This window comes from Triticum aestivum, chromosome 2B (genome assembly GCF_018294505.1).
Source record: "Triticum aestivum cultivar Chinese Spring chromosome 2B, IWGSC CS RefSeq v2.1, whole genome shotgun sequence".
NCBI lineage: Eukaryota > Viridiplantae > Streptophyta > Magnoliopsida > Poales > Poaceae > Triticum > Triticum aestivum.
Window position 1 is genome coordinate 704,132,713 of NC_057798.1, and position 72,089 is coordinate 704,204,801.

General features: G+C 45.2%; 5 protein-coding genes across 5 annotated transcripts; all 5 read left to right on the forward strand.

Annotated features, from left to right (window-relative positions):
- Window positions 1-22,939: 22,939 nt before the first annotated feature.
- LOC123046835 (pathogenesis-related protein 1) lies at window positions 22,940-23,828 on the forward strand. The gene is made up of 2 exons (XM_044470263.1): window positions 22,940-23,226; window positions 23,310-23,828. Exons 1-2 carry the CDS (start codon window positions 23,040-23,042, stop codon window positions 23,603-23,605), a joined length of 483 nt encoding a protein of 160 aa, XP_044326198.1. The 5' UTR covers window positions 22,940-23,039; the 3' UTR covers window positions 23,606-23,828.
- A 3,382-nt stretch (window positions 23,829-27,210) lies between these two features.
- Window positions 27,211-28,116, forward strand: LOC123046836 (pathogenesis-related protein 1). Its single transcript, XM_044470264.1, has 2 exons — window positions 27,211-27,499; window positions 27,583-28,116. The coding sequence occupies exons 1-2, from the start codon at window positions 27,313-27,315 to the stop codon at window positions 27,873-27,875; spliced, it is 480 nt and encodes a 159-aa protein (XP_044326199.1). The 5' UTR covers window positions 27,211-27,312; the 3' UTR covers window positions 27,876-28,116.
- A 128-nt stretch (window positions 28,117-28,244) lies between these two features.
- On the forward strand, window positions 28,245-28,717 carry LOC123046837 (pathogenesis-related protein 1-like; the record flags this gene model as incomplete). Its single annotated transcript, XM_044470265.1, has 2 exons — window positions 28,245-28,338; window positions 28,422-28,717. Coding segments are annotated over 2 exons (390 nt in total), but the record flags the coding sequence as incomplete, so codon positions are not given.
- Window positions 28,718-31,487: 2,770 nt separating this feature from the next.
- On the forward strand, window positions 31,488-32,417 carry LOC123046838 (pathogenesis-related protein 1). Its single transcript, XM_044470266.1, has 2 exons — window positions 31,488-31,793; window positions 31,877-32,417. The coding sequence occupies exons 1-2, from the start codon at window positions 31,607-31,609 to the stop codon at window positions 32,170-32,172; spliced, it is 483 nt and encodes a 160-aa protein (XP_044326201.1). The 5' UTR covers window positions 31,488-31,606; the 3' UTR covers window positions 32,173-32,417.
- Window positions 32,418-70,280: 37,863 nt separating this feature from the next.
- On the forward strand, window positions 70,281-71,204 carry LOC123042202 (pathogenesis-related protein 1). Its single transcript, XM_044464706.1, has 2 exons — window positions 70,281-70,564; window positions 70,648-71,204. Exons 1-2 carry the CDS (start codon window positions 70,378-70,380, stop codon window positions 70,941-70,943), a joined length of 483 nt encoding a protein of 160 aa, XP_044320641.1. The 5' UTR covers window positions 70,281-70,377; the 3' UTR covers window positions 70,944-71,204.
- The last annotated feature ends 885 nt before the right edge of the window (window positions 71,205-72,089 follow it).

Genomic DNA, 72,089 nt, shown 5'->3' on the forward strand with positions numbered 1-72,089 from the left:
AAGAAGGAGATCGTGAGGACGGCTCCGGTGACCCAATGATGGTGCAAGAAGGAGACCGTGATGATGGCACCGGTGATTGAACCGAGTCTGGCCAGGTATATATATATATTAGTTAATTCTGTGTTGACTAGCTAATTGATGCATTCATTGTTTTGGTATATGTACACATATTAATTAACTCTCGTCTTTCTTATTTTTTCTAGCCCTCCGGATCGAGCACAACTTCGGTAAGGAGACGAGGCCCAAAGAAAAAGTTGAGCTCGGATGAAAGGTTTGAGATCAGAGCAATCGCGCGCGACAGCGAACTGATTGAATCCATCCGGACAAAGAATGCATTTGCTGCTCAGTGTGGGGTTCTTGTTAGGGACAAGATCTCGATCAGCATCAATCAATGGTATAAGCCTAAGAACGAAGACCCTGAGGTGTCTTATGTCAATGATATGCAGAAAGATGATCTTTGGACTGAGCTGAAGGCAAATTTCACCCTACCGCCATAGGAGGATCCAGAGAAGCCAGTTATAGAGCAATTAATCAAGTCTTTTCCTCTTAAGAAGATGGCAGGCCTATTCAGGAGGTGGAGGAAAGAGCTGAAAAAGTTTGTCGACAAAGAAGAGACACCAGAATTCATCGACAAATATGAGAAAATCAGAGATCACTAGCCTGCATTTGTGGCCCACAAGACATCGGAAAAGAGTAAGAAGATGTTGGCGACAAACAAGCAAAATGCTGCGAAGAAGAAGTTTCACCATCGCACGGGGTCAGGTGGCTACCTCAAAGCCCGGCCTAAGTGGGCCAAGGCTGAGAATGATCTGCTTGATAAAGGGATCGAACCAGAGACAATGAACTAGCCAGACCATTGCCGGACTTGGTTCTTCGGGGCTGGCGGAACCTTGGACCCTGTATCAGGGAAGTGCCATTGGACGGATGAGCAACTGAAAATACCAGTCAAGAGGCTTCGGCACTATATCGATGCAACGCAGCAAGGGACGTTCGTTCCAGACAGGGAGAACGACAAGCTCACAATGGCCCTCGGGAATCCTGAGCACCCTGGACGGACACGAGGCATGCCAGGCTCCATTCCGTGGAAGGTTGGTTTTCCGGACGTAGGCGGTTACAAATGCCAGGAGAGGAGGAATAAAGTGGAGCATAGCCAACTGCAGGCGCTGCACGCAAGGGTACAAGGGCTAGAGGAACGAGAAACAGATCGCAGCAAACGACCTGCCGAAGCTTCCCTCGAAGCTACCCCGCCATCTCAGCGGAGAAGCAGCGTGGCTTCCACCGAGCTGGTTTAGCCGGAGCATGTCTTGACGGCTCCTGCTAGCTACCCCGTGGATTTTTATCACGGAGTCTCAAAATTGCCACCTTATGATGCAATGACAGAACTTAAAAGTCAAGGCGGCTGTCAGCCAAGTTCGACCTTCTGAACTCGGCGCAACTTTTCACCGTCGTCCGATTGCAGAAGGATATGCTAGGGTGACGGTGGACGAAATAACGGAGGGATTTGAGGACCTCCAGCTTGACCACCCTACCAGTGAAGGGGAGACTTGGCTGGGTTCTGCTCTGAAGACTCCATGCCTATGGCGGAAGGAGTTCATCAAGCTTCCGAACTGGACGCCTCCTCCTCCTCCTCCGGCGAGTCAGGGCACTCCGCCTCCTCCACCGCCTCCTCCTCAGCCAAGTGACGATCAGGGCACTCGGCCTCCTTCTCCGGCGCGTGGCGGCACTCCGCGTCCTTCCCCCCCTGCGCCGGCGCGCCCGAGCAGCCTGCAGCCTCCTCCTTCTCCGCCTCACCAGCAAGGGCGGAAGAGACCCGCCGCCGCCCTGGCTGCTCCGGCGCGTCGTAGTCCTTCTCCTCCGCCTTGTAAGCAAGCACGAAAGAAGATAGACGCTGCAGCCGCTCCATCTGCTCCGGCGTCTAGCAGTACAGCCAGCAGAGGCGGGAGGTAATACAGATACGGTCCTTCTCTCAAGCCTCTAGAGAAGTTACCGTACGAGAGGACCGAGGAGGAAAACGCGAAGATCATGCGGACCGAAGTGGAGGACTTCTTTAAAGGGTTGAAAGCAAACAGACATCCACCTCCGGAGGAGAAGGTAGATCCGGTGAAAGCAAAGCACACTATCGATGCCCTGAGGAAACCACCAATGTCTCAGCCGAGAACCAACTATGAGCGCATTACTGAACAGGCATATCTCGCAGCGGAGCGGTCGAGAAGTACTGTCAGTGATCAAAGGTTAAAAGAACGAGCAGCTGTGAAAAAATTGCCCAGCTTGGCGACCAAGCAAATCAATCGTGCCCCCTGCTCAATGTGTCTAGCGGCGACATCGTCGCTAATGCTCCGGGGACGGTGCCCGGTTATAGCAATCTTGCAAATTACCTGCCTGACGATGTAAATTTTGATTTCATGGAGGTGGACGAACACAGATACGAGTACGGGAAGCCTCTCGTCAAAGATGAAAAATCTCTAACAACGATGATGCGAAGATTCCATAATTGGTACATGAAAACCTGCAGAGAGTCTGGGGGGACGAATACTTTGTTTCTGAGAATTAAAGAGGAGCACGACCTTGTTGGAACTGATCTGTTGCCTGTTCCATTTGAGGAGTTCTTTGAGTTCTTCAATCAAAAGGCCCTCGATAAATTAACGGTCTTTTGCTACTGTTTGTAAGTACTATTTCTGTCATTAAGTCTCTATATATAGGTCAGCTCTTTCATTGCATGTATTTATAATTAATTATCCTCACTATATTATGCAGATTGAAGATCGTCGAGTGCAAAAAACAAGAAATGTATGATATTGGGTTCATTAACACAAATATCATAGATGAAATTCAGGTTAAAAAGCACGCCGAAGAGGCCGAGCCTAACTTTCTACAATCATTGATAAAAAATCAAAACAAAGATTTAATACTCTTTCCTTAAAACTTCGAGTGAGTGTTACTGCCATGTGCATATTCGGTTTCCCTTATTACTCGAGCGAGGTTATAGTAATGTAATTGATGAGTTATGCATGCGTGCGCAGCTTCCACTATGTTCTTCTGGAGATTAAGCTTGAGCGGGTACTAGTAACCGTCTTAGACTCGAGACGAAAAGATCCCGAAACCTATGCGGACATGACTAAAATGCTCAACAAGTAAGTTCAATGGATCATTATCGCACCATATCGGCAACTTTTTGTTCATTTCCTGATATCTCAAGTAATAATAATTATTTTCTTTGTCTTGCAGGTTTTGGAAACAGTTCACCGCAGAAGCTCCGGGACTGCCGAAGGAGCTGTGATATACATACCCGAAAGTAAGTACTACTAGCTAGCTAGTTGCACGCATCTCCCGTTGATTCTATAGCTATACTTTCATCAATGCCATTTATAATGCTTCATTATAAGTTTTGACCTCTATTTCTCGTAAAGTGCTTGTGGCAGGAACAAGGGAATAATTACTGTGGATACTACGTGTGTGAGTTCATCTACAACGCGACTTTGAAAAATAAGCGGGGCTACTCTAAAAGACAATATGAAGTGCGTAAGCAATAATATTCACAATTTCATTTTATTACAGCATCATTTCTGTTGAGTTTCATTCATATATATGTATTAACCCCCTTCTTCAAATTAGACGTGGCAGATGCGGAATGAACTCCTACCACTAGATCGCATGAAAGCAATTCAAGAGGAATTGGCGGGATTCTTTCTTGACCACGTCATCAATAAAGCCGGAGAATACCATGTGGAAGTTGATTTCAATTGCTAGGGGATTGTAAGAGATCTTACATATTGTATATGTATGTAGCCAGTAGCGTCGGATAGATAATATGAAAACTTGTTGTTCGACCAATCTCTCGGAGAAGGAGAGGTCGATCGATCACTTCTCTTGGTATGCATGACGAACTTCTGTACTTAATGGTTTCCTTCATTTTCTTACTAGCTAGCGTGTCGAGGGCCTCTCTATGTATAGTATGTAGCGTCGTTAACCCCCCAAAACCCCCAACCCCCCCTTTAAAAAAAACAATAACCACAGCCTATTGGTCCTGGTTGGTGCCACCAACCGGGACCAAAGGCCCTCCTGCATGGGCTTGGCGCACCGGCCACGTGGAGGCCCATCTGTCCCGGTTCTGGACTGAACCGGGACTAAAGGGCCAGGGCATTAGTAACGACCCTTTAGTCCCGGCTCAGGAACCGGCACAAAAGGCCCTTACCAACCGGGACTAATGGTGGTTTATCTACTAGTGCTAGGTTAGCTCCAAAATGACCCATCTTACCTAGATTTGCTCTAAAATGATGCATTTTACCCAAGTTGGCTCTAAAATGGCCCATTTTACCTAGATTAGCTCATAAATGATCCATTTCACCTAAGTTAGCTCACAAACGATCCATTTTACCTAGGTTAGCTTCAAAATGACCCATCACACCTAGGTTAGCTCTAAAATGATGCTTTTTATCTAAGTTAGCTCATAAATGATCCATTTCACCTAGGTTAGCTCATAAACAATCCATTTCACCTAAGTTAGCTAAAAAACGATCCATTTCACCTAAGTTAGCTCCAAAATGACCCATCTTACCTATGTTAGCTCCAAAATGACCCATCACACCTAGGTTAGCTCTAAAATGATACTTTTTTACTAAGTTAGCTCATAAACGATCCATTTCATTGAAGTTAGCTAAAAAATGATCCATTTCACCTAAATTAGCTCATAAATGATCCATTTCACCTAAGTTAGCTCATAAACGATCCATTTCAACTAAGTTAGCTCATAAATGATCCATTTCACCTAAGTTAGCTCAAAAACAATCCATTTCACCTAAATTGGCTCATAAACGATCCATTTCACCTTAGTTAGCTCATAAATGATCCATTTCAACTAAGTTAGCTCATAAATGATCCATTTCACCTAAGTTAGCTCATAAACGATCCATTTCACCTAAGTTAGCTCATAAACGATCCATTTCACCTTAGTTAGCTCATAAACGATCCATTTCAACTTAGTTAGCTCATAAATGATCCATTTCAACTCAGTTAGCTCATATATGATCCATTTCACCTAAGTTAGCTCATAAATGACATATACTTCTTATTCTAGTGTTCTTCTTCTAGTCACCTTTTACTAACTTTTTTATTTGCCATTTTACAGATTTCATTCACTTCACGGAAGCTAGCTTGCTATGATGGAGTGCTTGTTTTTTATTTCATTCTCTTCAAGTATTTTTCTAGCTTGCTATGATGGAACTTGCTATCTTGATGAAACTTTGTATTGTAATATGTATGGATGGAACAATGTGTATGTGCAACTTGCTATGTATGAATGGATGGAACTATAAAGGTATGTACGATGAAACTTATGTGCTGGATATGTCATATGTTTCCTGTTAAATAGCCCTATGATATATATACATATATATATATACATACATATATATATATATACATATATATATATATATGTCATATATATTTGCTGTGAAAATTGTTGATTAAAAAGAAAAAAGAAAAAAGAGGCAATGCAGGATCTTTGCCGTCAGCCACTGATGGCAAAGCCACCTTTGCCGACAGCTGCGGACGGCAAAGGCACCTTTGCCAACAGCCGCGGACGGCAAAGAAGACACGCGACGACCACCTGTGCCTCGTGGGGGCTGACCCATTTGGTCAGTTTGCGTACAGCGGCGGACGGCAAAGGCTTTGCTTACAATGGCAGACGACAAAGAATAGCCAAATTTGCCTACAGCGGCGGACGGCAAAGGCCTGTCGTGCAATGACATCTAGCTGACGTCATCTGGCGGACGACAAACGCCAGATTATTTTTGCCGTCAGCAGCGAACGACAAAGGCTGCTGTTAGCCATCTAACGGACGAACATCGTATTTATTGCCGTCTGCTTTCTTTGCCGTCCGTTGCTAATGGCAAAGGACCCTTTGCCGTCAGCCTCAGAAAGTAGACGGCAAAGTAGCTCTTTGCTGATCTAATCTTTGCCGGAGTCATTTGCTGTCCGCGGCAGACGACAAAGGCCTTTGCCATCCGCCGTCCCTGCCTTTGCCATCTGCCGTGGCAGATGGCAAAGTAGCTGATTCCTATAGTGTCCTCGTTGGGTTCGACACTCTTACTTATCAAAAGGACTACGATAGACCCCCTATACTTGTGGGTCATCAAATTGCATCTGACATAATTATCCATCATTGATCCATTGCCTACGAGCTTTTCACATATTGATCTCTGCTTAGTTACTTCTCTGTTGCCACTGTTACGATTACTACAAAACTGCTACTATTACTTTTGCCACCATTACCGTTACTTCCATACTACTTTGCTACTAAATACTTTGCTACAGATATTAAGTCTTTCAGGTGTGGTTGAATTGACAACTAAGCTGCTAATACTTGAGAATATTCTTTGGCTCCCCTTGTGTCGAATCAATAAATTTGGGTTGAATACTCTACCCTCGAAAACTGTTGCGATCCCCTATACTTGTGGGTTATCAAGACTCTTTTCTGTCACCATTGCCGGGGAGTATATCTCTATTCTTTGAGTCACTTGGGATTTATATCTGTTGATCACTATGAGGAACTTGAAAGATGAAAGAACCAAGATTTTCCCCTCAACTACGAGGGGAGGTAAGGAACTGCCATCTAGCCCTGCACTTGATTCACCTTCTGTTTTGAGTAAACTTGTGACACCTACACCTGCTATTGATTATGATATGTCGCATGTTATTGATGATGCCACTTCTGCTATGCATGATGCTTATGATGATACTACTTCTCTGCTTGATAATAATGCGCCATTAGGTGAATTTCTTGATGAACAACTTGCTAGGGTTAGAGAAAATGAAATTACTAAAACTGATGATATTAATCAAAGTGATGATGAAGATTCTCCCCCTAGATATGAATTGCCTGTTGTGCCTGAGGGTTATGTTATGGATGAAGAAACTGCTAGAGACCTTTTTGCTTGCAATGATAGATATGATCTTAAGAAACTCTTAGCTAAGTTGAAAGAAAAGTCTCTGAATGCTAGAATGAAATATGACCCTGCTTTTGCTACTTCACCTATCTGTGTTACTAATAAGGATTATGATTTCTCTGTCGATCCTGAGTTAATTACTTTGGTTGAATCTGATCCTTTTTATGGCTATGAATATAAAACCATGTGGCACATCTTACTAAATTGAATGATATAGCCACCCTATTTACTCATGAGGAATTTTTTTGCTATTATTATATCCTTAAATTGTTTCCTTTCTCATTAAAGGGTGATGCTAAGATATGGTTTAATTCTCTCGCTCCTGGTTGTGTGCGTAGTCCCCAGGATGTGATTTATTACTTCTCCGCAAAATATTTCCCGCTCATAAGAAACAAGCTGCCTTAAGGGAAATGTTTAATTTTGTGCAAATTGAAAAAGAGAGTCTCCCAGAAGCTTGGGGGAGGCTTCTTCGATTACTTAATGCTTTGCCTGACCATTCTCTCAAGAAAAATGAAATACTTGATATCTTTTATAATGGACTAACCGATGCTTCTAGAGACCACCTGGATAGTTGTGCTAGTTGTGTTTTCAGGGAAAGAACTGCTGAGCAAGCTGAATTGCTATTGAATAATATACTGAGCACTGATAATGATTGGACACTTCGTGAACCAACTCCTAAGTCAACTCCGAAGAAAAGGGGTATTCTATTTCTCAGTCCTGAAGATATGCAAGAGGCAAAGAAATCTATGAAAGAAAAATGTATTAAAGCTGAAGATGTTAAGAATTTACCACTATTGAAGAAATACATGGTCTTGATAACCCGACACAGGTAGTAAAGGTAAATTCTCTCTATAGATTTGATGAAGGTGCTATTCCTCGTAATAAGTCTGCTAGCCATTGCTTGGATGAGTTTGATAACTTCATTGTTAAACAAGAAAACTACAATGCTTATGTTGGTAGACAACTGAAACGTAATGCTTATATGGTTGAACACTTGAGTGGTTATATGTCTAGAGTTAAAGGTGATCTTAAGCTTATTAGTAAACATGCTTCCATGGTTACCACTCAAGTAGAACAAGTACTGAAGGCACAAGATGATTTGCTCAATGAATTAAATAGTAAGAATAATGATAATGCTGTTAGAGTTATGACTAGAGGTGGTAGAATGACCCAGGAACCTTTGTATCCTGAGGGCCATCCTAAGAGAGTTGAGCAAGATTCTCAAATAACTAATATTGATGCACCTAGTCCTTCTAAGAAAAAGAAAAAGAAAAATGATAGAGCTATGCATGCTTCTAGTGAACCGGTTATAGACACACCTGAGAATCCCAATGATATCTCTATATCTGATGCTAAAACACAATCTGGTAATGAACATGAACCTAGTGATAATGCCAATGACGATGTTCATGTTGATGCTCAACCTAGTAATAACAATGATGTAGAGGTTGAACCTGTTGTTGATCTTGATAACCCACAATCAAAGAATCAACATAATGATAAGAGAGACTTCATGGCTAGGAAGCACGGTAAAGAAAGAGAACCATGGGTTTAGAAACCCATGCCTTTTCCTCCTAAGCCATCCAAGAAAAAGGATGATGAGGATTTTGAGCGCTTTGCTGAAATGATTAGACCTATCTTTTTGCTATGCGTTTGACTGATATGCTTAAAATGAATCCTTATGCTAAGTATATGAAAGATATTGTTACAAACAAAATAAAGATACCAGAAGCTGAAATTTCCACCATGCTTGCTAATTACACTTTTAAGGGTGGAATACCAAAGAAACTTGGAGATCCAAGAGTACCAACTATACCATGCTCCTTTAAAAGAAACTATGTTAAAACTGTTTTATGTGATCCTGGAGCAGGTGTTAGTGTTATGCCTCTCTCTTTAGATCGTAGACTTGATTTGAATAAGTTGACACCTACTGAAATCTCTTTACAAATGGCCGATAAATCAACTGCCATACCCGTCGGTATTTGTGAGGATGTGCCTGTTGTGGTTGCAAATATTACTATTTTAACGAACTTTGTCATTCTTGATATTCCCGAGGATGACAATATGTCGATCATCCTTGGTAGACCTTTTCTAAATACTGCAGGGGCTGTTATTGATTGCCACAAAGGCAATGTCACTTTTCATGTTAATGGTAATGAGCATACGGTACACTTTCCGAAGAAACAACCTCAAGTTCATAGTATCAATTCTATTGGGAAAATTTCAACGATTACTATTGGAGGTTTTGAATTCCCTCTTCCTACCGTCAAAAGGAAATATGATATTTTTATTGTTGGGGACATGCATATCCCTGTTGAGGTAATCTAGTGTTATTCAAAAATTCTCCGGTTCCATGTTATTCGGAAGAAGTTTGTTAACAAGACTTGATCAACCTTGTTAGTGGATTCCTTTTGATGAGCATGAGATGGATGAAGTTAGAAAGCACAACCTTCTGTATCCTCATTTTACTTTGTGTTATTTAGAAATAAAGTAAAAATAGTATTTTCTGTCTTTTTTCTGAATTATCCATGCAATAAAAAAATACCCCGAAAATAAAAGTTCTCCAAATGCCCTGAAAATGGAGTATGGTTTTTTTAGAATATTTAAGAATTTCTGGCACTTAGAACACACCAGGGGACCCATCATTTGGACACGAGGGTACTGGGCGTGGCCACACCCCTGGGGCGCGCCCCCCGCCTCGTGGGCCCCACGTGGATCCCCTCCACTTATTCGAGCACCCATACACTTCGTCTTCCTCCAAAAAAAATCATCCCGTAGCTCAAACCCGTGTTCTAGCTCGTTTTGCTACCATTTTTGATCTCCTTTCTCAAAGTTCCATTCACAAAACTGCTTTGGGGGATTGTTCTTGGTATGTGACTTCTCCAATTGTCCAATTAGTTTTTGTTCTAGTGCTTTATTTATTACAAATTTTTGCTGCTGAGGTGACCCTGTTCTTGGGCTTTGATATGTCTCCAACGTATCTACAATTTTTGATTGTTCCATGCTATTATATTACCCGTTTTGGATGTTTATGGGCTTTACTTTACACTTTTATATCATTTTTGGGACTAACCTACTAGCCGGAGGCCCAGCCCGAATTGCTGTTTTTTGCATATTTCAGTGTTTCGAAGAAAAGGAATATCAAACAGAGTCCAAACGGAATGAAACCTTCGGGAGTGATCTTTTCGGAACAAACTCAATCCAGGAGACTTGGAGTGGACGTCAAGCAGCAAACGAGGCGGCCACGAGGGTGCCCGGCATGCCCTAAGGGGGTGGGGGCACCGCCCACCCTCGTGGGCCCCTCGTGGCTCAACCGACATACTCCTTCCTCCTATATATATGTATATCCACGTACCCTGAAAACATCCAGGAGCACCACGAAAAACTATTTCCACCGCCGCAACCTTCTGTATCCGTGAGATCCCATCTTGGAGCCTTCGCCGGCGCTCCGCCAGAGGGGGAATCGACCACGGACAATCTCTAGATCATCTCCAAGGCCTCTACGATGAGTTATGAGTAGTTTACCACAGACCTTCGGGTCCATAGTTATTAGCTAGATGGGCTTCTTCTCTCTCTTTGAATCTCAATACAAAGTTCCCCTCGATCTTCTTGGAGATCTATTCGATGTAACTCTTTTGCGGTGTGTTTGTCGAGATCCGATGAATTGTGGGTTTATGATCAAGTTTATCGATGAGAAATATTTGAATCTCCTCTGAATTCTTGTATGTGTGATTAATTATCTTTGCAAGTCTCTTCGAATTGTCAGTTTGGTTTGGCCTACTAGATTGATCTTTCTTGCAATGAGAGAAGTGCTTAGCTTTGGGTTCAATCTTGCGGTGCCCTTTCCCAGTGACAGCAGGGGCAGCAAGGCACGTATTGTATTGTTTCCATCGAGGATAAAAAGATGGGGTTTATATCATATTGCATGAGTTTATCCCTCTACATCATGTCATCTTTCTTAATGCGTTACTCTGTTCTTCATGAACTTAATACTCTAGATGCAGGCAGGAGTCGGTCGATGTGTGGAGTAATAGTAGTAGATGCAGAATCGTTTCGATCTACTTGTTGCGGACGTGATGCCTATATACATGATCATGCCTAGATACTCTCATAACTATGCACTTTTCTATCAATTGCTCGACAGTAATTTGTTCACCCACCGTAATACTTATGCTATCTTGAGAGAAGCCACTAGTGAAACCTATGGCCCCGGGTCTATCTTTTATCATATAGGTTTTCAATCTACCTTTATTTGCATCTTTTACTTTTCAATCTATATCATAAAAATAACAAAAATATTTATCTTATCTTATTATCTCTATCAGATCTCACTTTCGCAAGTTACCATGAAGGGATTGACAATCCCTTTATCACGTTGGTTGCGAGGTTCTTGTTTGTTTGTGTAGGTGCGTGGGACTTTTGAGGAGCCTCCTACTAGATTGATACCTTGGTTCTCAAAAACTGAGGGAAATACTTATGCTACTTTGCTGCATCACCCTTTCCTCTTCAAGGGAAAACCAATGCAGTGCTCAGGCTTGCATGTCAAATTTATATGGTCCAAAGTAGTTTTAATGCATGATATAGCCTCTAGGCACTTATGGGAGTAGTTGCTATCAATTTTGTTGAGTTTGGTTCACTTTTATTTTGAGTCACTAAAATTTTCAGAAAATTTTCAGAGGAAGAAAAATGTTTAGGAAAATGTACGATGGTGGTTCTTCAAGGAAGCAAGAACCAAGGCTCGCGATACGTGAGCCGAACCTTGAACCACCAAGGGAAGCACAAGTGCGGCCTTGTGAATGGCCGTCGGAAGAGTTTATGGTTCAAACAGGCTTCAAGGATGAATTTGATGCGTATGAACGTAATGCTGATCTTGAGGACTTCGTATCAGATAAGTGCCGGCAATACTATTACCTAACTGGTTCCTTTGTGAGGAGGTTTAAATTTTCATCCACGCGCAACACTCACACTGTTTTATTTGATCTCTGTGATAAATCTTATACCATGGACCTTGAAGATTTTAACACTACTTGTACAATTCCATAGTGAGGCAACTTTAGTGAACCCCGCAAATCTAAATATAAAGATTTTCTTGCTAGTATCACTGTGGGAGAAACTAGAGAGATCACACAAGCTACCATAGGGAGCATTCATTTCCCTTCCATACATTACTTTGCTCTCTTTATAGGTAGACACATTAACGGTAAAGATGAACTTTGTCACATGTGCGTCCCAGATCTTAGTGTCCTCAAGAGTGCGGTATTAGGTGATAAACAATATAACTTGGGGGGCCATTGTTGCACGGAGGTTACATCTTAATGGTAAAAGTGGAGATTTGTTTGGTGGGATTTTTGCAACTCGTTTAGCTAATTATCTTGGTGTACCCATAAATGGAAATGATATTGAGTTGCCACTTGCTTATCTAGATTATAATGCTATGGTTCGCCATCAGTTTCTTGAGAGGAACGAATAGTTCCTCCAGTACCGACTAATCTTTGACAGACGGCGTACTGTCCATATTACTCTCCCTGCTCCTACTTTCTTTAACTTTCAGGCAAATAGGAGATATTTTATAACCAGGGAGGAAGCAAATTAATGAATATGAGAGGAGGATGGAGGCAGCTCGCCTCCAGGCTGCAGCTCTCCAGGCAGTAGCTGCTGCATCTCAGTACAACCCCGGCTACGACTTCGGATATCCGCCAGGCCAGCCGTAGCCATAGACCAACTTAGGCCAAAAGCCTAATCTTGGGGAGTACGTATTTTTCACCGACATTACATTTATGTTCATACACTCATTCTAGTTGTCGGTGTTCATACTTTTTCATTGTATTATACATGCTAGCTTATTTTATTTTCTTGCTTTCTTCTTGTGTGTTTGAAAAACCTTAAGAAAAAACAAAAAAAATTAGTTGTAGCTTTTAGCTAGTTTACTTTCCATGCTTGTAGTAGTAGTAAACTAAAGAAAAACCAAAAAAAATTCTCGTTCTTCTTTTGCTTGTTGGGAGCTTTCCTGTGTAAATAGTTTTCTTTTTCTTTGTATTTATTTTCTTTTCTTTGGGGGTCGAGAGGAGAAGACCACGATGAAAATGTTGAGTGGCTCTCATATGCATTATTGTTGATCTAACCAAGAGCCCATATTACCCTGTCTTCTCCTTTGAATTAAATGCTTGCAGATTCCAGCTTAGTCCGATGCACATGCACTATTATGATTATCCACACTGTTCAGTCGTGCGAGTGAAAGGCAATAATGACGATATATGATGGATTGGTTGAGATAAGAGAAGCTGGTATGAACTCGACCTATCTTGTTCTTGGAAATATGATTAGTTCATCGTTCCTGATTCAGCCTATTATGAATGAAACATGCTTGCAATGACAATTAGAGAATATAGTTACTCATGCCATGCTTAATTAGCTAGGAGTTTATAATGGTTTGTCTTGCATGCCAACATGCTATTAAAATGGTTGTGATGTGGTATGGTAGGGTGGTATCCTCCTTTGAATGATTCGAGTGGCTTGACTTGACACATGTTCACGCATGTAGTTGAAACAAAATCAACATAGCCTCCATGATATTTATGTTCATGGTGACTTATATCCTACTCATGCTTGCACTCATTGTTGGTTAATCTTAATGCATGTTCATGACTGTTGTCTCTCTCTAGTTGGTCGCTTCATAGTCTCTTTCTAGCCTTCACTCATACTAAGCGGGAATACTGCTTGTGCATCCACTTCCATAAACCCCAAAGTTATTCCACATGAGTCCACCATACCTTCCTATATGCGGTATTTACCTGCCGTTCCAAGTAAATTTGTATGTGCCAAGCTCTAAACCTTCAAATGAAATTCTGTTTTGTATGCTCGAATAGCTCATGTATCAACTAGGGCTGTCTATATCTTTCATGCTAGGTGGGTTATTCTCACGATAAGTGGACTTCGCTCATCATTCATGAGAAAATGGCCGGTAACCGGGATGCCCAGTCCCATTCTCAAATCAAATCAAAATAATTGCAAAGAAAACTCCCCCAAGATTGTTTTTAGTTGGACGGTACCCGTTGTTTCGGGCTAGCCATGGAATGTGCTAGTTGGTGGTGGGGGAGTATAAACTTTACCATTTTGTTTGGGAACTGCCTATAATGTATGTAGCATGGAAGATATCGATATCTCTTGGTTGTTATGTTGACAATGAAAGTATGCCACTCAAAATATTATTTATCTCTGTTTCAAAACTCAAGCTCTGGCACCTCTGCAAATCCCCACTTCGCTATGTGAAGGGCCTATCTATTCACCTTTTTGTTGAGTCATCATCCGCTTATTAAAAAGCACCAATTGGAGAGCACCGCTGTCATTTACATGCATTGTTATTAATTTACATTGAGTATGACAGTGACTGGATCTCTTTTGCCATAAATTACAATGTCCTTGCTCTTCATGGGTGCTCTGCATTTATGTTTTGCGGTCTCAGAAAGGGCTAGCGAGATACTATCTTGTTATATCATATTATGATTGTTTTGAGAAAGTGTTGTCATCCAAGATTTATTATTATTGCTCGCTAGTTGATTATGCCATTGATATGAGTAAACATGAGACCTAAATGTTATTGTGAATATGGTTAGTTCATAACCTTTGCTGAAAACTTGAATGCTGGCTTTACATATTCCCAACAACAAGATCAAACAGAGTTTGTAAAAGTTTTTCTTTATCACTTTTAGTTTGTCAACTAAATTGCTTGAGGACAAGCAAAGGTTTAAGCTTGGGGGAGTTGATACGTCTCCGATGTATCTAATTTTCCAAACACTTTTGCCCTTGTTTTGGACTCTAACTTGCATGATTTTAATGGAACTAACCTAGACTGACGCTGTTTTCAGCAGAACTACCATGGTGTTATTTTTGTGCAGAAATAAAAGTTCTCGGAATGACCTGAAACTCCACGGAGTCACGTTTTGGAATTAATGAAAAATATTGGCGAAAGAATCAATGTAAGGGGGCCCACACCCTGTCCACGAGGGTGCAGGGCGCGCCCACCCCCTGGGGCGTGCCCCTGCCTCGTGGGCCCCCTGGACCTCCACCGACCTCAACTCCAACTCCATATATTCACGTTCTGGGAGAAAAAAATCAGAGAGAAGGATTCACCGCGTTTTATGATATGGAGCCGCCGCCAAGCCCTAATCTTCCTCGGGAGGGCTGATTTGGAGTCCATTCGGGCTCCGGAGAGGGGAAACCATCGCCATCGTCATCATCAACCATCCTCCATCACCAATTTCATGATGCTCACCGCCGTGCATGAGTAATCCCATCATAGGCTTGCTGGACGGTGATGGGTTGGATGAGATTTACCATGTAATCGAGTTAGTTTTGTTAGGGTTTGATCCCTAGTATCCATTATGTTCTAAGATTGATGTTGCTATGACTTTGCCATGCTTAATGCTTGTCACTAGGGCCCGAGTGCCATGATTTCAGATCTGAACCTATTATGTTTTCATGAATATATGAGTGTTCTTGATCCTATCTTGCAAGTCAATAGTCACCTACTACGTGTTATGATCTGGCAAACCCCATAGTGACAATAGCCGGGACACCTCCTGTTGATGACCGTAGTTTGAGGAGTTCATTTATTCACTAAGTGCTAATGCTTTGGTCCGGTACTCTACTAAAAGGAGGCCTTAATATCCCTTAGTTTCCAATAGGACCCCGCTGCCATGGGACGGTAGGACAAAAGATGTCATGCAAGTTATTTTCCATCAGCACGTATGACTATATCCGGAATACATGCCTACATTACATCGATGAATTGGAGCTAGTTCTGTGTCACCCTATGTTATAACTGTTGCATGATGAATTGCATCAGACATAATTATCCATCATTGATCCATTGCCTACGAGCTTTTCACATATTGATCTCTGCTTAGTTACTTCTCCGTTGCCACTGTTGCGATTACTACAAAACTGCTACTATTACTTTTGCCACCGTTACCGTTACTTCCATACTACTTTGCTACTAAATACTTTGCTGCACATATTAAGTCTTTCAGGTGTGGTTGAATTGACTCAGCTGCTAATACTTGAGAATATTCTTTGGCTCCCCTTGTGTCGAATCAATAAATTTGGGTTGAATACTCTACCCTCGAAAACTGTTGTGATCCCCTATACTTGTGGGTTATCACCCCTCCTCCCTCCATCTCTCCTAAACCCTAAACTGTTTTTACTGTTCTTGAATAATGTAGTTTTTTTATTGTTTTTTAGTAAGTGTTTCATATAATTAGTAAGAAATTTACTTATTTTTATTTATAGTAAGTGCTTAGTTGAACTAGTTGAATTAATAGAACAAGTTTATTTTTAGTAAGAAAATTTAGGTATATGAGATTTGATGATCTAATTAAAATTTTACTATAGAACTAGTTTATTTTTAGTAAGAAAATTAATAGAACTAGTTTATTTTTAGTAAGTGCTTAGCTGAACTAGTTGAATTAATAGAACTAGTTGAATTTATGTCATTATCACTTTGTCATCAAAGAATGCTATATGAGATTTGATGATCTAATTAAAATTTTACTCGGTGGAATATGCAGGCTTTGTAGAGTCATGTATCCTTGAAGTGATCGTCATCCGAGCTACCTCTACTTCCTCTACACCCGAGTCGGTGAGCTAAAAGTCCACCTCCTCCTTCTCCACTCCTTGGTGTTGGATATAGTAGAATTAGGGTATTTAGTTATGCTTCTTAACCAAATGAAATGTTCGGGGTTATAACATATATTGAAATGTTTTTGTCGATATTGAACCATTGAAATGCAATGAGCACCAATTTATGCTCATGTGTGAAGTGTTGATTCATTTCCGAGTGGCCTATGTTTTGCCGGAGTGTTGATTCATTTCCGCTCCGGCAAATTTCAGGCGCTCGATATGCCCTTTTTCAGCAAAGGTCATGCCAGATTTTTCCGTGAATTTAAGTATGACTTGTGCTAGAATATGTAGGAAATATCGAGTGCCACGGATTTTCTAGAAAGATAATTAAACGACATTTCGAGTTGACTTTAAGTCTGTCGGGACTCCACCATATATGAGAGGACGAAGAATGCCGACTGTTGTCGTGGGGGTAGCTTCTCCTTCGTCCCCGTGTGCTAGACAATTTGGTGTAATGCACTCGGGAACGAAAGGAGGAGCTACCATCACCGATGGTCGAATATATACACCACGTGAGCTGAGAGTTTTCAAGAAAATACTCGACAGACCGATAGACAACCCATGATGAATAATAATGATCTAATTTAGTTTTTGTAGTACATATATTTAATTGTACAAGTTTAATCTTTGAATTATGAACATAGGAAATGTCGTTGATGTCGTCGTTGGACGATGAAAGTCTCCCGACGGAGTGCGACCGGTGCGGTGACGACCGGGGTCTGTGCGATAGGCCTCACCTGGTAGAAGGTCGGCCCTTGAACATTAAGCTTCAGGAGACCTTCGATGTTCAAACGGTACGCAACGACGACAAGTGTTTTGTTCATAATTAAGCACGCCTTCTGCTTCTTCAACGTGTAATTTTCGTCTTTTATAATTCGACTAGCTTATCCCATACCATGCAAGACGCTATGTCTTGGAGAGGATGGATTTTGAAGATCATGAAATTAGGAAAACAAAGATAATTCACCTAAGGACCCATCATGGTATGGATTTTGATGTAAATCTATACAATTCTGAGAGCGTAACCCATTTTGGTTGCTCGAATTGGGAAGCACTTTGCAAGATGTATGATTTTCATGAGGGCATGCTTGTGACCACGAATCATGGTGATCTTGCCATCGGCGAAGACAATATGGACATTTGGGTCCTTGTTGATATGCTTCCAATTCTACCGCTATGTGAGTTTATCAAACATAGTTATTAAGTAATTTATATTATTTATTTCAAAATAGTTGACAACTTATTTCCATTGATAGCTTATTTTCATTCTTCAAAGAATATGCGGAAGATGGTAGACAAAACCTACTACAACGATGGCTCAGAATTTACTTATCAGGAGAAAAATCATCCGATTTCATTTATTAATGATTTTGAGAATTACAATATCTATTATCAAACTCCTGCACATTATAGTCAATACGTGCCACTAGTGCATGTGTTGAACTATGGTAACATCCATGGAGATGTCATGGTAAGATTTTTTACTATTACGACATCGTGCATCTTTTGCATAAATTCTTCTAAAACTCAACTACATTGCTAATTACGAAGTTATTACTATGTTTTTCAACAGAAAATACCAAAGGATTGTGTGCCTCATCTGATGTTTCTGAAAGTTCGCCTTGATGTTATGAACTTACGACCAGGTCATCCTACGCATCACTGCTGTTCATACCGGATTTCTAAAACAGATGAAGGCATGATAATCAAGGATTGAAAAAAAATGTGTGGTAAATCGTAGGGAGCTACTTGGAAGCAACATTATGCGAAGCGCAAGAATTGGAGACAGGATAATCTCCATTCTCCATAATGGAGAGTCAGTGCCTATCTTGTTTTATGCTATTTTACCTAAGAGAGGGTAGTAGGTCCAATGAGAGAGGAGTAGGTCCTAGGTACAATGTGTTAGAGTTGATGATGAGGAGGAGGAGTTGTGATTATGACTAGTGACCAACTTGCTATATGATGTCTCATTGATGAAAATGATGATCATGAGGAGTTGTTATATGACAATGATGTATTATGATGATAAGTTGTTAATGATATGGTGATGATGATGATGATGATGATGATGATGATGATGATTTATTATATCATTGGGTGAAAGAACCGTGGACTAGTTTCAAGTGGATGGATCCATCCACTTGAAACTAGTCCGTGGTTCTTTCACCCAGTGATGTAATAACTCATTATGATGTAAAAATGATCTCTAAATTGCTACTGTATGAAAACTTGTATAATGGTGTATGAATACGACATAAAATAAAAAAGAAATAGAATACGCAATAATAGTAGTAGCGCGGGCACAGAGGTGCGCTGCTAGTACTTACTAGTAGCGCTTTATAAAAAACGCGCTACACCTAAGTTCATATAGTAGTAGTGAGCGTAGACCAACGCTACTGCTAACCTTTAGCTGTAGCGCCTTATCAGTAGAGCGGCACCCCGCACTACTGCTAGGCCAAAAACCAGCGCTACCACTAGGTTTTTCCCTAGTAGTGGTATTGTATTGTTGTCACTAAGGAAAAACAATGGGTTTTTGTTATATTGATTGACTTCTTTCTGTCCACATTACGTCATCTTGCTTATTCCTGTACTCTGTTTCTTGCAAACTTATACCTTGAGATGCTTTCCCTAGGGATGGGGGGGGGGGGGGGGGGTGGAGGCTCCACATGATGCCCAAGTCGATCGGCACCCTATTGCCTTGGGGGGCAGGCAAATCAGGGAGAGGAATCCTAGAAGGACTCCACCTTCTAGGTCAGTCGACCCGCTCCCAACAACCTATATATAGGTGGGAGGGGGAGCACCAGGAGGGCATGCAATCTTTTTTCGTTGCATATCACGTTCCCCTTCACCTACTGCAGAAGTAAAGTTTGGGCGCACTCATCTTGTTTCAACAGAGCGTCACGAAAAATTGGATCTCACTCTTTATAATTATGTTCTTGCTGGTCATATTTAACACCACCGACAAAATTCTCCACGAGCTGCTCAAACTCTTGGTTGTCTCATGTCCAAGGGTTTTGGCTGCCTGCCAGTGTTTTTCTGAAATGGAGGCGTTGGCCTCATTTGATTAATTAAGTAGAAGAGAGTTGCCTACGCGAAAATCCAACAAAAACCAAAATTACAAGAACAAAGGCCGGCCATCATGGAGCATGACAATCGCTAACATGGCACCCGATCAACCTAAATAACGAAACAAAATCGTCACACACACCACCGAGAAAAGAACAACCGTTGTGACTGCCCATAAGCAGCATGGTCATCACCCACCGCCTAGATCCAGCAACTCCGACTTCGCCATGGACTACCACCAACGGCGCGATCCTCACAACATATGTACGAGGATTGTATCAGCTCATGCCAAACCGTCGACGACAGACAACCACGACTTCGATAACGAGCTTCACAAGAGAAATATGCAAGGCTTGCGTCTCCTGGGCCTCCCGAGATGGGCACCCTTTGCATATCATTGTAACCACCAAGACAACCATGGCAACTCTGCTGCACAAGGAATGATGAAGCTTGAAAAGACCCTTTGGATATGTTGAAAAGACCATCAACCTAAGCATGTCGCGACTCTGTAGAAACTCGGTGTTGTCATCATCATCAAAGAACTGCCCCGCTATACAGATCCAGTGTAGCCGCCCCGACATCCACATCGAACATTGCACCACCGGCTCCGACAATCGTGCCCGCTCCATGATAATGCCTTCAAGAAGGCCAATGGCAAGGAAGTCGCCGCCTTGATCTCTACATCACCGATGGAAACCTCGCGACGGGTGGTAAGATCATCCGCAATGGTGGTTTGTCCATGAATAATCGACCTAGTCTACAGCCCATGGATGTAGACGCTCCCACCTGCTTCCAACTTCTGAGAAGCAACCAAACTTATCTTGATAACTTAAGGGACTAAGAGATTCCTATGTAGAGTTCCGTTGCGATAATTCGACAACATATAGCATGTACACATTTAGCACAAACACAAGATTTGAGGTCATGATTTGAGTATCGCCCTATATGGGCGGGCATGTAACTTTGGTGCATCCATGCCCGTCAGGATTACGTAGATTTGAAGTCATGATTTGAGTATCGCCCTATTCAAGCGTCATGTAAATCAAATAATAACTCATAATAAAAAATAGTTTTAAAAACTCAGAATAAAACACGCGAGAATAGTTTACATAGAGACATGTAGCCCACTGAAAGACTGGCTTTTTGAACTAGGCCTGGATCTGCTCCATCAGCTCCCGCGTCGCTCCCGCCGGCGGCTCGGGAGAAACCCTAGCCGCCGCCACCACCTACCCCACCACCACTCCTCCTCCTCCCGCCGCCGCCGGAGGGCGTCGCCGGGCAAAGCCCGCGCGGCGGCGGTGGCGGCGGGGACGTCTCACCCTCCTCTCGTCTAGGCATGGCGGCGCGGGGCGCTCGGCTGGCGACGAGGACTCGCGCGCGGATGTGGGCATGCCCACGCAGTGGGTGTGCAGTGCGGCGGCGCGGGTGGTGCGGAGCCGCGGGCGGCTCGACAGGGGGCTCGGCGCTGCTCTGTCCCTGGGAGCTCCTGCTTCAGATCTTGCTCCCTTGGGGCAGCAGCCTGCTCCCTTCGCATGCGGTCCCCATGGCCGAGGCCGGGGGCTGGTGGTGCAGGGCGGAGCCGGTGGTCAGCGCTACGTGCGGGCTCGGACGACGCGGTGTCCCTGTGAGCTGCCATGCCTGATCTGGGGGCTTCTCTTCGCCCAGATCTGGATACCGCCGGTGCGGTGGCTCACATGGCCCGGCAGGCTCCATTGCTGCCGCTGGGGAGGTCGGCGGTGGCTGCTGTCAGCGGGGTAGGCGTGTGGTGGTGTGTTGTGGCCGACGGTGAGGGTTTGGGTGCAGGTGGCGGCCGAGACCGACCGGCTCTGTCTATGCAGGTGCTCGAGGTGACTGGCTATGATAGCGGATGTCTCTTGCTGGACCTAGCGGGGACGCTCGTCGGGGACTGGCAGGAGTGGGTAGGTCTACCGTTGCCGGACTTGGTGGCCGGCGTGGCGGAGATGGCCGGGCTGGGATGCTTCAGGCGAAAGCCTTCTGTCGACATCGTCGGCAACTATGATGGCGACGACCTCGGGCGCCGTTTTCCTTCATGAAGGCATCACCGGGGAGCTACCATTGGCCGCTATTTTCCTGTGCTCTGGGCGAAAGCCTTAGATCCTTCTCTAGATCGGACGACGACGCCATCTTTAATGTCGTTTTCCCCCTTGGGGGCGTTGTTTTAGGAGCCATGGATCCGCAGTTGGTCTATTGATGTCTGGGTTGGAGCGTTGGTTCGGGTTGTTGGTTTGTAGGGCGGTGGCGGTGGAGGTGCTCTGTGGCGGTGACCAATGCCTTGGTCATCCAGTGCTGATGACTGGCCTCTCCTTTTGGGGGCTCGTGGCGGCAGTGAGGTCTCGGTGGTCGCTGCTCTTCGACGGCGTTTGTGATTTGGTTGCTTCGCAGAGTGCTCTGGTTCTCTCTATTTGTGATGGTGGCCGTGGTGTGGCCCAGAGGAGGTGCAGGATTGTCTCGGTGGATCATTGCCCTTCGGCGCGGTCTGTGACTCTCTCTGTCGCGACGTTCCTAGGCAGTGGGATGCCCTTCGACGGTGGCTGCGACTTCCTAGCTCTTCAAGGTGCTGAGTGAATGCAGAGCAGCAGACGACTTCTTCTCTACGTCTTCTCGGCGGCGGATTTCCTTTCGACCAATCCAACAAAGCTAGTTCCCGCTCTTCTCGGTCCGCCGGTGGCGATGGGTGCTAAGTTCTTGGTGTTGGCTGCTTGTCGCAACTTGCTTCTGGTTCTCTCTCTGTGGTTCTTTGTTCGTAGCTTGCGTCTAGTTCTCTTCTCTGTTTTTCTTCGTTCCTTCTGGGGTGTGTTGGCTGCTATCTCTTGTACTCGTTGTCTTGTATCTCTCTTATTTATAATGAAAATGGTTCAGGCCGGTGCAAGCCCGCTGTAGCACCGTCAAAAAAAAAAAAACTGGCGTTTTCTTTTCCCACCAGATACCAACCATGCCATATGCCAACCACACCTGTCACCATTATTTTCGTTTGGCATTACAGTATTTTACTCCCTGGAACACATTCTTTGCACACCAGAATCAATAAACGTTGACGACGAGGGCCACGAGGGGTGCCATCCATCATCCATGCCAACCCTGCCTGCATAATTAAGTCTGAACTGCTGTCCCTCGTGGAAACTCGGCAACCGGCGACCTCACCAGACCCCATCCGGCACCAAGCCCGCGCTCCGGGACACCTATTTATAGTTCTCGCCGCGCACGCTCTCAGCAACCAAGCAGCCGCTGCAACATACTACAATTACTTTGCACTAGCAAACACAATGCTCTGACTGAGCTCTCATAGCGTTCGCACCTGCCCATCTTAACTAGTTGATCACCGCAGCAATGGCCTCCACCAACAGCTGGACTCACAGGATCGAGTCGTCGGTCGCGGCACCGCACCTGTTCCGCGCCGGCGTCATGGACTGGCACACTCTGGCACCCAAGCTCGCACCCCACATCGTCGCCAGCGCCCACCCCGTCGAGGGCGAAGGCGGCATCGGCAGCGTCAGGCAGTTCAACTTCACCTCAGGTACATACATATGCATCACATACAATCCACGCATGTCACCACAGTCAGGCGGCGGCATAACACGTGATTCTTTGCTCTTGCAGCCATGCCCTTTACCCTCATGAAGGAGAGGCCCGAGTTCCTGGACGAGAAGAAGTGCGAGTGCAAGTCGACCCTCATCGAGGGCGGTGGCATCGGCACGGCCATCGAGACTGCGACGTCGCACATCAAGGTGGAGCCGGCGGCCAACGGAGGGAGCTTCGTGAAGGTGAACTCGACGTACAAGCTGCTGCCAGGCGTGGAGGTGAATGACGAAATCACCAAGGCCAAGGAATCCGTCACCGCCATCTTTAAGGCAGCCGAGGCCTACCTCATCGCCAACCCCGACGCCTACAACTGAATCAGTTGAGAGGGATTATATATGATTATGATGTCCCTAGTTTGAATTTTGTGTGTTTTCTTCCCGATGTAATAAAGCTATTCCAGTCTCTAAGCTGTAATACTGCCGCCGAGCGTGAGAGCACCGAGCAGAGTGTGGCGGACGTGAGAAGTTAAAAAGTTAAGTATTTGTAATTAGCAAAGGGTTCTGTTGTTTGATGATATTGATGCTTGCTTATGTGAAATACCTAAACACTCTTATATACTGCGTCCGTTCTATAATTCTTGTCGTGGTTTTAGTTTTGACCTAAAAACACGACAAGAATTGTGGAACGGAGCGAGTATTTGGATTTGAAAGTTTATGTGTCAGACCTCTTCCACAAATCTTATATGTATGTGGAATACCTAAACATTCTCCAGGAAAATAGAAAAACTAAATACTCTTATGCGCAAAAAAATTTGTTTATATGCCGTCAAGGTCTATTTATAGGAATCTAAGAAATAATTTTATTTGCTACTCCCTTTGTTTCTAAATATAAGACTTTTTAGATATTTTAATATGAAAAACATAAGTAGCAAAATGAGTGAATCTAAACTCTAAAATACATCTATATACATCCGTACGTAGTCCATATTAAAATATCTAAAAAAAACTTATATTTAGAAGCGGAGGGAGTAGAATATAATTTTGATTTCTCTTTTCAAGTTGTAAGAGACAGTCGACATGTCATTGTGTTTTATTTTGGCACCATTTTTCGACTAGTGCATCTATAATCTATTGGGCCCTTGTTTTTTTTAACATCAGTACAAACACAAGCGTTCATGTATACACGCATACACTCACTCATATGAACGCACACACGCACACCCTACCCCTATGAGCACATCCAAAAGATTGAGCCGGCAAATCATCTTGAAATTTACGAAGTCACCATAGGCACCTCGTCGTCGAGGGGAACGTCTCTAAATGCGAGCACAAGGACTTGACCCTGGTGGGCTGGGGATACCACAGTCCCTCTAACCATCCAAGCATAGGTTGGTTCGCCCTATTGGGACCTTGTTAGCAAGTGAAATCCAATTTCTTCATGTATCCCCTTTTCAAAGCTAACTTACATTTGTGTGTAATGAATAACAAAAATGCAAATTGTATGAGGAGTCCTTAAACTATCACAACCTTCTCGCTTGCCTTTTTTGTGAGACTCCCTAATCTTTTATCCATTTCATCCATGACTCCTTTTAACCATCAGACTAACAAATTCCGTTAGGTCGATGCTGACATGGGAAACCGAGTTTGAGCCATGGGCGTAACGGTGGGAATATCATACGAGAAACTAAACAGGTTTAGGGGGGGGGGGCATAATATCACCGAAAATAAGAGAGCCAACTGAGAAGTTGTGATGGTCCCCCCCCCCCCCCCCCCGGCCCCTCCGCACTAAAGAGCATCGATGGATTAGGAAGTATTGTGCTATGAGGAATATCTAAGTTTGCAACACTAATGGAAAATTATTCTTTATTTCTCTTCTACTGTCTACTAAAATAGGCGGCTCATTTCATCGCCCCCCTAGGCTAGAGCCCCTCATCCTATTTGATACCTTCCTCCCAACTGCCTATCGAATTTTGGTCATTTTGCTCATCGTTATGATGTTGGTTTCCATTTTGAGGTTCCAAAATATATTGGGAACCACTAAAATTGCTACTTATCTCACGAAGCTAGGATAAAACTAAGGATAATCACACTCATTCCTCCCCCCAAGAAAAGAATCAGGGCAATCGGGTTTCCTCCTCCTCCCGTCAGCGCCATCGCCGGTTCGCCCCGTCTCTGATGTCCTTTGGGCCGTGGAGGTGCGGAGGACCTCGACCCTCCGCCGGCGGGAGGGACCCCACTCTCGTTCTTGTTAGGTTCATCCTCTTGGTCGGGGTTGTGGTGGTGATGTCCCTCGGCATGAATCATGTTGCTCACATTCGATCCCCGTCCCCATGGTGCATCCACCATCGTTAGAGGGCGTTTGGAGGTGTGTCTTCACCAGATCTCCCGGGATTCAGTCGGTGCCGGTCTTTAGAAGATCTATTTTAATCTAGTATTTCTTTGGGTGTTTACGAGGTTTGATTCTTTTGATCTACGATTCTCTTCATCGGTGATGGTTGCTACTCTAGTGTAGGGATGGCACCCGCATGGTTTGGGTATGGGTGGAGCCACCCCATACCTTACCCGTCATCCCAAACCTTACCCATCACCCGTACCCATTCCCGTTGACGGGTATAATTTCCCCCCGTACCCGTCACCCATCAGGGTAAATGGGTACCCGCGGGTAAAATTGCCCAGATTTGTAACACATCAATTTGAACATTACATAGGCATAAACAAGAACTTATAACAATAATTTATAAACAACAACACATCATGACAGCAACGTGTACTCGTTCCTGGGCTAGCTATTGTGGTGCGGCGGCCTAACATGAATGCATGATGAGGTCTTTTTAGGACTGTGGGATTTATGTACATATAATATTTTTAATATGTGAATAGATACTATATATAAGGCCTATTTGTCAAAATATATGCGGGTACATGGGTACATGGGTATGGTTTATACTAAACCATACCTGTACCCACTATACCCGATGGGTATGAATATTTTCTATTTATGTACCCGTGAGTATTTTTTTGACCCATACCCTTGCCCTAATAGGGTTTTTACCCGCAGGGTATGCGGGTAATGGGTGCCCATTGCCATCCCTACTCTAGTGTGTTGGTCTTGTGGGGCTTTAGCACGATGACTTCCTTACTGTCTACTATAACAAGATTTGCGAAACTCAAGTGAGGGAGGGGTGATGATGGTGGCATGTCTTTGGCTTTCTCTAGTCCTTGTAGTTGTTGCTAGGTGGTAATTTTCTTGTAATTTTTGTGACCTCTGCTGTTCTGTTTACTGTCATGATTGATTATGAATACATCAAAAGTTTCTCCCGCAGAAAATACACAATTTATCTTTTGGATTTTTGCTTATGCGATTTCACAATTCGGTGAAGGGACTTGAATTCTCATAAGGATTTAGCTAAATCCAACCGAAGTTTGATGGAAATATGGATGGGCATGTAACTTTGGTGCAACCATGCCCGTTAGGATTCCAACGAAACTGGGTATAAATAAAATACAACAGAACATAGTGTCAAGAGTGGTCAAAAGAACAGCTGGTATGTACTCAAATAATAACTCATAATAAAAATTAGTTTTAAAAACTCAGAGTAAAACACGCCAGAAATAGTTTACGTACAGACATGTAGCCCACTGAAAAAGTGGCCGTTTCTTTTGTCACGTAACCACACCAACTATGTCACCAAAACACCAACCATGCCATATGCCAACCACACCTGTCACCATTATTTTCGTTCGGCATTACAGTATTTTACTCCCTGGAACACATTCTTTGCACACCAGAATCAATAAACGTTGACGACGAGGGCCACGAGGGGTTTACATCCATCATCCATGCCAACCCTGCCTGCATAATTAAGTCTGAACTGCTGTCCCTCGTGGAAACTCGGCGACCGGCGACCTCACCAGACCCCATCCGGCACCAACCCCGCGCTCCGGGACACCTATTTATAGCTCTCGCAACCAAGCAGCCGCTGCAACATACTAGTACAATTACTTTGCACTAGCAACACAACGCTCTGACTGAGCTCATAGCGTTTGCACCTGCCCATCTTAACTAGTTGATCACCGCAGCAATGGCCTCCACAAACAGCTGGACCCACGAGATCGAGTCGTTGGTCGCGGCACCGCGCTTGTTCCGTGCCGGCGTCATGGACTGGCACACTCTGGCACCCAAGCTCGCACCCCACATCGTCGCCAGCGCCCACCCCGTTGAGGGCGAAGGCGGCATCGGCAGCGTCAGGCAGTTCAACTTCACCTCAGGTACATACATATGCATGACATACAATCCACGCATGTCACCTCAGTCAGGCGGTGGCATAACACGCGATTCTTTTCTCTTGCAGCCATGCCCTTTACCCTCATGGAGAGGCTCGAGTTCCTGGACGAGGAGAAGTGCGAGTGCAAGTCGACCCTCATCGAGGGCGGTGGCATCGGCACGGCCATCGAGACTGCAACGTCGCGCATCAAGGTGGAGCCGGCGGTCAACGGAGGGAGCTTGGTGAAGGTGAACTCGACGTACAAGCTGCTGCCAGGCGTGGAGGTGAATGACGAAATAACCAAGGCCAAGGAATCAGTCACTGCCATCTTTAAGGCCGCTGAGGCCTACCTCATCGCCAACCCCGATGCCTACAACTGAATCAGATGAGAGGAATCATATATGATTATGATGTCCCAAGTTTGATTTTTGTGTGCTTTCTTCCGGATCTAATAAAGCTGCTACAATCTCTAAGCTATAGTAGTGACGCCGAGCGCGAGAGCACCGGGCAGAGTGTAGACGTGAGAAGTTTAGAAGTTAATGTTTGTGACACGAAAGGGGCCTGTTGTTTGATGATGTTGTGCTTGCTTATATGAAATACCTAAACACTCTTACTTTCTTATATATTTGGAATTGGAAGATTATGTGTCGACCTATTACATATGTGTTATAGGAAATTTTACGGTGCATCATAATACACCAAATCACGTGTATTATATGGGCGATCATAATACATGATAATACACTCTGGCACCCAAGCTCGCGCCCCACATCGTCGCCAGCGCCCACCCCATCGAGGGCGAAGGCGGCATCGGCAGCGTCAGGCAGTTCAACTTCACCTCAGGTACATATGCATCACATACAATCCATGCATGTCACCTAATTAAGTCAGGCGGCGGCATAACACGCGATTCTTTGCTCTTGCAGCCATGCCCTTTACCCTCATGAAGGAGAGGCTCGAGTTTCTGGACGCAGAGAAGTGCGAGTGCAAGTCGACCCTGGCCGAGGGCGGCGGCATCGGCACGGCGATCAAGACCGCGACGTCTCACATCAAGGTGGAGCCGGCGGCCAACGGCGGGAGCGTCGTGAAGGTGGACTCGACCTACAAGCTGCTGCCGGGCGTGGAGGTGAAGGATGAGATCACCAAGGCCAAGGACTCTGTCACCGCCATCTTCAAGGCCGCCGAAGCCTACCTCATCGCCAACCCCCACGCCTACAACTGAATCAGTTGAGAGGGAATGATTATGATGTCCCAAGTTTGAGTTTTGTGTGCTTTTTACCCGATCTACCCCTGTCTCCGCCACTGGCTACAATCTCTAAGCTATAGTAGTGACGCCGAGCGCGAGAGCACCGGGCAGAGTGTGGAATTTTTTTTAGAAAAGGAGGAATACCCCGGCCTCTGCATCCGGACGATGCATACGGCCATTTTATTAATTATTGACACAAGACCTTACAAAGTCGTACAAAAGTAAGACCAAAGCCACCATCTAAGCAATATATGTCGCTACTCCTATCTAGTTGATGAAGGGATGCTGATAGTCTCGGCCTAATACCAAACAGACCTCGCAGCCAAACCTAACATCTAAGACCTGAGGTCCCAACCAGGACGCCTGCCGGGTATGGGCACCCACTAGTCCGGCGTGCTCCTCAACCAGGACGCCTGCCGGGTATGAGGCTGCCACAGCCACCTGCCACCAATCCATCTTCAGAGCTGTACTGTTGCATCAACCTTGCCCGGTCTAGCTGCCGTCGACGCCACCACGACGCCAGACAACATCGACCTCCTGCGCATGTCCATCCGCACACATCTGACGCCAAGCCTCCGCTGCTCCATGCCACCAAGAGCCGCCGCCATGAATATGTAGAAAGAAACACCGCTCCACCGAAGAAGCCATCCGCTGGTCTCTTGAGCCCGAGTGCATCTCCAAGAATGCCTCCCCCAAGGAGGTAACGACACATGAATGCCGCCGTCATCCGATCAACTGATCTAGGGTTTCCAGGTATTGGGTGGGTTTGGGATTTGTACCTCGATGATGCCTTCATGAGGGAAACAATGATAAGGGCATCGTCATCACCGGCTCCGGCCAACGACAGAAGAGTAAGTTTTCACTTGGATCCGTCCCAAGAAATCCACCCGACAACCTGTGCACTGTCTCGGCCGCCTTCTAAGCCCCAGATCTAACCGCCTATATCCGGCGACCAACCGCAATAGTAGTGGCACTGTAGGAGCCCTGGTACACCGGCCACCGCCTGAATGCGCCACCACTGGAGCCTGGGAGGAGGACTCCCACCCCACCTCGCCAATCCGCGAGAGCCGCCGAGATCGATCCCGCACGCTCATCACCGTCCCTGATCGGAACCAATCCGTGGCAAAACCACGAGATTGCCGACGCAGATCCGCCTTGGATATGGACTGCACAACGCTATGCCGCCGCGGAAAGCCCGAGCTTCACCCGCGGCCGCCGTCTAGGGCCACCGCCCCAGGATCATGACAGCCCGGACCTCCACGGCGCCCTCTTCATGTCACCGCCGCTGGCTCGACACCAGGCAACCGCGCCGCCTCCCAAGGCCTCCGCCCGGAGCACGCCGTCGCGCCGCCATGGATCAGATCGCCGCTGCGCCCTCACGCGCGTGGGGGTCCCACCCCACCCCCTCCGGCGTGATCCAGGGAGGAGAGCCTCCGCCACCGCCGTCGGCCCCGGGGCTTAGCTCAGCGGCGTCCTCCGGCGGCGGCGGAGGGAAGGGAGGGAGGTGGTGGTGACCCTGGCAGCTAGGGTTTGAAGAGCCACCCGAGTCGCCCGAGACGGGGGCGACGCGGGGGCCTTGGGCAGGAGAGTGTGGACTTGAGAAGTATAAAAGTTAGTATTTGTAACTACCAAAGGGGCCTATTGTTTGATGATGGTGGTGCTTGCTTACGTTAAATACCTATAAACACTCTTATTTTCTTATATATTTGGAATTGGAAGATTATGTGTCTTACATATGTCTATATGCATGTGAAATACCTAAACACTCTTATGCGCAAAAAAGGAAGAAGTTTATATGTCGAGAAAGACTTTTTTTAGGAATCTAAGAAATCAATATATGAACAACACTATAAGCGGAGTAGGGCATTACACCTCGCGATGACCTGAACCTGGGTAATTCGCTTATCGTGTGTGTCTCGAGTGTTTTAACCCTTGCAAACAATCTAGAAGGTGCATCATAGCTCCAATCTCGATGATCACCCGTCAGCAATTGCATATTAGAAAGAGCTTACTTTATCCGCATTGACCCAAAAATTTGGAAGTTAAGCTGAATTTTTATAGTCTCCTATTCACCCACCACCCTCTCTAGTCGCCCTCTCAATCTGTTTGACACACTGGAAACACAACTGTTTTTCTTTTTTTTTTATCCCATGGTCTCAACCAAGCATAAGCACAGGTGCACAATGAAAGAGGAGGGGAAGTCACATGAAGTTTTTTTTTTTGAATGGTACGGTTAGTCCAGAATCAGGACTGTTAAGAGAAACACACGTGTACACATGAGCTCAACAGATCCATAAAATACGCAAGGCAAGCATTGTGAGTACTAGCTTTTCTGCTTACGAAAATAATTTACTACCCATGATGGTAGCTACATGTGGCCCCAATTTTTATCTCTGATTATTTGAGAAAAAAATATTTCTACATGTAGCCCACTGAAAGAGTGGCGTTTTCTTTTCCCACCAGACACCAACCATGCCATATGCCAACCACACCTGTCACCATCATTTTCGTTTGGCATTACCGTATTTTACTCCCTGGAACACATTCTTTGCACACCAGAATCAATAAACGTTGACGACGAGGGCCACGAGGGGTGCCATCCATCATCCGTGCCAACCCTGCCTGCATAATTAAGTCTGAACTGCTGTCCCTCGTGGAAACTCGGCGACCGGCGACCTCACCAGACCCATCCGCCACCAACCCCGCTCTCCAGGACGCCTATTTATAGCTCTCGCCGCGCACGCTCTCGGCAACCAAGCAGCCGCTGCAACATACTGTACAATTACTTTGCACTAGCAACACAACGCTCTTACTGAGCTCATAGCGTTTGCACCTGCCCATCTTAACTAGTTGATCACCGCAGCAATGGCCTCCACCAACAGCTGGACCCACGAGATCGAGTCGTCGGTCGCGGCACCGCGCCTGTTCCGTGCCGGCGTCATGGACTGGCACACTCTGGCACCCAAGCTCGCGCCCCACATCGTCGCCAGCGCCCACCCCGTGGAGGGCGAAGGCGGCATCGGCAGCGTCAGGCAGTTCAACTTCACCTCAGGTACATACATATGCACCACATACAATGCACGCATGTCACCTCAGTCAGGCGGCGGCATAATACGCGATTCTTTGCTCTTGCAGTCATGCCCTTTACCCTCATGAAGGAGAGGCTTGAGTTCCTGGACACAGACAAGTGTGAGTGCAAGTCGACCCTCGTCGAGGGCGGCGGCATCGACACGGCGATCGAGACTGCGACGTCGCACATCAAGGTGGAGCCGGCGGCCAACGGAGGGTGCTTCGTGAAGGTGGACTCGACGTACAAGCTGCTGCCAGGCGTGGAGGTGAATGACGAAATCACCAAGGCCAAGGAATCCGTCACCGCCATCTTTAAAGCCGCCGATGCCTACCTCATCGCCAACCCTGACGCCTACAACTGAATCAGTTGAGAGGGATCATATATGATTATGATGTCCCTAGTTTGATTCTTTTGTGCTTTCTTCCCGATGTAATAAAGCTGCTCCATCTCTAAGCTACAAATAGTAACGCCGAGGGCGAGAGCACCGAGGAGAGTGTGGACGTGAGAAGTTGAAAATTTAGTATTTGTAACTACTAAAGGGGCCTGTTTGTTTGATGATGTTGGTGCTTGCTTTATGTGAAATACCTAAACGCTCTTGTTTTCTTATATATTTGGAATTGGAAGATTATGTATCGATTCGTGAGGAAAAATACCATGAGAGAGGAGGGATTTGGGGCTGGGCGCCATGGTCGGGGGGGGGGGGGGGGGGGGGGCGTTTCGACCGCGGCCTGGGACGCGGTCGCAGCCTCGACCGCAACGTGTGGAAGCGCAAAACAGATTCGGGCGGATCCTCAACACAGAAGGCTTCTGGATCGGGGGATGCTGGATCCAGAAAGTGGGACGAGGCGGCCGGCGGCAATCTTGCTGCTCCCCCTCGAAATGGGAGGTGGGGCGAAGAAGATGGGGACACGAGCGAGCCTTGAGCGGTGGAGAAGAACCCTGCATCTCCGCGAGCGCATGATCCTCCTGCTTATGCTGGTAACAATGCCCCTCCTCCTTTTCCATGTCAGATTTGTAATCTGAATGGACATCCTACTGCTAGATGCACGCAAGCTATGTGTGAGCGGTGCAAAAAGAAAGGGCACCTGTCTGTTATCTGCTCTGAATTTTTACCTTGGGAATTTTCGCCTGCTATGTGTGGTTTTCAAAGCAAAGGGCTAGGGTTCTTCTATATTCCTGATTTCAGTGTTGATAGACAGCCTAGGGAGAGGATCTTCAATGTTGTTGTTACTATCACCGAGGGGGATGCGCTTACTAAAGATATACATCACGAGTTTAGTGTTTATGTGGGTCAGGGATGGCGCTATTCTGCTAAATTCTTTGCTCCGAACATGTTTGCGATGAGGATGCCTAACCCCAGAGAAGTGGATCGTGCTCTATTTGTTGAACATATTAAGCTGAAAAAGTGTGGTGTGGCTGTTAAAGTTTCCCCTTGGTCTGAGGATATCGATTCCGAGGGGCTTCTGGAAGTTGCTTAGGTGAGGATTGGGAGAATTCCTCCTAATAAACGTTGTGATAAGATTGTGGCTTATGGGGGGGGGGGGGCTTGTGGGCATAACCCTGGAGGTTGATATGTCTACTTTGAACCGCCCGTCTTCAATGAGAGCTAAAATTGGATGTCGATCAGTGAAACAACTCCCTAACATAGCTGAAGGAGTGTTGGGGGGCGTTTCTATAAATTCACTTATGAGGTGGAAGAAATCCTGGTGGTTAATACTGTTAACGATGAGGCTGTGCGTGTTGATGCTAAAGACAATCCTCCTAAGCCTGATTAGACTCCTAAATGCAAGCGAGCTGATCAGGGGGTAGATGAAGGGCAATATAGCTTAAAAAGTGGGGATAAAGGGGAATCATCTGCTCGTGGGGGCAAGACCTGTCGTCTGTCACCACAGGAGCAAGAGATATCTATGTCTTCTGACAGCGAGGTGGACTCCTCTCTTCTCATTGAAACAATGGCTAAAGAGCACGAGCTTGTAGGAAATGATATGATCCATGATACCTCTAAATGGCTAACAACACTGAATCATGTTGAAACCAGTGCTCCAATGGAAAAAAGAAATATGAAGCAGGAAATGAAGGTACAAAATTCATCCGCTATTCGTCGATCCTTGTCTTATGCTGATGTGGTTTCTAACCCTGCTCAGATTGTGGTGGAGGGAGACATTGATGCAGGTTTGAAGAACAACAGTGACTATGTGGTACAGCTCCCACCTTCTGAATAAAGTGATGAGATTATTCTCACTCCTCCCCTAGCCCCTGAAGCAGCTCTTAAATTCAGCAAGCATAATGTGCAGAGGATGTAGGAGAGTATTGTGGAAAAAGCTATCAATCTTGCCCAGAAAAAAGACTTGGGAGGTAATCATACAGCTTGTATTAATGCTTTTGATGTTCTCTCCAATTCTGAACTTTTACATAGAGCTTCTTGCATGGGTGTGAATATACCTGATAATGATTTCTCTTGTGTGGATGTACTTAGAGAATTGGAGAGGATGAGAGAAAATTTAGCTGATAAAAATAAGGTGGAAGAGAATAGTAAACACACTGATGATAATGGGGATGACATTTTGGTTACTAATGGGTTGGGTAAATCTGTCCCTGTTAATCTTACCTGGCTGGACCAGGAAGAGGTCTTGCACGAGCAGATTTCTTCGGGTAAAAACAAAAAGAAAATTAAAAAGAAGTATGTTGTTAAGCTACCTAGACCTGTGACTAGGAGCCAAATGAAACAAACCTCTACTGAAGAGGTGCTCTGTAGCCCTGCAAAGCCTCCTGGTAGGGCTACTCGATCTCGTTTCCATAAGAATTGTTCCAAATTAGAGGCCTCATTTGGAACTGTAGAGGGGCAGGCAAGAAAGGGATGGCCACCTACCTCTCTGACCTGATTAGTGACCATTCCTTAGACTTTGTTGGGTTGCAGGAGACTATGAAAACAAAATTTTCCCCTAAATCTATTAGGAGGATTGATCCCTTTGGACTATTCCATTGGGAATGGATTCCATCTGCTGGGAAATCTGGTGGAATTCTGAGTGGTGTGAGACATGATACTTTTGATGTTATTTCCTGCAATAAAGGCAAATACATTTTGCGAACAGTGGTGCATGACAAGAAGAATAAGAAGGATTGGGGCCTCCTGGTAGTGTATGGATCTGCTCATGAGGAGTTTAAAGAGGAATTCCTGGTGGAGCTTGCTGCAATGTGTAGCAATATGAGTATCCCCTACATTGTAGGAGGTGACTTTAATATTCTGCGTAGCTGCAATGAGAAAAATAAGAAGATGAATTGTAGCAGATCTACTGATCTCTTTAATTCCATTATCGATGCCCTGGCCCTCAGAGAGATCTATACCAGTGTGGGAAAATATACATGGACTAACAATCAGGCACACCCAACTCTGGAGAAACTGGACCGGATCCTGATGTCTGAAGACTGGGAAAATCTTTTCCCTATGGTTTCTGATAGGAAATTGGTTCGAGAACTCTCTGACCATAACCCACTACTGCTTTCTAGTGGGGAGGAAAGTAGAGAAGCTCCTAAACCTCGTGAGTTTCGTTTTAATCTTGCCTGGATTAAAGATGAGAATTTCCTGCCTACTTTTAGTAAGATCTGGGCTAGGAGGGTCCATTCTTCCGACCCTATTGATATCATGAATATCAAATTAAAAAGATTCAAAACCTACTTCAAGGGATGGGGATCAGATAAATATGGCCATGACAAAAAAAAGGAAAGAAGAGCTCAGGATGGAGCTGGCTATGCTAGAAGAACTTGAAGAAAGTGGTCCCTTGTCCCCTGAGCTATACAGCATCAAGATTGATGTTAGTACTGAGCTTCATGACATACTGATAAATGAGGAGATATATTGGCTCCAACAGTCTCATGAACACTGGCTCTTAAAAGGAGACCTGGACATAGACTATTATGATAAAATTGCAAATGGCCGTAAGAGGAAGAACACAATTCACTCCCTTAAAGTTGGGGAGGTGGAGATCAAGGGTACTGACGAGCTGATTGCTCATGCCACAGAATATTACAAAAGTCTATTTGGACCTGAGCCTGGTAATTTGTTTCACCTTGACCCTGACACATGGACTGATGAGGAAAAGCTCAATGCAAATGATAATGCAGATCTGTGCCGAGAATTCACGGAGGAACAGGTCAATGAGGCGCTGTTCTCTATGGCACATAATAGAGCCCCTGGCCCAGATAACATACCTGTTGACTTCTATCAGGTGTGCTGGGATATTGTTAAATATGATATTATGAGGCTGTTTGTGAGTTTTCATAATGGGACTTTGGATGTGCAACGTCTTAACTATTGGGTGATTACTCTTTTACCAAAAACTACGGGCGTGGATAAAATCCAGCAATTTAGACCTATATGTCTCCTGAGATGTCCATACAAGCTTATTACTAAAGTTTTGGATCGGCGAGTGGAGAGATACGCTGATAAGCTCATTAGCTAGAACCAGAACGCTTTTATTAAGGGGAGAAGCATTATGGATGGGGTGCTGTCGCTTCATGAAATTTTAAACTATACTCATGTGAAAAAGAGGGTGGGGGTCGTCCTGAAGTTAGACTTTGAGAAGGCATACAATAAGGTGAACTAGGACTTTCTGTTGGAATGTCACAAGCTTCGAGGTTTTAGTGGCACGTGGTGCGGCTGGATTAAGCAGATCTTGCACAATGGTACTGTGAGTATCAAACTTAATAACCAGGTTGGTCCATATTTCCAGAGTGCTAAGGGTGTTCGCCAAGGGGATCCCCACTCCCCTTTCCTTTTTAATCTAGCTGCTGATTGTCTTGGGAAGATGATCACTAATGCCCAAAAAAATAACTTGCTGGTGGGTTTGGCTTCGGATCTTATCCTTAATGGAGTTGCGGTGCTCCAATATGCAGACGACACTATTGTCTGTTTGGAACACGATGTTGATAAAGCAGTAAACCTGAAGTTGTTGTTGTACATCTTCAAGCTGATGTCTGGACTTAAAGTTAATTATCAGAAAAGTGGGATTTTCACTGTGGGTGGCGATGAGAACACGGTGAAATACTATGCTGAGTTGTTTAACTGTGATGTAGGTAGCTTTCCTATCAAATATCTTGGTATGCCTATTAGTTAATCCACCCTAAGAGATTCCAATTGGGAGTTCATAGTGGCTAAGTACCTCAAAACAATCGAGGCATGGATCGGTAATGCTGCATCCATGGGGGGCAGATTAACTTTGTTGGACTCAGTTGTCACCCAAATATCCTTATATCATATGTCTATGTGGCTTATGAGTAAAACTTTCATTGAAAAGCTTGATAAGCATAGAAGGAAATTCTTTTGGCAAGGTTGTAACAAGAAAAAGAGGTACCATTTGGTCAAATGGGGCAGGATATGTAGATCTAGAGATAAAGGTGGCCTGGGAGTTAAAGATCTTCGGAAACAAAACATTAGTTTGATGGTCAAGTGGTGGTGGAAACTTGAGACCCAAAATGGCCTATGGCAAAAAATTGTTCGTGCCCGATATTTGAAAAATAGAATTGTGGCTACGGTCAAACCCAGGTTCAATGATTCTCCATCTTGGAAAGCCCTGCTTAAAGTTAAGACCCTGTATATGGCTGGTAGGAAAATTAAAACTAGATCAGGTGATCTTACTAGAGTGTGGAAAGACTCCATTAATGGGTATAGGCCATTCCAGGACCGTTATCCCGTGTTGCTTGATATATGCACTGATCAGGACTGCATTGTTGCCAAATTCAAATATGTGAAACCCAACACCTTCTTTAGGAGAAGGCTTACCCCTGATCTTCAGAGGCAATGGGAGGAAATGAGGAAACATATTGACAATTTACAGCTGGGAAAAGGGGGGGACCAAGTGTACTGGGGGCTCAATGGGAATGGTAGATTTTCTACTAAATCTATGTACAAATGGCTAGAAAACCCTCTTAGTGGTTGCCACTATAGATGGATCTGGAAGGCCAAGATCCCCCTCAAAATCAAAATTTTCTTATGGCAGCTATCTCAGGATGCTGTGTTGACCAGGCAAGTTATGAAGGAGAGAAGATGGCCTGGGATCCCAAATGTTCCTTCTGTGATAATATTGAATCATCTCGGCATTTGTTCTTCACATGTCCTGTGGCTAGAATGGTATGGCATTGTGTTGGGATGGCTCTAGGGACTGATTTATGTCCGAGCAGTTACTGGCAATATTTCTCCTCGTGCCACACTTTCCTTCCTTCTGGGAGGAAATACTATACGGTTGGCCTCGCGGCCATTTGCTAGGCTATCTGGCTGGCTTGAAATCGAGCCACTTTTGAGAAAAACAGATTAAGATACCGTTTGAAATTGTGTTTTCCATGTGCTCCTTTTTTTTATATTGGGCAGGTCTGCAGCACGGTGAAGGAGTCAAGGAGCTGCGCAGTGGGGTGGTGATGGTCAGGTCAAGCACTATGAACATGATGAAGATGTGCGAGATGGCAAGGAGACCAATCGAGGGAGAATGATCTCGCGAATTCGCCTGCATTCAGAGATGCCACTGACATTTCCTGCTACTGTTCGTTTCTTATTTGGATCTTGTGTTGGGCTTTTGGCTGTAATAGACTGTAGTTCATTGGGTTGATGTGAGACTATGATGCTGTCAGGTTTTCGCCCCATGGCGTTCGTTTCGATGTTGGCCGAACGCAGTGGGTTTCCTGGCAGTGATCGAACTCGCTGCACCTCTTTCCCCTTCCCCTGTTTTGATTCTCGGAACTTTGTATTTCCGTTCATTTGCAATGGAAAGGGGTCATGCCCAGTTCGAAAAAAATGTATCTGTTGGAAATATGCCCTAGAGGCAATAATAAAATGGTTATTATTATATTTCTTTGTTCATGATATTTGTCTCTTATTCATGCTATAATTGTATTATACGGAAATCGTAATACACGTGTGAATACATAGACCACAACATGTCCCTAGTGAGCCTCTAGTTGACTAGCTCATTCATCAACAGATAGTCATGGTTTCCTGACTATGGACATTGGATGTCATTGATAACTGGACCACATCATTAGGAGAATGATGTGATGGACAAGACCCAATCCTAAGCATAGCTCAAAGATCGTGTAGTTCGTTTAGCTAGAGCTTTTCCAAATGTCAAGTATCATTTCCTTAGACCATGAGATTGTGCAACTCCCGGATATCGTAGGAGTGCTTTGGGTGTACCAAACGTCACAACGTAACTGGGTGACTATAAAGGTGCACTACAGGTATCTCCGAAAGTGTCTGTTGGGTTGGCACGAATCGAGACTGGGATTTGTCACTCCGTATGACGGAGAGGTATCTCTGGGCCCACTCGGTAATGCATCATCATAATGAGCTCAATGTGACCAAGTGTCTGGTCACGGGATCATGCATTACGGTACGAGTAAAGTGACTTGCCGGTAACGAGATTAAATGAGGTATTGGGATACCGACGATCGAGTCTCGGGCAAGTAACGTACCGATTGACAAAGGGAATTGTATACGGGGTTGTTTGAATCCTCGACATCGTGGTTCATCCGATGAGATCATCAAGGAGCATGTGGGAGACAACATGGGTATCCAGATCCCGCTATTGGTTATTGACCGGAGAGGCGTCTCGGTCATGTCTGCATGTCTCCCGAACCCGTAGGGTCTACACACTTAATGTTCGGTGACGCTAGGGTTGTAGTGATATAAGTATGCGGTAAACCGAAAGTTGTTCGGAGTCCCGAATGAGATCTCGGACCTCACGAGGAGTTTCGGAATGGTCCATAGGTAAAGAATTATATATTGGAAGTCGAGTTTCGGCCATCGGGAAAGTTTCGGGGGTCATCGGTATTGTACCGGGACCACCGGAAGGGTCCCGGGGGTCCACCGGGTGGGGCCACCTATCCCGGAGGGCCCCATGGGCTGAAGTGGGAGGGGAACCAGCCCTAGGTGGGCTGGTGCGCCCCCCTTGGGCCCCCCTACGCCTAGGGTTGGAAACCCTAGGGGTGGGGGCGCCTCCACTTGCCTTGGGGGGCAAGGCTCCCCCTTGGCCGCCGCCCCCCTTGGAGATTCAATCTCCTAGGGCCGGCGCCCCCCCTGGGGACCCTATATAAAGAGGAGGGAGGGAGGGCAGCCAGACCTATGCACTTGGCGCCTCCCTTCCCCCTTGCTACACCTCTCCCTCCCGTAGACGCTTGGTGAAGCCCTGCCGGATCCCTGCTGCGTCCACCACCACGCCGTCGTGCTGCTGGATCTTCATCAACCTCTCCTTCCCCCTTGCTGGATCAAGAAGGAGGAGACGTCTCCCTGACCGTACGTGTGTTGAACGCGGAGGTGCCGTCTGTTCGGCGCTAGGATCTCCGGTGATTTGGATCACGATGAGTACGACTCCCTCAACCCCGTTCCCTTGAACGCTTCCGCTTGATCTACAAGGGTATGTAGACGCACTCCTCTCTCTCGTTGCTAGATGAACTTATAGATTGATCTTGGTGAAACCGTAGGAAATTTTTTATTTTCTGCAACGTTCCCCAACCATGGTATCAGAGCCAGGTTTATGCGTAGTTCTCTTTGCACGAGTAGAACACAATTTTGTTGTGGGTGTAGATGTTGTCAACTTTCTTGCCACTACTAGTCTTATTTTTCTTTAGCGGTATTATGGGATGAAGCGGCCGGACCGACCTTACACGTACGCTTACGTGAGACAGGTTCCACCGACTGACATGCACTAGTTGCATAAGGTGGCTAGCGGGTGTCTGTCTCTCCCACTTTAGTTGGAGCAGATTCGATGAAAAGGGTCCTTATGAAGGGTAAATAGAAGTTGACAAATCACGTTGTGGCTTTCACGTAGGTAAGAAAACGTTCTTGCTAGAACCCTATTGCAGCCACGTAAAAGATGCAACAACAATTAGAGAACGTCTAACTTGTTTTTGCAGCATATGATTTGTGATGTGATATGGCCAAAAGTTGTGATGAATGATGAATGATATATTGTGATGTATAAGATCATGTTCTTGTAATAGGAATCACGACTTGCATGTCGATGAGTATGACAATCGGCAAGAGCCATAGGAGTTGTCTTAATTATTGTATGACCTGCGTGTCAATGATTTAACGCCATGTAATTACTTTACTTTATTGCTAAAGCGTTAGCCATAGTAGTAGAAGTAATAGTTGGCGAGCAACTTCGTGGAGACACGATGATGGAGATCATGATGATGGAGATCATGGTGTCATGCCGGTGACGAAGATGATCATGGAGCCCCGAAGATGGAGATCAAAGGAGAAATATGATATTGGCCATATCATGTCACTGTTTAATTGCATGTGATGTTTATTATGTTTATGCATCTTGTTTACTTAGAACGACGGTAGTAAATAAGATGATCCCTCATAATAATTTCAATAAAGTGTTCCCCCTAACTGTGCACCGTTGCGAAAGTTCGTCGTTTCGAAGCACCACGTGATGATCGGGTGTGATAGATTCTAACGTTCACATACAACGGGTGTAAGACAGATTTACACATGCAAAACACTTAGGTTAACTTGACGAGCCTAGCATGTACAAACATGGCCTCGGAACACAAGAGACCGAAAGGTCGAACATGAGTCATATGGAAGATACGATCAACATGGAGAGGTTCATCGATGATGACTAGTCCGTCTCACGTGATGATCGGACACGACCTAGTTGACTCGGATCATGTATCACTTAGATGACTAGAGGGATGTCTAATCTGAGTGGGAGTTCATTAAATAATTTGATTAGATGAACTTAAATTATCATGAACTTAGTCTAAAAACCTTTGCAAATATGTCTTGTAGATCAAATGGCCAATGCTCATGTCCACCTGAACTTCAACGCGTTCCTAGAGAAAACCAAGCTGAAAGATGATGGCAGCAACTATACGGACTGGGTCCGGAACCTGAGGATCATCCTCATAGCTGCAAAGAAAGATTATGTCTTAGAAGCACCACTAGGTGAAGCTCCCATCCCAGAGAACCAAGACGTCATGAACGCTTGGCAGTCTCGTGCTGATGATTACTCCCTCGTTCAGTGCGGCATGCTTTACAGCTTAGAACCGGGGCTCCAAAAGCGTTTTGAGCAACACGGAGCATATGAGATGTTCGAAGAGCTGAAAATGGTTTTCCAAGCTCATGCCCGGGTCAAGAGATATGAAGTCTCCGACAAGTTCTTCAGCTGTAAGATGGAGGAAAATAGTTCTGTCAGTGAGCACATACTCAAAATGTCTGGGTTGTACAACCGCTTGACTCAGCTGGGAGTTAATCTCCCGGATGACGCGGTTATTGACAGAATCCTTCAGTCGCTTCCACCGAGCTACAAGAGCTTTGTGATGAACTTCAATATGCAGGGGATGGAAAAGACCATTCCTGAAGTATATTCAATGCTGAAATCAGCAAAGGTTGAGATCAAAAAGGAACATGAAGTGTTGATGGTAAATAAAACCACTAAGTTCAAGAAAGGCAAGGGTAAGAAGAACTTCAAGAAGGACGGGAAGGAAGTTGCGGCGCCCGGTAAGTTAGCTGCCGGGAAGAAGTCAAAGAATGGACCCAAGCCTGAGACTGAGTGCTTTTATTGCAAAGGGAAGGGTCACTGGAAGCAGAACTGCCCCAAATACTTAGCGGACAAGAAGGCCGGCAACACTAAAGGTATATGTGATATACATGTAACTGATGTGTACCTTACCAGTGCTCGTAGTAGCTCCTGGGTATTTCATACCGGTGTTATTGCTCATATTTGTAACTCAAAGCAGGAGCTGCGGAATAAGTGGAGACTGGCGAAGGACGAGGTGACGATGCGCGTCGGGAATGGTTCCAGAGTCGATGTGATCGCCGTCGGCACGCTACCTCTACATTTACCTACGGGATTAGTTTTAAACCTCAATAATTGTTATTTAGTACCAGCTTTGAGCATGAACATTGTATCTGGATCTCGTTTAATACGAGATGGCTACTCATTTAAATCCGACAATAATGGTTGTTCTATTTGTATGAGAGATATGTTTTATGGTCATGCCCCGATGGTCAATGGTTTATTCTTAATGAATCTCGAATGTGATGTTACACATATTCATAGCGTGAATACCAAAAGTTGTAAAGTTGATAACGATAGTCCCACATACTTGTGGCACTTCCGCCTTGGTCACATTGGTGTCAAGCGCATGAAGAAGCTCCATGCTGATGGACTTTTAGAGTCTCTCGATTATGAATCATTTGACACATGCGAGCCATGCCTCATGGGCAAAATGACCAAGACTCTGTTCTCCGGAACAATGGAGCGAGCAACCAACTTATTGGAAATCATACATACGGATGTGTGCAGTCCAATGAGTGTTGAGGCTCGCGGAGGATATCTTTATGTTTTCACTCTCACTGATGACTTGAGTAGATATGGGTATGTCTACTTGATGAAACACAAGTCTGAGACCTTTGAAAAGTTCAAGGAATTTCAGAATGAGGTAGAGAATCAACGTGACCGAAAAATAAAGTTCTTACAATCAGATCGTGGAGGAGAATATTTAAGTCATGAATTTGGTACGCACTTAAGGAAATGTGGAATCGTTTCACAACTCACGCCGCCTGGAACACCTCAGCGTAATGGTGTGTCTGAACATCGTAATCGCACTTTATTAGATATGGTGCGATCTATGATGTCTCTTACCGATTTACCGCCATCTTTTTGGGGATACGCTCTAGAGACAGCTACATTCACTTTAAATAGGGCACCGTCTAAATCCGTTGAGACGACACCGTATGAATTATGGTTTGGGAAGAAACCTAAGCTGTCGTTTCTAAAAGTTTGGGGATGCGATGCTTATGTCAAGAAACTTCAACCTGAAAAGCTCGAAAGTCGGGAAAATGCGTCTTCACAGGATACCCTAAGGAAACCATTGGATATACCTTCTACCTTAGATTCGAGGGCAAGATCTTTGTTGCCAAGAACGGGTCCTTCCTGGAGAAAGAGTTTCTCTCGAGAGAAGTAAGTGGGAGGAAAGTGGAACTTGATGAAGTACTACCTCTTGAACCGGTAAGTAGCGCAGCTCGGGAAGATGTTCCTGTGGTGCCTACACCGACTGGAGAGGAAATTAATGATGATGATCAAGCTACTTCGGATCAAGTTGCTACTGAACTTCGTAGGTCCACAAGGACACGTTCCACACCAGAGTGGTATGGCAACCCTGTCCTGGAAATCATGTTGTTAGACAATGGTGAACCTTCAAACTATGAAGAAGTGATGGCGGGCCCAGATTCCAACAAATGGCTTGAAGCCATGCAATCCAAGATAGAATCCATGTATGAAAACAAAGTACGGACTTTGACAGACTTTCCCGATGATCGGCAAGCGATAGGAAACAAATGGATCTTTAAGAAGAAGACGGACGCAGATGGTAATGTTACCATCTATAAAGCTAGACTTGTCGCTAAGGGTTATCGGCAAGTTCAAGGGGTTGACTACGATGAGACTTTCTCTCCCGTAGCGAAGCTGAAGTCCGTCCGAATCATGTTAGCAATTGCCGCATACTATGATTATGAGATATGGCAGATGGATGTCAAAACGGCATTCCTTAACGGTTATCTTAAGGAAGAACTGTATATGATGCAGCCGAAAGGTTTTGTCGACCCTGGGAATGCTAACAAGGTATGCAAGCTCCAGCGATCCATTTATGGGCTGGTGCAAGCATCTCGGAGTTGGAACATTCGCTTTGATGAGATGATCAAAGCGTTTGGGTTTATGCAGACTTATGGAGAAGCTTGCGTTTACAAGAAAGTGAGTGGGAGCTCTGTAGCATTTCTCATATTATATGTAGATGACATACTTTTGATGGGAAATGATATAGAATTTTTGGACAGCATTAAGGCCTACTTGAATAAGTATTTTTCAATGAAGGACCTTGGAGAAGCTGCTTACATACTAGGCATCAAGATCTATAGGGATAGATCGAGACGCCTTATAGGTCTTTCACAAAGCACATACCTTGATAAGATATTGAAGAAGTTCAATATGGATCAGTCCAAGAAAGGGTTCTTGCCTGTATTACAAGGTGTGAGATTGAGCTCGGCTCAATGCCCAACCACGGCAGAAGATAAAGAAGAGATGAGTGTCATCCCCTATGCCTCAGCCATAGGATCTATTATGTATGGCATGCTGTGTACCAGACCCGATGTAAACCTTGCCGTAAGTTTGGTAGGAAGGTACCAAAGTAATCCCGGCAAGGAACACTGGACAGCGGTCAAGAATATCCTGAAGTACCTAAAAAGGATAAAGGACATGTTTCTCGTTTATGGAGGTGACGAAGAGCTCGTCGTAAAGGGTTACGTCGACGCTAGCTTCAACACAAATCTGGATGACTCGAAGTCACAAACCGGATACGTGTATATTTTGAATGGTGGGGCAGTAAGCTGGTGCAGTTGCAAGCAAAGCGTCGTGGCGGGATCTACCTGTGAAGCGGAGTACATGGCAGCCTCGGAGGCAGTGCATGAAGCAATCTGGGTGAAGGAGTTCATCACCGACCTAGGAGTCATACCCAATGCGTCGGGGCCGATCAAACTCTTCTGTGACAACACTGGAGCTATTGCACTTGCCAAGGAGCCCAGGTTTCACAAGAAGACCAGGCACATCAAGCGTCGCTTCAACTCCATTCATGAAAATGTTCAAGATGGAGACATAGATATTTGTAAAGTACATACGGTGTTGGGGATATTACTACTAGGTGTGAACCGGCCTACCTGGGCCGGGTTAACTTCATTAGTAGTATAAAGGTGATTAAGCAGATGAAGGCCCAAGGCCTGTAGTCGGTTTAGAACCTGTAGCCGTAAACCGGCTTGATATGTAAACTTGCATTGTAAGTTAGGAATAGAGAGAGACCAACCGGGATACGAGTATGAACCGGTGTGGGACTCTATGGACCGACGGGCGTCACCCGTGTATATAAGGGGACGACCCGGCGGCGGTTCAAGGACAGACAACAACAGCTCGAGCCTAGGTGAAGCTTGTTTGCTCCCTAGCCATCGAAACCACATCAATTCCATCACAACTAGACGTAGGCTTTTACCTTCATCGAAGGGGCTGAACTAGTATAAACCCTTGTGTCTTTGTGTCCGCTTTAACCCCTTCAAGTTAACCTGTAGCGATGGCTCCACGACTAAGTCCTTTCACGAGGACATCTGCCGTGACAAATCCACGACAGTTGGCGCCCACCGTGGGGCTATCGCACGACGGTTTGATGATCTTGGAGGGAAAGCTCAAAGGACAGGATGGCTGCAGAGCGGGCCGCTTTGGACGCCCAGGCCTATAAGCTCATGCTCGACCAGAACGCATCATAGGAGGTCTTGAAATGGAAGCACAGATCACGCCTGCCGTTAGGGTTCGACCCTCGCAATCTGTTTCACACTCCGGGAGCTGGAACCAGTAATCCGCCGGGGCACCTGGTGGTAAACCGGGTCGAGGCACCAGGGCCAGGAGCGACGGTCCAACCCCGCCTGATGGAACCTCCTCGGCAGAACATTATGATTCCTCCGCCGGTCCAGACACCTCCGGGCCATTATTCTAATCCTATGGACAATCTTGTCGCCGCTGCTGCGCGATTAGAAGCTATCCCGGTCGAAGGAGACTCTCCGCAAGCAATAGAGACGCGCCGGGTTAAGGAACTTCTCCGGACCGCTTTGATTCAACAGGAGGCATATTCATACAGCCGCGATCAGATTCATTCCACACCTCGTCCAAGTCGAAGCTATAGTAGGTGCCTGGATGAACCGGCCATATCAAGCAATGCGCGGGGCCGTGAGGCAGCCCGTGGCAATAACCCGGCCGGTGGTGTTCACGATGCTCAGGATGTAGTGGACCGGGCCCAGGCACGAAGGGAGGCCGAGTTAGCAGCACAGAACGAGGCGGATCAGCTTACACCGGTTCGTCCTACCACCTTTGTCGGGCCAGGGGTCGCATCTAGCTTGGGAGTGCCCTGTTTAGTCCCCACTTTACGCAATGTATGCCTGCCCAAGGATTTCAAGGGTCCATGCAAAGTGCCAAATTACACCGCTGATTTATCTCCAGAAGCGTGGGTAGAGAGTTATGAGATGGCAATGGAGATGCTGGATGTGGATGAGACCGTGTGTGCAAAGTACTTCACCATGATGCTTGAAGGCATAGCCCGTACTTGGTTGAAGAGCCTGCCGCCTAATTCTATCAGTTCATGGGTCCAGTTGCGGACCCGGTTTATCCAGAATTTCAAAGATACGTGTAAACAGCCTAAGTCCATAGTAGACTTGGCGGCTTGTGTTCAGGAGGACGGAGAGTCAACAACCCATTGGGTACGCCGCGTTTCTGAAGTCTTGCACTCGTCTGACAGGATCAATGCCGACTCTGCGATCTTGACCCTGGAGGGCAACTGCCGGTTTAAGCCTCTAAAGTTGAAGTTGGGGCGTATGAAGAGGTTCTGTAATGACATGGGAACTCTCATGGCCGCTTTAGTGAAGTATGCTGATTCTGATAGTACCAAGGATCCCGAGACTGACGATGACGAAGCGGGGAAGGGAAAAAAGAATAGCAACTCTAAGGGGCATCAATACAGACCGGCGGGCCATGGAAACGGAGGCAAGCGTAAAGGGGATGGCAGCATGGACTTTGTGGCTAACACTAATGTGCGGGACAATGGTCAGCGGCGCAGAGGTAAAGCGGCGAATCGTAATGGGGCTCCAAATCCTAACCCGGATCGCTTAAACTATTTGTTGAATCAGCCTTGCCCAAAACACGGGACGAAGGAGGCGCCGGCTAACCACCTTTGGAAGGATTGTTACATTATACAGGAATTTAAAAGCTCTAATGCCTTCCGGTATGACCGTGGGACAGGTGGTGGCTCAGGATCCGGTTTCCATGGGCCAGGTCACGATGGAGCTTCTGGTTCAGGTTTCAATCAGGGCGGTAATAATAACCAGGATAATCAGAGCGGCCAAGGAGGTTACAACCAACAGCAACATCAGCAGCGGTCGGGTTATCAGAGCCAGCCAAAACAGTTGAACAATGGGCAGTATCACGTTTTCACAACTAGCTCGGATAAGCGCGACCGGAAACTTCATAAGCGAGCAGTGAACTCTGTTGAACCGGCCGTAATGCGCTATTTACGCTGGTCAGAGCAGCCTATCGTGTGGAGCAGGGAGGATCACCCCCCCCCCCCGGGTTGACAATCCGGGCCAGTTGGCATTAGTGATAGACCCTCAAGTGGGAGGTTATAAATTCACCAAGGTACTCATGGATGGAGGGAGTAGTATTAACATCCTGTACTATGAGACATTCCGCCGCATGGGGCTAACAGACAAGGATCTCAGACCGTCTAATACAGTGTTCCATGGTGTGGTGCCTGGCAAATCAGCATATCCTGTTGGTAAGATAGCCCTGGAGGTGGCTTTTGGGGACGAGCATGATTCCTGATCCGAAACACTAACCTTTGAGGTGGTGAAGATCCGGAGCCCGTATCACGCATTGTTTGGGCGGCCGGCTTATGCCAAATTCATGGCACGGCCTTGTTATATCTATTTACAGCTCAAGATGCTGGGTCACAAGGGGACAATAACGGTTCATGGGAGCCGCAAGATTGCTTTGGAATGTGAGGAAGGTGATGCAGCCTATGCAGAGTCGGTTTGTGCCACGGAGGAGTTAAAATATTATAGGGACAATGTTTGTCCGGCGGACATGACCCCTTTGAAGAAGCCAACTACGGAGCATGATTCAGATCTGAAGTTCAAATCAGTGGCTGAGACCAAGCTTGTTGACTTCGTGCCCGGCGATTCGTCCAAGTAGTTCACTGTCAGTGCCAACTTGGATCCTAAATAGGAAAGCGCGCTCATCGAGTTCATCCGTGAGAATCGGGACATTTTTGCATGGAAGCCTTCTGACATGCCAGGTGTACCGAGGGAACTCGCTGAGCACACTCGTAATGTTGATCCCAAGTATAAACCGGTAAAGCAATTTCTCCGCTAGTTTAACGAAGAGAGGCGCAAAGCTATTGGGGAGGAGGTGGCCAGGCTCTTAGCAGCTGGTTTTATCATTGAAGTGTTCCATCCAGAGTGGCTTGCTAATCCGGTGCTGGTTCTTACGAAAAATGGCACTTGGCGTATGTGTGTGGATTATACGGATCTTGACAAGGCTTGTCCAGTAGATCCTTTTGCCCTCCCTCGCATTGACCAGATTATTGACGCCACGGCGGGTTGTGAGCGTTTGAGTTTTTTGGATGCGTATTCTGGGTATCATCAGATCAAAATGGCGGTTAAAGACCAGGAGAAGACGGTGTTCATTACTCCCTTTGGAGCCTTCTGCTATGTATCTATGCCTTTTGGGCTCAAGAGCGCCCAAGCCACTTATCAACGGTGTGTACAGAATTGTCTACATAAACAGATCGGCCGCAATGTGCACGCCTATGTGGATGATATTGTAGTCAAGTCAAGACAGAAGGAGACACTGGTTGGTGATTTGAAGGAAACCTTTGACAACTTGCGGGTTTATAAGATGATGCTTAATCCTGCCAAATGTGTTTTTGGTGTTCCGGCAGGCAAGTTACTGGGCTTTCTTGTGTCCAACAGAGGAATTCAGGCTAATCCGGAGAAGATTACGGCTATCACCTCCCTGGCTAAACCGAAGTGTATCAACGATGTTCAGCGTTTGGCGGGTCGGATCGCCGCCCTGAGCCGGTTTATCAGCCGCCTCGGAGAGAAGGCCATCCCTTTATACCAGATGTTGAGAAAGACAGATCACTTCATCTGGAGTCTGGCTGCTGATGAAGCATTGGAGGACTTGAAGCGGCAATTAGCCAATCCGTCCGTTCTTGCAGCTCCAGTCGACAAGGAGCCGTTATTGTTATACGTAGCGGCCAATGCTCGTGCAGTTAGCGTGGCTATTGTGGTAGAACGCAAGGAGGCAGGCAAGGAGTATCCGGTTCAGTGGCCGGTTTACTATATCAGCGAGGTGCTTATTGAATCCAAACAAAGGTATCCGCATTGGCAGAAGCTGGTATATGGAGTTTTCATGGCAAGCTGGAAGTTGAAGCAATATTTCCAAGGGCACCCCATCACAGTGGGCAGTTCAGCTCCCTTGGGCGATATCATACAGAACCGGGAGGCGACTGGCCGGATTGCCAAGTGGGCCATAGAACTTGGGCCGCACGGATTGAAGTACGTGCCTCGGACGGCGGTGAAGTCTCAAGCACTTGTTGATTTCATCAATGATTGGACGGAGTTGCAAGCACCAGAGGAAAAGCTGGATCACACATATTGGACTATCCATTTTGATGGATCCAGGCAATTGGAAGGCTCGGGGGCTGGAGTCGTGTTAACTTCCCCACGAGGTGATAAGTTTTGTTATGTTCTCCGCTTAATGTTCCCTTGTACTAATAATGCAGCTGAGTATGAAGCCTTGCTCCATGGTCTCCGGATGGCTAAAGAGATGAATCTAAGTCGGGTTAAGTGCTTCGGTGACTCGGACCTCGTAGCTCAACAGGTGTCTGGCACTTGGGACTCTAAAGACCCACTTATGGCGGCATATCGTCGTGAGGTGGATATTGTTGCAGGTCACTTCAAGGGTTATCAGGTGGATCATGTGGATCGTGGAAAAAATGAAGCGGTGGACGCTTTAAGCCGGTTGGGCTCTCAGCGTAAACCGGTCCCGCCTAATGTCTTTCTTGATGTGTTGCACAATCCGTCAGTCAAGCTCCTAGGTGAAGCGGATTTGGCTATTCCTGATTCGGAGGCTCAATTGGTGGCAGCCCTGCATATTATACCGGATTGGACAGTTCCTTATCTTGCGTACATGAACCGGGGAGAGTTGCCAGAGGATGATACTCTAGCCAGGCAGATAGTCCGGCGATCCAAGTCTATGACTATTGTCAATGGCGAATTGCATCATTGCAGTGTATCAGGGGCGTTTCAACGCTGCGTCTCCCCTGAGAAAGGCTGTGAAATTTTACGCAAAATCCATGAAGGGGATTGTGGTCACCACGCCGGTTCAAAGTCTCTGGTAGCTAAGGCGTTTCGTCATGGGTTCTACTGGTTGACAGCTCATGCTGATGCGGAGCACTTGGTTAAACGGTGTGATGGCTGTCAGAAATTTTCAAGGCGTGCTCATGTGCCGGCTCAAGAATTGAGGATGATTCCAATTACTTGGCCGTTTGCAACATGGGGGCTGGATATGGTCGGACCTTTTAAAAGGTCCAAGGATAAGAAAACCCACCTTTTGGTGGCAGTTGACAAGTTTACCAAGTGGGTTGAAGCGGAGCCTGTCAGCAAGTGTGATGCAGCTACAGCGGTGCAGTTCATTAAAAAGGTGATTTTCCGGTTTGGCTTTCCACACAGTATCATTACTGACAATGGTACCAATTTATCCAAGGGTGCTATGAAGGAATTCTGTGAACGTGAGCACATCAGACTTGACGTATCATCAGTGGCTCACCCCCAGTCCAATGGGCAGGCAGAACGAGCTAATCAAGAGATCTTGCGAGGCATCAAACCCCGGCTTATGGTTCCATTGCAAAGAACACCGGGATGTTGGGTTGAAGAGCTACCATCTGTGCTATGGAGTATCAACACTACGCCCAACCGATCTACAGGATACACACCGTTTTTTATGGTCTACGGAGCAGAGGCGGTTCTCCCTAGTGATATCCGGCACGATTCGCCTCGTGTGGCGGCTTATGTTGAAGCGGACAATGAGACAGCACGGCAAGATGCTTTGGACCTATTAGATGAGGAGCGTGACATAGCGGCTGCCCGCTCGGCGATTTATCAACAAGATCTTCGTCGCTATCACAGTCGCCGGGTCAGAACCAGAACTTTTCAAGAAGGAGATTTGGTGCTTCGGCTCATCCAAGATCAGACGGATATGCACAAGTTATCCCCACCTTGGGTGGGACCTTTCGTGGTCAGCAAGAATCTGCACAATGGGTCGTACTATCTGATTGATATTCGAGAGCATAAAGACTCACGCACATCAGAGGAGGAGACTAACAGGCCGTGGAATATAGCTCATCTTCGGCCTTACTACACTTGAGCCATCGGCTCTATCTATGTACATACTATGGTAGTGTATATATTATCATTGATATAATAAAACCGGAGCCTCAGCTAAAGCGGGGTCTCTGTTCTTTCATATCATGTGTGGTTACATGGAGTGGTTCTGTTTTAAAGCGGCCTCTGGTTTACCCCTTGAAATTTTCTTTTCAACAAAAGCTTTGTGATATCACTTGGGGCCTTGGTCGTGTCCGAACCAATGCGACGCCTTTTGATAGGCGAAAGCCACCAGATCACTTGGGGACATGGTCAAGTCTGAACCAGTCACGCCTCTTGATCGGCCTAAGGCCACAGAATCACTTGGGGGCTTGGTCGAACCCGAACCATTGCCACACCTTTTGATCGGCATAAATGCCACGGTTTCATTTGGGGACCTCGCTGACTTGAACTATTTTCACTCCTATTTGGGGGCTTGGTCCTGTCCGACCATGGTAACACCATCTGATCAGCTCAGTAAAGCATGTTTTTGCAAACGGTTTTTATCATTGCCTTTGTTTCCATATTTCTTTTATGGCTATTCTTCAATTTTTGTTGTGCTTCCTTTAAACCAACAACACCTTTTTACCGGTTCAGCTGACGGAAATCGGTTCATTTGTATTCCGGAGAAATATGCCCGGTTTAACTTTCCTGTTAACATCATGAAGTAGCAGGGGGGCTCATAATGACCCAGCGCGGTTTACATGGGAGTTGTTTTCTCCCCTTTGATGGTAACGGTTTATAAAACCTCCGTTTCAAGCCTGGCTAAGCCAATTTTATGCCCAGTGATGGAAGGTATTTTGTATCGCATTTTTTGATTATATGTTTTAAATACATTGATCAAGGTTATAAACCGGTTGGCGGTATAACCGCCACCGCAGTTCAAGATTTTCTGATTGCAGGAAATATAAATTGAGGATTTCAAGCAAAAGCATCAGTACTTATGCACGAAGGCATATTTAAGGCAGAAGTATTGACTATCCTATTACAAGGCAACATGGTGCCCAGATAAGATCATTGTTATTTTGGCAGATCATAATAAGGCAGTTGTCTAAACCGGCTTCCGGTTCAAGCCTGCTCATCAAACCGGTCTGACGGTTGTGGGTCGTCCCGCGCCGCTTCACCTTCCTCATCTCTATCTTGGCTGGAAATCAACAGTGGACCAGTCGATTCCCATTAAAGCTTGAAAGACAGCTTCTTCATGGATCAGAGAAGACGGTTCAATATCAGGAGCGTAAGTATGCTTACGGATTGGAGGAACCAGATTCGCCGCTTCAGGAATTGGTGCGGCCACTCTTTTGTTCTGATCATTGTACTGAGCTTGATAATGCGACAAGTCGGCCTCTTCAGCCAATTGACAAGCCAGAGGGCGTACTGCACGGTTTATTGCCCTCAAATCATCTTGATTGAACTCTGAGCCATCTTCCTTCAAGCTGGGATAGCCTTGAGCTGCTTCAACAGGATCAAAATCCGGCACCCATGCTTTTTCCCGGATTAAGGCGTTGATGGCTCCGGTTCGAGCAGCAGATTTTTTCAGTTCTTCAATCCGAGCAGGAAGCATTGACAATCTGTTAAGAGTGTCTTGGATTAAAGTGGGTGCCGGATTGTTATGAGATGCAGTGGTGATGATCCGTTGCGCTCCGGTATACAACTGTTCAATTAAAGTGTAGGCAGCCTTCAGCTTCTTCCGAACATCTGACCCTAAGTGACCAATGCGTGTACTTGCAAACAATACAGGAAAGATCACAAACCGGATCTATTATAAGCATGCCCGAGTTGTCCAGGAAACCAAAAGGCACTTACCAAAGATAGCAGCAGTCATGGAATGTACTTGCCGCTTTACGGTGGTCAGCTCATCTACCACCGGTTTAAGGGAAGCTTCAGCGTTTTCAGCTCTTTTTATTAAATCGGCCTTTTCAGTGGCCCAATCAGTCCGCTCCTTCTTGAAGCCCTCTTTCAGCTGTTCTGTGATGCTTAAAGTGCTGGTTGTTTCTTCCCTTGCCTTGTCGGTTTCAGCTTGTTGGGTTTTCAAAATTTCCTGCAGATCAGTAATCCGGTCCTCTTTGATCCTCACTTCAGCCTGCATAAAGACAGTGCTTGGCTTTCAACAAACGGTATAAGAATTTGAAGTACCAACCACATAACAAGTTATATGCTTGATACTTGGGGGCTAATGCACCTTCAACTTTCATCTATTACTAAATCGCAAAGTCCCAAGCTCAATACAGGTATTCAACTTGGCACTTGGGGGCTAATGGCTATTTGCTCAGTTATGTTCTGATGTTAGAATCTTTAATGGAGTCCCGGTTTAACTATACTAAGTTGAACCGGCCCTTCGGGGTTACATTGATGGATTTCAAAGTATTGAGGACTATATTCAAGTTCCGGTTTGAAGAAGATTACAAAACCGGCACTTGGGGGCTAGGAGGATTAATACAGTGCCAGTAATTAAAGAAAGAAGAAGCGCAAGGGAGTTACCTCAAATTTATCTCTCATTTTTTTTACCAGGCCAGCTTCATAGTCACGACTAGTATATAGCCGGTTCAAGTAACCAGAATGAACATCTTGGGCACTCAGAGCAGCATATGTTTCCAGATCAACATCCCATTTGCCTTTGTTCATGCCAGAAGAATCTTCTTTCACAGTATGCTTGGCCAAAGCGACAGGATTCCCTGGTTCAAAGCGACCTACGCCGGTAATTACAACGTCATTATCCTTGGACTCGCCGGTTTGTGTTGGCGCGGTCGGTTTATCGGCAGGTTTTGAAGGACGGCGGGATCCATCAATCCGGACGGAGCTAGCAGGCTGGTCAAGAAGGACTGAGGTATTGATAGGCCTTTTATCAGTAATAGCATCATCTTGCAAAGGAGGATCATTGGGAATATCTTCAGGAACGAACGATTCAAGATCTGGTGTTTTATCCTGTTCAGGGGCAGCATCTTCCTCGGCCGCTTTATTCAGGCGGGCTTTTTTGCTTGGTTTAGGTTTAGCCCTGTAAGAGAAACAAAAAGTCAAGGAACAACCTAAGTTGTAACGTAGTATACCAGAAGCATATGTTCAGTCTAGCTTACCCAAGAACCATTTTCAGTGGTGGCAGTTGAGTGGCCGACGATTCACCAGAGGAAGAATGGGAAGTAACCTGATAATTAGAGTCGGACGTATTAAGAGGTTGACGGATGAAACCCGCTTTAGGACATAAATTAATAAAAAGGTCGGAGACCTCGGAGCGGCGTTTTCAAACCGGACTGTTTGGTAAACCGGCGGAGGTAACTACCTGGCCGCTATGCCGGGTTGTGCGGCGAGCTTCATGTTGCGAGTCTTCATAAGAAATTTGGGATCCAAATAAGCAAGAGTATGAGAAAATTTAACTTTCCGGTTTGCCTGGCGAAATTTTGGCAAAGGCAAAGGATCTGAATCAGAAGAGAGAATAATTACCTCAGCGACGTCAGCATTACTGGCTTCAGCGTCGTCCTGACAAGTATCATCATCAATAAGGCGTGTAAAAAGTAAGCCTAGTGAATCGAGTTCTACCTCAGGGTCCGAGTTACCCACATCATCATCAACAGCCGGATCAGATGAAGCAGTGGTTTTCCTCTTTTTAGCAGGCTTCTTGATGACCTTGGTCTTTGGCCGGATTGGCCGTTCTGCTTTCTCCGGTTTGTCTTGTGAAAGCTTCTTGCTCCAAAACGGATTATCACCCTGGGTAAGCAGCAATTGATGTCAGACAGAGATAGCAATAACAGGTTCAATAAAAAGTACAATCAAAAACTTACAGCTGGCGGTTTGTTGGTAGCACAGAAAGGGGGCAGGCCGGTTTGAGCGCAGAGGTGCTCCGGTTCATTCAGCATTTTCTTCACAGCCTCTGTGACTTCATCATCGGAGAGCTGGATGTTGATGTGTCGGAGTGGGTCATCAACGCTACCAGTATACTTGCACATTAACCCGGAGCGCCGGCTGAGAGGCAGTATGCTCCATGATATCCAACAGCGTGCGAGATCTACTCCTGTTAAACCGTTGGCCATGAAGGCTCGGAGCTTGGATAATTGCGGAGCGTATTTACTCCTCTCCTTGGCACTTAACCTTTGTGGGAAGGGGTGTGTATTGCTGAGCCGCTCCGGACGAAAGCCAGGCAAAGGATTTTCATCATTAGGGGAAGTGTCTTTGCAGTAAAACCATGTTGCATTCCACTCCTTGGGGTGACTGTGTAATCTGGCATGGGGATAAGTGATTTCTTTCCTTTTCTGAATTGCCATACCACCCAATTCGGTATTGGGACCATCAGTGAATTCTGTGCGGCGGTTTAAGTGGAAGCAGTCTCTGAACAATTCAACTGTGGGTTCCTCTTGAAGGTATACCTCACAGAGCACTTGGAAGTGACATAAATTGGTAACAGAATTGGGGCCAGTATCTTGCGGGCGAAGTTGAAAATTGGCTAACACGTCCGGTAAAATTTAGAGCCGGGCGGTTTGAAGCCCCGGGCTAAGTGATTCGCAAAGATCACAACCTCTCCCTCTTGAGGTGTGGGAGGACATTCATTACCAGGAACCCTCCAGTGGATAATCTCTTTGCTTTCTAAAGCGCCGATCGAGACTAAATCATCCAACTGAGTTTCTGTGACACGAGAAGGAACCCAGTTGCACTCATATACTTGTTTGGCCATGGTGAGATCTACAAGAAATAGGTGATTCCGGTTCAAGAACATGTTGGATAAAAGAAGGTGCCGGTATGAACAATGCTAAATCGGAGGCAGTATACTTAAACCGGATTTTTATGAAGTGGCATCATATGGCTAAAGAGTTCTGGCGGTTCAACAAGGGGACTAATGGTATATACCGGTTTATTAACTTTTTCTATATTAAGTTAAACCGCCTGATCTAAACATTGAAAGCAATTGAGGTTGCGGATGGCTAAGTATGCAGAAACAGGTTTTATAAAGTCTTATTGCGGCAATGGATCTGAAGCAAGTTCAGAAAAACAGAAAATATTCAAAAGATTAAAGCAGAACGGAAGTGAATCAATGGGCAGGTACGTAGATGAGACCTATGGACTTGAGCGTGAAACTACAGGTGGATACTAAAAGGCTACTGCTAATCAGAGCAGGGTTTCACAGATCTATCCAGGAGTCTGGGTACGAGCATGAACAAGTGAGGAACGCGGCAAGAACATGAAACCCTTAACAGATCTATGTCAAGAAGAGCAGAAGGCTTACCAGAATCGAGGAAGACGCGGAAAGCTACCGCAGTGCTCTGGATCATTCAGGTTGATGCAGCGGCCCAAGACGGTGCAGAGGTCGATGGCGGTGGCGGAGCTCCGAGGCTGGCGACGCGAGTAAGACAAAGAGAAAGAGACGAAGGGGAGAAAAGGAAATGACTCTTCGGTCCTATTTATAAGGCAAAGGACGTGTGTCAGGCGCGCGAATCCGGGAGCCACAGAATTCGGAAGTGGAGCTGCTGCCTTGGGTATCGCAGATCTATTAATAAAAGAAGGTGTCATAAATGTTAACTTCATGATGACGTCATGCCGGTTTACAGCAACCAGAGATGATGACGACATGGCGGTTTATCAATTACCAGAGGATGTTGAAGACAAAGATTTCCTTGTGAAGGATTGACATGAACCAGTTCAAATCAATATGGGGCCTAATGTTGGGGATATTACTACTAGGTGTGAACCGGCCTACCTGGGCCGGGTTAACTTCATTAATAGTATAAAGGTGATTAAGCAGATGAAGGCCCAAGGCCTGTAGTCGGTTTAGAACCTGTAGCCGTAAACCGGCTTGATATGTAAACTTGCATTGTAAGTTAGGAATAGAGAGAGACCAACCGGGATATGAGTATGAACCGGTGTGGGACTCTGTGGACCGACGGGCGTCACCCGTGTATATACGGGGACGACCCGGCGGCGGTTCAAGGACAGACAACAACAGCTCGAGCCTAGGTGAAGCTTGTTTGCTCCCTAGCCATCGAAACCACATCAATTCCATCACAACTAGATGTAGGCTTTTACCTTCATCGAAGGGGCCGAACTAGTATAAACCCTTGTGTCTTTGTGTCCGCTTTAACCCCTTCAAGTTAACCCGTAGCGATGGCTCCACGACTAAGTCCTTTCACGAGGACATCTTCCGTGACAAATCCATGACATACGGACCTGAATGTGGCAGATCCGTTGACTAAACATCTCCCTAGGGCAAAACATGATCAACACCAGAATTCCATGGGTGTTTGATTCATCACAATGTAACTAGATTATTGAACTCTAGTGCACGTGGGAGACTGTTGGAAATATGCCCTAGAGGCAATAATAAAATGGTTATTATTATATTTCTTTGTTCATGATATTTGTCTGTTATTCATGCTATAATTGTATTATCCGGAAATCATAATACACGTGTGAATACATAGACCACAACATGTCCCTAGTGAGCCTCTAGTTGACTAGCTCGTTGATCAACAGATAGTCATGGTTTCCTGACTATGGACATTGGATGTCATTGATAACGGGATCACATCATTAGGAGAATGATGTGATGGACAAGACCCAATCCTAAGCATAGCTCAAAGATCGTGTAGTTCGTTTAGCTAGAGCTTTTCCAAATGTCAAGTATCATTTCCTTAGACCATGAGATTGTGCAACTCCCGGATATCGTAGGAGTGCTTTGGGTGTACCAAACGTCACAATGTAACTGGGTGACTATAAAGGTGCACTACGGGTATCTCCGAAAGTGTCTGTTGGGTTGGCACGAATCGAGACTGGGATTTGTCACTCCGTATGACGGAGAGGTATCTCTGGGCCCACTCGGTAATGCATCATCAGAATGAGATCAATGTGACCAAGTGTCTGGTCACGGGATCATGCATTATGGTACGAGTAAAGTGACTTGCCGGTAACGAGATTAAACGAGGTATTGGGATACCGACGATCGAGTCTCGGGCAAGTAACGTACCGATTGATAAAGGGAATTGTATACGGGGTTGTTTGAATCCTCGACATCGTGGTTCATCCGATGAGATCATTGAGGAGTATGTGGGAGCCAACATGGGTATCCAGATCCCGTTGTTGGTTATTGACCGGAGAGGCGTCTCGGTCATGTCTGCATGTCTCCCGAACCCGTAGGGTCTACACACTTAAGGTTCGGTGACGCTGGGGTTGTAGAGATATAAGTATGCAGTAAACCGAAAGTTGTTCGGAGTCCCGGATGAGATCCCGGACGTCACGAGGAGTTCCGTAATGGTCCGGAGGTAAAGAATTATATATTGGAAGTCGAGTTTCGGCCATCGGGAAAGTTTCGGGGGTCACCGGTATTGTATCGGGACCATCGGAAGGGTCCCGGGGGTCCATCGGGTGGGGCCACCTATCCCGGAGGGCCCCATGGGCTGAAGTGGGAGGGGAACCAGCCCCAGGTGGGCTGGTGCGCCCCCCTTGGGCCCCCCTGCGCCTAGGGTTGGAAACCCTAGGGGTGGGGGCGCCTCCACTTGCCTTGGGGGGCAAGGCTCCCCCTTGGTCGCCGCCCCCCTTGGAGATTCAATCTCCTAGGGCCGGCGCCCCCCTGGGGACCCTATATAAAGAGGGGGGAGGGAGGGCAGCCGGACCTATGCACTTGGCGCCTCCCTTCCCCCTTGCTACACCTCTCCCTCCCGTAGACGCTTGGCGAAGCCCTGCCGGATCCCTGCTGCATCCACCACCACGCCGTCGTGCTGCTGGATCTTCACCAACCTCTCCTTCCCCCTTGCTGGATCAAGAAGGAGGAGACGTCTCCCCGATCGTACGTGTGTTGAATGCGAAGGTGCCGTCCGTTCGGTGCTAGGATCTCCGGTGATTTGGATCACGACGAGTACGACTCCCTCAACCCCGTTCCCTTGAACGCTTCCGCTTGATCTACAAGGGTATGTAGATGCACTCCTCTCTCTCGTTGCTAGATGAACTCATAGATTGATCTTGGTGAAACCGTAGGAAATTTTTTATTTTCTACAACGTTCCCCAACAGTATCGACCTGTTACATATGTCTTATATGTATGCGAAATACCTAAACACTCTTATGCGCAAAAAAGAAAAATGTTTATATGTCGTCAAAGTCTTTTCTTAGGAATCCAAAAGAAAGACTTCTATTTGCTACTCCCTCTGTTCCTGAATATAAGCCTTTTAGAGATTTCAATATGGATAGCATATATACGGAGTAAAATGAGTGAATCTACACTCTAAAATACGTCTATATACATCTGTATGTAGTCCATATTAAAATCTCTAAAATGGCTTATATTTAGAAACAGAGGGAGTAGAACATAATTTTGTTTTCTCTTTTCAAGTTGTAAGAGATAGTCAATATGTCATTTTCTTTTATTTTGGAACCATTTTTTGACAAGTGCATCTATAATCTATTGGGACCTTGTTGGCAAGTGAAATCCACGTTCTTCGTGTATCCCTTTTTAAAGGTAACTTACATATGTGTATAATAAATAACAAAAATGCAAGTTCCATTAGGAGTTCTTAAACTATCACAACCTTCTTGCTTGCCTTTTTGTTTCACTTTGTTTCGAGACTCTCTAATCTTTCATCCATTTCTCGCATGACTCCTTTTAACCATCAAACTAACAAATTCTGTTAGGTGGATGCTGACATGGGAAACCGAGCGTGAGCTAGGGCGTAACGGTGGGAATATCATATGAGAAAGGGGGCCCATCATATCACAGAAAATAAGAGAGGCAACTGAAAAGTTGTGATAGTAACACCCCCCCCCACACACACACACACTCACACTAAAGAGCGTCGATAGATTAGGAAATATGTAATGGAAAATTAGTCTTTGTTTCTCTTCTATTGTCTACTGAAATAGCCGACTCTTTTCATCGCCCCCCCCCCCCCCCCCCAAGGCTAGATAATTTGATACCTTCCTTCCAACTGCTATCAAACTTTGCTCATTTTGCTCGTCATTATGATGTTGGTTTTCATTTTGAGGTTCCAAAATATATTGGGAACTACTAATATCGCTACTTATCTGACAAAGCTAGGATAAAGCAAAAGATAAACACACTCAATCCTCCTCCCCAAGAAAAGACCCAGGGCGATGGACCTCGGCCCTTCGCCAGCGGGAGGGACCACACTCTCGTTATTTTTAGGTTCATCATCTTGGTTGGGATTGTGTGATGGCGGCGATGTCCCTCAGTAGGAATAATGCTGCTCACATTCGATCCCCATCCCCATCATGCGTCTACCATCGTTGGAAGGCGTTTGGAGGAGAGTCTTCACCAGGTCTCACGGGATTCAGCCGGTAGCGGATCTTTAAAGGATCTATTTTGACCTAGTACTTGTTTGGGTGTTTATGAGATTTGATCCTTTTGATCTACAATTCTCTTCATCCGTGATGGTTGCTACTCCAGTGTGTTGATCCTGTGGGGCTTTAGCATGATGACTTTTCAACTGTTTACTACTACAAGGTTTGCGAAGCTCCGGTGAGACAAGGGCGATGACGGTGGCCCATACTTGGTTTGGTCTAGTGCTTGTAGTCGTTGCTAGTTGGTAATTGTTCACACAAGAACACATCACCATGTACCCTCGACGCTGGGTGTTATGCACCGCAGCTCACGTCGAAGGAGACCCAACCAGCAGCGCGGTACGCAAGCAAGCCGGCGGATGCTTTTGTAGACCCGAAACCACATATGCCTGGGAGGGACCCCGTCAGGGCACGCGGTGGTTATGGGCTGCCCTAGGTCGACTTGATCGCCCCTTGAGCCTCGAGGTTCGCCGACCTGCAATGAAGAAGAACAAACGAAGAACGAGGAATAAGAAGAACAAGGGAGAAGATAAAAATAAAGGTAAAAGTGGTAGATTCATTTGATCGATTTTGTGTTATTCAATCAGCCAGGACTCCAAATCTCGTTCAAATCCTTCCAAAATTAGTCGAACTCGGATTAGGTATGTCTGAGACAACAGTCCGGTTTTTGTGTTTCACAGGACAAATATGTCCTTGGATGAAGATGCATCCAAAAGCAAATTTAACTGTTTTGATGAGACGGACAACTTTTGTGTTGAACATTTCTCGATTCGAGGCCATCTTGAGGGCCGAATCTCTTGCGCGACCCATCAGACATCGCGTCTGATGCCCCGGGCAGTTTTTACTCATGATAGGTCTGCAGTGTATTGGCTCCAACTTTTGCATACGGCCTCGGAATGAGACGAGTTTTAAATCAAAATCGATCGTTTCGACGAGACCAAGACAATCCGTAGATAAAATTTTCTCATATGAGGCTGTCTTGGAGGTCTAACCGTCCGAACAGTACTCCGCATACAAAATCTAGTACTTCGAGCACAACGTCGACAATACAAAACTTCTTTATGCAGATCACTCCTTCATTTGAGGCCATCTTAATTAAGTTCTTGACCGTGCCAAAATCTGATGTCAACACATGCCCCTCTGTTTTTCGCAAAAATTGTGTGCCAAAAAATAACTTGCACGAAGTTAGCGTGATGTTAACACTCCATGGGCCATTTTGTACGTGCTTAGGACGATAAGTATATATCTGCCATTTAAATTAGCAACAAAAGTGAAACTAATTGAACATATGATGATTTGTTAATACCCTTTCATGATGTAAGAAATTATATTGCATCCACGGATTAAAATAAATAAGCCCATTGAGGGTAACCAATTATACCTGATGACGAATTCCATGGCATAGGCATCAACAGCATAGCTGAAGAATATGGATAATGTGTGGATCGAAGACATTGAAACCTTCGTCTTGCTCCTTCATAGTTTTCACTCTTTTCCTTCTTCACCTTTGCCGCACTTCTTGTAATGTAAGCTTGCACATAATTCTTATTTTGAGTACTTCCTTTGAGAACCCATGCCATGTTCCTTTCTTCAAGTTCTTGTGCACTATTTTTTTTATTTCTTATTTTGACAATATGATAAGCCGAGTGAGCACCCCGGCTATGATTTTTTTCATCTGAGATCAAATCTGAAGTAGCACTCTTACGACCATCTTTTTTAACACGGTAAACTTGCTTGACCACCACTTTCCTGTTCCTTGAGCTCCGGACTGATTCCTTATGATTTAAACGGTCTTTGACATGTGATTGTTCAAATGTTGACCTTTTTGGAGTTTCATAATGTTTGTGAGATGGTCTAAAAATAATATGAAGAATGCACCCTTGTATCATACCTGTCCCACGATGGATATGAATTTACATGATCATAGGAAGATATCCATGGCATTGACGGCACAAAATATGGATATGAATATACTGCATTAGAATTCTCATTTTCCCCATACCGATCCTTGGTTTTGCGCCTAGGGGGTGGTATTTATGCTCTTGAATTACTTGGCCGATAAGCACTCTTCTCCTCAGTTATCTTCTGATATTTTTTCAATAGTTGCGCGAAAGTGACTTTCGACTTTTGACCATTGTGGTTATCTCGTCCTTTGCTTTCTTTAGTTGTGCTTGCACCGATCTTTGGATTTTCTTGTTGCCCTCTAGTACTTGGCGTCTTTTATGCAACCTTGATGGAATTCCCGTCTTCAAGAATATTTTCATTGTGCTCTTGAACAACTTCTTTACTTGAAAACTTGATCCTATCGTCCACAATTTTTACCTTCTCATGCTTAAATGGATCGGCTTCAAGCAGCCGATGCAAAAATCATTTGCCATCAGGACCAATCAGAATAAACTAATCATCTCTTGGTGTCTCAACAAATTTCAATCGTCCTTTATGAATATCCGATTTAACTATTTGATGAAACATTTTGCAATCCTCAAAATTATGTTTGAAGGAAGGATGCAACCTAGAATACATTCGTCCATGAATTGATGGCTTGACATGGTGATAAAGAATTCTTATGTAATTATTTTTCAGTAATAAATCAAATATTTTATCACACATATGTGCTTGAATTGAAAGTAAACTTTGGAGCTAAGCAAACGAATGGTTCAGATTTTGCATTACCCCATTCGGCTATGCATTGTGGTTTGCACTCTATCTCCGATGTCTTTGAAAAGGAAATTATACTATCATCGGTTTTCTCAACAGAGTATAACCTTGGCTTTAAATTTCTGAAATCAAAGTAGTTAGAACATACATGTCTCAATTGAGACCATGCGTAAGCCAAGTATGAAATAAGCAAAGCTACCCAATTAGATATGAATTTTAAATAAAGCAATGGGAAAAACTTTGGCTGCAATAATAAGTCACTATCGTTATTTACAAATGGCACAATAGGTTGACTGATATGTTCTATAACAATTTTATTGCTAAAAAGTAAATTACTCTTCTTCATTGGTCTTTCAAAATTACTTATGAGAATTTTTCTTATAGAAGCATCAACAAGAAAGTTGCGACCAAATTGGAAGATAGGTAAATCACTTGCTAGACATACCTTTTCAAACACGTTGGGAAAGCATGATAGTTGTGTTACTTGAACGACATATTGTTCCTCTTTCAAATAGCTCCCCAACACCTTGTCATCCTCTTTTTCTAGAATAGATTCAGCATACGTAATATTTGATTCAGTCCTTTCAATTACGAATTAACTTTGTTATCCGAATCACCACTTTTTTGATAATTCTATCCACACCCAATGTTTTATTTTTTTGACATAATCTAGCTTGTATTGCAACAGAATTAATAGGTTTTCCCACTTTTATTAATTCATGTAGAACACAATTGCATTCGTCGCAAAAAGAAGTAAGATTTTTCTTAATTACCCTATCTGGAAAGAATTGCCCCCCTGACACTTGTAGAATCTTTCGGTAACGAGATGTCGTCAAAATTCTGTAATTGTGTAGGAAAAACATTGTATGCTATGATACTAGGTGAAGACACATGTGATCCTATATAATTTTCAGTTATTCGACTATTAGCGTGAAGGTGCGAAAGCCGAATTATGAATACCTATAGTTGCATATTGTGCCAAAAACTTAGTAGCATGAGGTGTAGCATATGATGATTGAGGGTAATTGGCTAGATAATTAGTAGTAGCATGGTCAATTTCCCGATCCACCGGCATGTTTGAATTAACATATTGCAAGTTAGTAGCCGATGAATAAAAATGTGAAACAATTTGTTGCATACTATCGGAAGTTCCTGTGTGAGGTGTTTCAACTTGATTAACCGAACTCATCATGTTATTCATCGGCATAGGGATTTGTGGGGTTGCCGATGCATGGGAGTTGGAATACATAAGTTGCATGTTGCTAAAATTATATGAGGTAGAAGCATGAAGATTTTGTTACATTGGCTCTTGCACATAATTAGATGCATTATTGATAAAGCTAGGGCTAGACGATACATTATGCTCATTAGATGATCTAGCAACAACATATGTGAATTGGGTATTCATATTACCTTTGTAGATTGCAAACCCTAGATGAAGATCTCTTCGTAGTAAGAACGGGCCGAAGACTGTTCAAAACTTCGTCCCCAGCGGAGTCGCCAAAATGTGTGTTCACACACGAACACGTCACTATGCACCCTTGATGCCGGGCCGGGGGTGATGCATCACAACTCACGTCGAAGGAGACCCAACCGAAAACGCGGTACACAAGCAATCCGGCGGGCGCTTTTGTAGACCCGGAACCCCACACATCCGCGAGGGACCTCATCAGGGCGCGCAGCTGCTATGGTCTGCCCTAGGTCGACCTAATCGCCCCTAGAGCCTCGAGGTTCGCTGCCCTGCAATGAAGAAAAACGAACGAAGAACGAGGAAGAAGAAGAACATGGGAGAAGATAAAAGTAAAGGTAAATGTGGTAGATTGATTTGATCGATTGTGTGTTGTTCAATCGGCCGTCACCTCTCATCTATTTATGAGGCGGCTAGACTTTCCGTACAAGAAAAGGACTCCAATTCTCGTTCAAATCCTTCCAAAATTAGCCGAACTCGAATTAGGTATGTCTGAGACAGCAGTTCGATTTTTGTATTTCACATATCAAATACGGCCTCGGATGAAGATGTGCATAAAAGCAAACTTAACCGTTACAACGAGGCGAACACCTATTGTTTTGAACGTTTTTCGATTCGAGGCCATCTTGGGGGCAGAATCGCTCGAGCGCCCCATCAGACATCATGTCTGCTGCCCCGGGCCAGTTTTTACTCTTGATAGGTCTGCAGTGCATTGTCTCCAACTTTTGCATACAACCTTGGAATGAGACTATTTTTATATCAAAATCGATCGTTTCGACGAGACGAAGACAATCCGTAAATAAACTTTTCTCATATGAGGTTGTCTTGATGGCCTAATTGGCCAAACAGTACTCTGCATACAAAATTTAGTACTTCGAGCACAACTTCAACCCTTGAGATGAGATTGGATGGCGATGGCCCAAACTTCATAGATGTTCACATGGACAATACAGAACTTTTTTATGTAGACCCGTCCTTCATTTAAGGCCATCTTAATTAAGTTCTTGATCGTGTCAAAATCTGATTTCAATAGTAATTTTTGTTACCTCTGATGTTCCCTGTACTACCATGGTTGATTATGAATAGATCAAAAGTTTATCCCACAAAAAAACACAATTTATCTCTTGGATTTTTTCTTATTTGATTTCGCAATTCAGCGAAGTGACTTAAATTCCCATATGGATTTACCTAAATCCAACCAAAGTTTGACGAACATATGAATCTTTGATTATATTAGTGCAATCCCTTGTTATAGTTTATGATTTTGTTCTTGCTGGCCATATCTAACACTGTCGACAAAGTTCTCCATAGGCTTCTCAAACACTTGGTTGTTTCATGTCCAAGAGTCTTGGGTTTTTGTTTGCCTACGATTTTTTTACGCGGAGGCCTTGGCCTCAATGAACTAATTAAATAAAACAGAGTTGTCATGTTAATTAGGGGAGAATCGGGCAAAAACCGAAACTACACGCACAAAGGCCGGTCATCGTGGAGCATGACAATAGCCAATAGGGCACTCCGACCAATAGTACTACTAACCCAAACTTACAAATACACCGGTAATAAGGGAGCAACCGTGAAGACTGCCCGTCATCACCAACCGCCTCCAATCCAGGTAGTCTGACTTTGCCGCGGACAATCACCAACGACGCTATCCTCGTGACATCTGCGCGAGCACCGTAGCGCCAAAACAATAGATAACTCCAACTTTGACAAAGAGGTTTACGAGAGAAATATGCAAGGCTTGTGCCTCCCTAGGCCCCCAATAGGGCACCTTCACATTTCATTGTCACCACCAAAACCGCTACGGCAGCTCCGACTTCACAAGGAACGACGCTCGAAAAGACCCATCGGACAAATCCAAAAGATTGAATGCTGAAGCATGCAGCGATTATGCGAAACCTCAGTCTTGTTATCGTCGCTAAACAAACACGCTATACAGATCCAGGGTAGTCTCCTTGGCATCCATGCCGAACAATCCAGCACCCGCTCCAACAATCGAACCGTGGACATCCATATTGACCTCTATAGTCACAATAGTATTTGAGTGAGCCTTTGGTTACCATATGCTATTCCTTTTGCTTAGCGATACTTTACAAAAGCCGAGGTCAGATATATCGGCATCCCTGTGAGTGAAACACATTGTCACTATGTCACTCTCCTCATTATCAGTTTTGTTCTCTTTTCTCTTTCTCGTGTTCAGGCACCCCCATGATCAATTCATGCTATATCTGGCCGGATGTTGATGGGTGTCGTCACACCGAGACGGACTGAAGAACATCTTTCCATCGTCGGAGGAGAAAATTCTAGTTTCGAGCTATCTAGTCCCTTGGCATACATTTCCTATTTTTTTGATAAATGACATTTCATTGAATTGATATATCGAGGTGATATAATCTCATTAAAAGAAAGCCCGACCTCTGCATAGCTTGATGCACACAGCCAAAAAGTCCAACCGACCTAAAAATAAATATTGTTTCACAACTAAAATAATAAATCAGTCCAGCCTATGGTGTGGCAGATCCTATCCGGAGATCACACCGCCATCCATGGGGGGAGAAAACCTCCCTGGCCGTATGCTCCAGCCGTGCAAACGCCATCATAAAAAGGTCCCTATCCTCCGGCCTCTGCAGAATAGACCAAGTACGGAGCCATCCCGTACATACATGAATAACCTGCATAGGAGATGAGACATATTTATTATTATAAATCACATCATTCCTGGTAAGCCATAATGTTCAGCATAAGGCAGCCGCCCCCATAAGAATATGTGCAGAAAATTATCTATCAATACCCCGCAACCAGTTGCCGAACATGTTACGTGCACTACATGGGGGGGGGTATAAATTTGAAGATACTTGAACTATGACCCAAATTGCCCGATCGAACTTACACTCAAAAAATAAGTGTTTAATAGACTCGTCATGTTGGCAAAAGACACTTGCCAGTTGCGTCGTACCAGATTATCTCTAGTTAAGATAATTTGGAAACCAGAGGAATATCTTCACTCTTAGAGGCATACATTTCCTATGAACATGTAAATTGCTGCTATGATGGCCCTGTTATGGTTGACGTTGGACCATCTGTCATGAACGATTCCGACAATAATAAGGGATAGGGTAAAGGAGCATGATCTATCGAGATGCATATGGGTGACACGGTGCTTTTAGCGAGTTCGGGCCTCTTGCGGTGGAGATAACGTCCCCTACGTCTCGTGCTCCGGAGAGGCTTTCTTTATCTGTCATGAACACGGAGTTACATGGTGTATTTGAGAGAGAGGAGGGGGGAGAACGGATCTCCATGCCTGAGCTAAATGGAGAGAGAGAGAGAGGTGGAAGAAAAAGCCCGAGTCTAGTGGTGGGGGTGGCTTATATAGAGTGCGCCACCCCCTCACCCCTTATGTTACAAGGTGGAGCATGAATGCAATGTTAGCCTACTACTGGTATGATGCTTCGACTGCCTTGCCGAATGTTGGTCTTCGCATAACCGAGTGAATCATACTGCCGAGTGGTTGCCTGCCATCCGAGTGGATGGTACGTCGATATGTTCGAGTGGATAGTATGTATGAATGATATTTATCTGGACCCATCTCATGTGTGGACCCCATGCTTTGTGATATTTTGACCCTTTATGGGCCTACCTGTTATGTGTGTCCCCAACACTATCCCCAAAGTGTATCGTCGTATGAAATGACTCGACGCTCTGATGGTCTAAGAAATTGTGCATATGTTAACTTTTAGTGTTCCTATCTATTTTACCCAGCCGGTTGTGGCATCTTGATTTGGCTAGTTGTTGTTTCTAGCCTTTTTTGGCTCTGTGTGAGCTTTTTCTACTTTTCTATGACCATTGGAACCATGTTGGCACTACTTCATTTTTTAATAAGAGGGCCGTATGCATCGTGCTGATGCAGAGGCCGGGGTTTTTTTCCCCCTTTTCGAAAAAAAAGTATAACATACAAGTTGGGTCAATTCAACATGATGTTCTTCCAACATTCTTCCCTCGATCTTGTTGGCATCATCATTACACTTAACTATAACCATGATTAGAAAAATAGAACCATCATGCAACACTTGAGCTAGTGCTAACGGTAAGACTAGAAATCTTATTTTTACCGTTTATAATCTTACACGTGCATGCGAATTTTTTCTCTGAACCTCTTAGTTTTCGCAAATTTGAAAACCATAGCAATTCTACCATAGAATACAAACATCAATTATAAATTTAGAAATAAAAAATAACACAATTATTATTGCCTCTAGGGCATATTTCCAACACTTGCCTCCAAGAAAGCCAACAACCGCCCTGATCCCCGCATCACTGATAAAAACCTTTTGACGGGTGGTAAGACCATCGGCGATGGTGGTTTCTCCGTGAATAATCAATCTGAGTAAGGGATGTCGCTTTAGAGTTTCAGTGGGATAATTCGAGTGGACAATGCATGTACACATTTATCACACGCACAAAATTTGGAGCCATGATGTAGGTACTGCCCTATATGGGCGGTTAGTGCAACTATGCACATTAGGATTCAGCAAGTTCAGTCTGCTGGATATGTAGAAAGATAGTCGATTTGAACGAAATTGGGTGTAAAGAAAATACAACTGAACATAGTGTCAAGGATGGTCAAAAGAACAGCTGGTATACTCAAATAATAACTCATAATAATAAATAGTTTTAAAAACTCAGAATAAAACACGCGAGAATAGTTTACGTAGAGACATGTAGCCCACTGAAAGAGTGGCGTTTTCTTTCCCACCAGACACCAACCATGCCATATGCCAACCACACCTGTCACCATCATTTTCGTTTGGCATTACCGTATTTTACTCCCTGGAACACATTCTTTGCACACCAGAATCAATAAACGTTGACGACGAGGGCCACGAGGAGTGCCATCCATCATCCGTGCCAACCCTGCCTGCATAAATAAGTCTGAACTGCTGTCCCTCGTGGAAACTCGGCGACCGGCGACCTCACCAGACCCCATCCGGCACCAACCCCGCGCTCCGGGACACCTATTTATAGCTCTCGCCGTGCACGCTCTCGGCAACCAAGCAGCCGCTGCAACATACTACAATTACTTTGCACTAGCAACACAACGCTCTGACTGAGCTCATAGCGTTTGCACCTGCCCATCTTAACTAGTTGATCACCGCAGCAATGGCCTCCACAAACAGCTGGGCCCACGAGATCGAGTCGTCGGTCGCGGCACCGCGCCTGTTCCGTGCCGGCGTCATGGACTGGCACATTCTGGCACCCAAGCTCGCGCCCCACATCGTCGCCAGCGCCCACCCCGTTGAGGGCGAAGGCGACATCGGCAGCGTCAGGCAGTTCAACTTCACCTCAGGTACATACATATGCATCACATACAATCCACGCATGTCACCTCAGTCAGGCGGTGGCATAACACGCGATTCTTTGCTCTTGCAGCCATGCCCTTTACCCTCATGAAGGAGAGGCTCGAGTTCCTGGACGAGGAGAAGTGCGAGTGCAAGTCGACCCTCATCGAGGGCGGTGGCATCGGCACGGCCATCGAGACTGCAATGTCGCACATCAAGGTGGAGCCGGCAGCCAATGGAGGGAGCTTGGTGAAGGTGGACTCGACGTACAAGCTGCTACCAGGCGTGGAGGTGAATGACGAAATCACCAAGGCCAAGGAATCCGTCACCGCCATCTTTAAGGCCGCTGAGGCCTACCTCATCGCCAACCCCGATGCCTACAACTGAATCAGATGAGAGGGATCATATATGATTATGATGTCCCAAGTTTGATTTTTATGTGCTTTCTTCCGGATCTAATAAAGCTGCTACAATCTCTAAGCTATAGTAGTGACGCCGAGCGCGAGAGCACCGGGCAGAGTGTGGACGTGAGAAGTTTAGAAGTTAGTATTTGTGACACGAAAGGGGCCTGTTGTTTGATGATGTTGGTGCTTGCTTATGTGAAATACCTAAACACTCTTATTTTCTTATATATTTGGAATTGGAAAATTATGTGTCGACCTGTTACATATGTCTTATATGTATGTGAAATACCTAAACACTCTTATGCGCAAAAAAAGAAGTTCATATGTCGAGAAAGACTTTTTTTTTTGGAATCTAAGAAATCAATATACGAACAACACTATAAGCGGAGTAGGGCATTACACCTCGCGATGACCTGAACCTAGGTAATTCTCTTGCCACGTGTGTATGGAGTGTTTTAACCCTGGCCAAACAATCTAGCAGGTGCATCGTAGCTCCAATCTCAACGATCACCCGTCGACAATTGCATATTAGAAAGAACTTACTTTATCCGCATTGACCCAACAATTTGGAAGTGAAGCTAAGATTTTATAGTCTCCTATTCACCCACCTCCCTCTCTAGTCGCCTTCTCAATCTGTTTGACACACTGGAAACACAAACTGTTTTTTTTTCTTTTTTATCCCATGGTCTCAACCAACCATAAGTACACGTGCACAATGAAAGAGGAGGGGAAATCACATGAAGCATTTTTTTTGAATGGTACAATTAGTCCAAAATAAGGACTGTTAAGAGGAATACACATGTACACATGAGCCCAACAGATCCATAAAATATGCAAGGCAAGCATTGTGAGTGCCAGCTTATCTACTTACGAAAATAATTTACTACCCACGGTGGTGGCTACACATGGCCCCAATTTTTATCTCTGATTATAAAAAAAACCATTTCTATACAACCAAAATGCACTTGGGCCAATGTCATAAGAAACCCCATATCTCATATATAAAAATAAAGGCACTTATACCAAAGGGTGTGTAGTTGCCACCATGCATGTGTAGCTACCACAATGCATAGGAAATCGCCTATTTATCTGCTTATTGGTTGGGTATATGAGAAATAGGACACGTGTC

Bases quoted from the DNA above. Each gene is read 5' to 3' on its own strand.
- LOC123046835 (XM_044470263.1), top strand. From the start codon at position 23,040: ATGGCCTCCACCAACAGCTGGACTCACAGGATCGAGTCGTCGGTCGCG. The intron at 23,227-23,309 runs GTACATACATAT...TTGCTCTTGCAG, and splicing joins GCAGTTCAACTTCACCTCAG to CCATGCCCTTTACCCTCATG.
- LOC123042202 (XM_044464706.1), top strand. From the start codon at position 70,378: ATGGCCTCCACAAACAGCTGGGCCCACGAGATCGAGTCGTCGGTCGCG. The intron at 70,565-70,647 runs GTACATACATAT...TTGCTCTTGCAG, and splicing joins GCAGTTCAACTTCACCTCAG to CCATGCCCTTTACCCTCATG.
- LOC123046838 (XM_044470266.1), top strand. From the start codon at position 31,607: ATGGCCTCCACCAACAGCTGGACCCACGAGATCGAGTCGTCGGTCGCG. The intron at 31,794-31,876 runs GTACATACATAT...TTGCTCTTGCAG, and splicing joins GCAGTTCAACTTCACCTCAG to TCATGCCCTTTACCCTCATG.
- LOC123046836 (XM_044470264.1), top strand. From the start codon at position 27,313: ATGGCCTCCACAAACAGCTGGACCCACGAGATCGAGTCGTTGGTCGCG. The intron at 27,500-27,582 runs GTACATACATAT...TTTCTCTTGCAG, and splicing joins GCAGTTCAACTTCACCTCAG to CCATGCCCTTTACCCTCATG.